General features: G+C 43.8%; 1 protein-coding gene and 3 long non-coding RNA genes across 5 annotated transcripts; 2 read left to right on the plus strand and 2 right to left on the minus strand.

Moving 5' to 3' along the window:
• Window positions 1-13,999: 13,999 nt before the first annotated feature.
• Window positions 14,000-41,924, minus strand: AQP1 (aquaporin 1 (Colton blood group)). The gene is made up of 4 exons (XM_050942802.1): window positions 41,437-41,924; window positions 18,593-18,757; window positions 17,174-17,254; window positions 14,000-15,311 (listed from the first exon to the last, which is right to left on the minus strand). The coding sequence occupies exons 1-4, from the start codon at window positions 41,824-41,826 to the stop codon at window positions 15,132-15,134; spliced, it is 816 nt and encodes a 271-aa protein (XP_050798759.1). The 5' UTR covers window positions 41,827-41,924; the 3' UTR covers window positions 14,000-15,131.
• On the plus strand, window positions 15,241-30,347 carry LOC127045951 (uncharacterized). 2 transcript variants are annotated; one of them, XR_007772860.1, is made up of 3 exons: window positions 15,241-15,334; window positions 23,925-24,066; window positions 25,493-30,347. It is a non-coding gene; the product is annotated as an uncharacterized LOC127045951 (long non-coding RNA). The 2 variants fall into 2 exon arrangements; XR_007772859.1 differs by lacking the exons at window positions 23,925-24,066; window positions 25,493-30,347 and adding an exon at window positions 16,719-16,990 and having other exon boundaries at window positions 15,246-15,334.
• Window positions 20,163-20,774, minus strand: LOC127045971 (uncharacterized). Its single transcript, XR_007772888.1, has 2 exons — window positions 20,670-20,774; window positions 20,163-20,576 (listed from the first exon to the last, which is right to left on the minus strand). It is a non-coding gene; the product is annotated as an uncharacterized LOC127045971 (long non-coding RNA).
• Window positions 41,925-42,148: 224 nt separating the features above from the next.
• LOC127045958 (uncharacterized) lies at window positions 42,149-55,704 on the plus strand. Its single transcript, XR_007772874.1, has 3 exons — window positions 42,149-42,245; window positions 53,988-54,134; window positions 55,072-55,704. It is a non-coding gene; the product is annotated as an uncharacterized LOC127045958 (long non-coding RNA).
• The last annotated feature ends 14,906 nt before the right edge of the window (window positions 55,705-70,610 follow it).

Genomic DNA, 70,610 nt, shown 5'->3' on the forward strand with positions numbered 1-70,610 from the left:
ATTTGGAATAAACGTGTGTTATTGAATGTCCACAGCATTAAAATGTAACAATGATTTCAATGTTTGAACTGAGACAGGAAACAACTATTATTATCATGAAACCAAAGCCAAGGCTCCTTAACAAGATAAGACATAAATGATTAATGGGACAAACAATTCTTTTAGGAAAGAAAAGGTTATTGTTAATATAAAGAAAATCCCACCACAATAATTAACCAAGGATAAAGATTTTGACTGAGATCTTTGAATTCCATTTCTATTAGGCCAAGTATAGAATTTAGGAATTGACCCATTGGTGGCTTTTATTCCTTATTGATAAGTCCTCCCAGTTTTGTAATATTCAAAATTTACCTGGAAAGCCTTGGTTTGTTTCAATTAATGAGTTAAAATAATACTCCTATAATATCCTGTATATGATCCCTTAAAGGGGATATTATTACAGAACAACTAAACTAGACATTCACACAATTAGAAATACGCAGACGTCAACAAATAAGGCATTGAAGGATTTGCAAGCTGAACATATTAGTTAGGACTTCCTTAGGATATTCTATCTCTGATGGGGGACTGCAGCAAAAAGGCCTGGACTGATATGACAACCATTTGTTTTTACTTATATATGTATAAGCTTTTCTATGGTGTTCATTCCTATAGCGTTTCAGCACCTCACAATCATTATTTAATGTATTGTCACAACATCCTTGTGAAGCAGCATTATTCCTGATCTCACAGCCTGGGAAATTAAGACAAGGGGTACATCAAGTGACTTGCCCAGTGCCACACTGGAATTCTGTGGCTGAGATAAGTGTAGAATTCGGGTGTTCTGAGCACCAGTCCAGTGCCTCATCTTTAAGAATATCCTTAATTGATGCAAGTTCCTATTGGGATCTGTGTTATTTTGATTTATATTAAACCAGCAACAACTGAGTCTTTGAGACTTTACAGGGCAGGGCACTTTGACTCGCCTTTGGCTAATAACACTGCTCCCCTGTGACACATTTAAATTATGACAGTTTATCATAAGACTAGACAATCACAAAACTAGATAAGTTCTCAGATACAGTGGTTGCCTTTAGAAGCATGACATCGTTCTTACAAATCACATATATGATGGCATCTATCCAGCGTTCCTAAAGCATTTGCCACTTTTAAAAATACAAAGGCATATACAAAAAGAAGTCAATCCATCTGCCCTCCAAAGCCATGAAAGATAACAAAAACCACTCCAGTCCCCAAATCCCAGCCCTTGACACACAAATTCCAGCCCTCAACATACCCCTTCAAAAGCCTAGGTGAAGAGAGAAACTTCGCAGCATGCCTTCAAAGAATACAGAACTGGCTGCTTTGAGGAGAGGATTCCAACATCCAAGGGGCCTGTCACATCCTGGGATGCAAAGCAGACCAGTGTGCAGTTGTGTTGCTGCCTGCCCTGTAACCCTGAATGCTTCAAATGCTATGCTGTTGTGGCTCACAGCATGGGCCCCAAGAACCAGCAGACAAGCATCCAGTGAGTGTCCGAGTCCTGAGCAGCTCTGGTTGAGCATGCTGATCCAGCAGCCTGCTTGTTATACCCCAGAAGCACAGTAGTATCCACCAGCTTTGGTTACTACTCCCCAAGTGACCCCAACATGCTCCCAGCCCTGAATTTTTCCAAACCTGCCTGCTCTGCAAAGTCCCACCCTTTCCTGGACCATGTGGCCTCCTCTACAGAGACAAAAAGCACAGCTTATTCCTTTAACTGAGGTTAACAATAATTTTAATTCAAACACAGCCCTGAGTTGGTTTAGATTAAAAATAAAACAAGTTTCTTAACAAAGGGAGATAGGATTTTAACAGATTTTCAAGTATAAACCATTAGAAATGGTTACAAGAAAATAAAAGTGAAAAAACTTTCTAGAGACTAAGACTAAACAAAACAACAGTCTTGGTTCAACGTAAGGTTCTTACCACATTTTCTTCCAGTAAGATGGCTGACTCCTGCCTTGGTTAGGATCTCTCCCCAAAGACAAAGTGCTTGGTTCCTTTGTCTTTTTAGGTGAAAGCTTACTTGGGATACTTTGCCCCTCTATTTTATAATCTAGTGAATTTTTGACATGAGATTCTTCTGCAGGCAACCCCCAGAGTAAAGTTCATTCCAGCAGTGAGGAAGGAGACATGGAGACTGGAGGGGAAGGAAGTTCCATGCTGATTTACACCCCCACACACACACACACACACTCGTGTTTGCTGAAATGTAAATTGACCCGCACCTGCCCTCTTCCATCCAAATGAATGGCCACTTGTCATGTGATTGCCAATCAACTCTGATGCCACAAGGCTGGTGGCATTGGTTTGCCCTTTGTGTGGTAGAACTGTGTTCACCCAGTCTCCAGATGTGTCTCGTAAACACATTTCAGTTCCATGTTTCCTTCATATGTGTATGGTCCCTTGGGCATTTCTCGTGCAGACACCGTGGGCGAATATTCATTATCAGCAGTGATCTAACTAGGGAGGTACGGTCTGGTATGCCATGCCAGTAAGATATTTATAGCTGGTACACTGTACCAGAAAGACACATGATGAGCAGAGAATGGACCCACTGGGTGACCCCACGCCAATAGTTCCTCCAGCACGGCTGTATCGCCTCCAGCCCCACTCCCAGCCTTTCCACACAGCTGCGTCTCCTGAGTCCTGTCTGGGCTCTGTAAAACATCCCTACAGGAGGACAGGGCAGAGGGCTGGTCTGGCATGATACAGCCATATAGAAGGAGTCACGTGCTCCCCCCTCCTTTTATCTGGTGCAGTGTACCGGAAAGAAATGAATTCAATTTGCACCACTGATTATCAGTGTATTACTAGTTTTCTAGTGATGCCTTACATGACACATGTCAGATACAGTGTATGACATTCATGAATTGGGGTACACTGAACTGGTCAGGCCAGCTGAAACTCACTAGCCGATGCCAGTGAGCCTTGCACTGGGATGCTGCTAGGGTCACAGGGTCCCTGGCAGAACATGCTGCCAACAGTCCTACTCAAGCATCTCCAATGAGGGCAGTTGGGGGTGGCATACCATGAGGACAGAGGCAGTCTCTCCACTAGGCATGTCCCAGGCCATTTAGGGTGTTATAGATCAAAATCAGTGCTTCAGATTCCACCAGGAGATCAACAGACAGACAGCGCCCAGCACAGAGCACTATTGTGCTATCACAGCAGATATTAGAGAGCTGGGCTCTGATTTTCATTGACAGTAAGGGTCCTTTTTCACCACTCCAGCAGTGCAAAGAGGCTTTCAAGGGGGTGTGAATGTAATTTACTGTCACTTTAAGGCCCCTTTCGATTGCCAGAGTAGTGTTAAGGGGCGTTAGTATCAGGGTAGGCTCCAGCTTTTTTGCCGCCCCAAGCAGAGAAGAAAAAAAAAAAGATAAAGTCGCTTGATTCTTCAACAGCAATTCAGCACATGGTCCTTTCCTCCAAGAGGGACTGAGGGACCCGCTGCCAAATTGCCACCGAAGACCCAGACGTGCCACCCTTTTCCATTGGCCGCCCCAAGCACCTGCTTCCTGTGCTGGTGCTTGGAGCCAGCCCTGGTTAGTATAAGCATGAATCAGGCCTCAAGCGATAAAAGATTGGCATATTGCAAGCAATCTTTCTTGCATGCAGTGATGACGTGAGACTTCCCCAACTTTGAATCAGGTACAAAGAGCTTTATGTTCCTGTGATACAAATGTCCCCTGCCTTCCACGGTGCTCAGAGACGGTGAAATTCATTCCATTCCCGCCAGTGATTGAAATTTCACACACGATGTTAACAGGAGGCTGAAAGGTTCCGCTTGGGTAATAAAGGCTGGAAGATGGAGTTGGTGGCCTGCCTGAATTGATCTCGGGCTGCTATCTGATTAAACTCATAAAATGAAATGGCGCAACATTAAAAAGTCAGAGCTGCCCCAGGGCAAGCACATGTGTGCTGCAGCCTGTTTATAGCAACATCCGCTCAGTGGTCAGACTCCTACTTGCTAGGGCTCCAGAGACTCTGTCAGGAAAAAAAAGCGTTAACACTTCCAGCAATTGGATTTAACATCAGCCTCTTTGCCAAGTGCTGCTGCCTGCCCCCTTGCTTATGAAGAAAAAAAAATTGAGTCAGTTCTCCAATCCCCCCGCCCTTCACACACACCTTGGTACGGGGAGTTTATCACAGACAAGGGGGGGCAATTTTGTGGGGCTCTCTTCTTTAAATGTTAGTAACATATCTTGGGACAGCAGCCAGAAAGGAGGGAGTATGGAAAAAGAAGGAAACTGAAGCAGAGGCCTGAGAAAGATGTGATCTCAAAGAGGATAGATGGGATCACTGTGCTGATCAGTTTAATGTGCCTCGTGACGCCTGCTTTCAGACAAGAATAGAAACAGAACAATGGCAATGGTGCAATAAAAGTAATTCATGGCATATTTTTGAATCTGACCAACCAGGACGTTGAGGAAATCTTACTATAAAATTGGTTTATTGGTTGTTGTTTCTTCCTCTTTTTTTTTTCCTGATTTCCAGCATGATTTGGCAACCAAAGATCTCTCTGGATCATAGTGATATAGCAATTGAGCTCCTGGAGCCTATCTATGTAGCTTAACTAAGAAGTTTGAGGAGTGACAGGATCACAGTCCATATGTACCTACATGGGGAACAAGTATTTGATGATGGGCTCTTCAGTGTAGCAGACAAAGCTATAACAAGATCCAATGGCTGAAAGTTGAAGCTAGACAAATTCACCTTGGAAATAAGGCATCCATTTTTGGTAGTGAGGGTAACTAACCATTGGATCACTTTTCCAACGGTCATGGCGGATTCTCCATCATTGGCAAGTTTTAAATGAAGATGGGATGGTTTTCTAAAAGATCTGCTCTTGGAATTATTTTGGGGAAGTTCTCTGGCCTGCGTTACACAGGAGGTCGTAAGAACATAAGAACGACCAGGCCGATGGTCCATCTAGCTCAGTATATTGTCTTCCAACAATGATCATTGTTAGGTGCTCCAGAGGGAATAAACAGAACAGGAATCATCAAGTGATCCATCCCCTGTCACCCATTCCCAGCTTCTGGCAAACAGAGGCAGGGGATACCATCCCTGCCCATCCTGACTAATAGACTAGAATAGGTCAGACTAGATGATCACAGTGGTCCCTTCGGGCCTAAGAATCTAGGAATCATAGTTCTTGAGTAGCAGAATACAAGTTTTAATTCAAAGAGTCAAAATAGTCAACCCCTCTGAGGACTGATTCTTGCCTGATTTTCATTGGTGTGACTCAGAAGCAGCTTCCTCAAAATCAATGGAGTTAAATCCAGTGCACGTGAGAAGAGAATCAGGCCCTCAAAAATCAATGGAGTTAAACCCAGTGAAGGTAAGAAGAGAATCAGGCCCTCAGTACCATTGATTTATTATCCAGTTGCTCTGTTTGTGTGGGCTTGTGGTCTGCCTTGTGTAACCATTTCATCTTAGTTACAGGACCAGATTCTTGGCAGTTGTTAATAGGTGTGGCTCTGAGTTACATCCCTTTACACCACTTGAGGATTGGCTCCAGTATATTTAGGGGAGGATTGGGTACATAGTATCCATAAAAGTCCTTCTGCCCTAAAAGAACTCTAAAGAAAAAAAAATCCACTGAACTACGTCTAGTAGTTCTTGAGAAAAGATGCCTTTTTTATGCAGCTAAGGCAGATCATTATAAGGCATAGACTGTCTCCTTCTGGGCTTCATGTTTGTAGAGTAACCCCAGGACACAAGTTCATCCTTCTATTTATCAGCATCACAGAAAGTTTGTGGTTTATTTTCACCAACAATGTGCATGGAAGTTGTGGTTTTCACTGTCTGCGAATGGTCTGCTTTCATTTTATAGGAGAATGAATGTTTGATCTTCTGTTTGCCCATGGCTGAGGTGAGGGAAATGGCAGGGGATTCGTTTTTAATGCTGCTTAGACCTGAAAGCTCTTGAAATCAACTATGCGGACTTTTTATGAACTCTGAATCTGAGCTATTCACAAAATGTTCCTGTACCATCATTTTCATTGTATCATCTGAGGATAGGACAAGGAGCAATGGTCTTAAGTTGCAGCAAGGGACATTTAAGTTGGACATTAGGGAAAACATTCTGTCAGGGTGGTTAAGCACTGGAACAAATTGCCTAGGAAGGTTATGGAATCTGCATCATTTGAGGTTTTTAAGAACAGGTTTCCAACACCTGTCAGGAATGGTCTAGTTATTACTTAGTCCTGCTCTGAGTGCAGAAGACTGGACTAGATGACCTATTGAGGTCCCTTCCAGTCCTACATTTTTATGATCTATGAGATTTTGTACACATGAATGAGTGGAGAAGGACTGTTCTTCATACAAATGCCCAAGTTCTTGAGCAAACAAGAGTGTTTCCTAGTCTTTATTTGTTGTTCATAATAAACTATTCACTGTTTGTTGCTTGCTTTTCCTTATTCTCTTGTTTAAAAACTGTTAGTCCACCAGTCAAGAAGGATCAACAATACTATGTGATTTAAGTGTCAGTTCATCCCCCATAAACAGTGAATAGCAAATAGTCAATATGATCAGACAGCAAACATCCCATAGGTTGAAATTTGTTCAAATAACCTAGTTTGACTAATATCTTTGCAGAAATCACTGTTAGTTTGTGAATCATTCAAAATGAAACAGAAAAACTAAATTCAGTGGGACAACTTATCTAAAATAAGCAAGAGCATTGCTGCATTTAACTTTTATAGACATACGCATACTTGTACCTCAATCAATCATCTTTATTCAAATTACTGTGCATTGCCTTCTGCTCTCTAATATATATGAGAGAATAGAAGTCATGGGCTTTGCAGAGCAAAAGAGGAGTTTCCATGTGTAAAACAACTTAACTTGCTTCAGAAGAATTGATACATTCTGTACAAAACTTGGGTTGAATTAAAATTGGCACTAATACAAACTTTAGAGAAATTTGCCTGCCTATATCCATTTTGTGTGTGTCTGTTGTGATGATAGCACATTGCAATGGAATATTCTGTTGAGCACTATATTTGCACATGGTTGTGTGGGAGAATTATAAGGTATGTCTATGAAATAATACAATAATCTATTGAACCAGAAAGAAAAAGGTGATACTGAAATACAAGTGAGACTAGATCATAATATTAAAACATTGGCTATCTCATTCCTTTGCCATGCCTGGGAGCAAGAAAGGGGATTTTATTTACAAGTATCTTACACTTACTGATGTGTGTTTGCTCTGTGTATAATAATCCTTGATCTTTTTTAAAAGGGGAACAGGGCATCTCAGTAAGGACATGATCCAAATTTAATTGAAGTCAAAGAGTATCCATTGGCCTCTCTGATTAGGAGCAGGCCCCAAAATCCCGAGAGAATTGAGAATTTGTGTTTCAACTTTTTCTATACTGGCTGTTACAAAAAGTCTACGGTTCGGAGTTAAGACAAGTGCTGTGAGACTACAAATAGTCACAATACTGGTTTTATGGCTCATTCCAAAAAATGCCACCTATAGCACTTGCCATCATGCTGTGGTGCTGATCCCGAAGGAAAAGTGGTACAAACTGAATCACCAACACCCTGTCCTGCAGCATGTTTAATTTCATTGGATGTTTCCATCCAATATGATGACATATTTTTTATTGTTTGTATTATTGTAAGACCTAGAGGCCCCAGTTGGTATCAGTGCTCCATTGTGCTAGATGCTGTATATACACATAGCAACAGACAGTCCTACCCCGAAGAAATTCCATTTCACAGATAAGAAACTGAGGCACAGAGCATGAAATCTTGTCCTCAGTGAAGTAAATAAACTCAAAGAGGGTTTAGTTAGGCCAAGATTGCTCGCAGAGAGAGTAAGTGACTTAGCCAGGATCCTCCAGGAAATCTATGACGAAGGTAAGAATTGAATCCACCCCTTCGGAGGCCTAGTCTACTGCCTTCACTACGGGACAATCTTCCTTAGCTTTGGGAAGCCCACAGCCTCAGCTGGTATAATTCAGTGGTTCTCAAAGCCAGTCCACCCCTTGTTCAGGGAAAGCCCCTGGCGGGCTGGACCAGTTTGTTTACCTACCCTGTCTGCAGGTTCGGCCAATCACGGCTCCCACTGGCTGTGGTTCACCACTCCAGGCCAATGGGGGTGGCGAGAAGCAGCGGCCAGCACATCCCTCGGCCCGCACCGCTTCCTGCAGCCCCCATTGGCCTGGAGCAGTGAACTGCTGCCAGTGGGAGCCGTGACTGGCCAAACCTGCGGACGCATGGCAAGTAAACAAAGCAGCCAGCCCGCCACTGGCTTTCCCTGAACAAGGTCAGATGAAATAAAACCCAACTCAAATCTTCACAAAACAACTTGAACCAAACCCAAACTTTGTTTAAGTCCAAAAGTTTGGGCTTTTATTGTCATTTTCCCATGTGTGTCTGTGCACTTCCCAGTTTCAGCTGGGACAGGAAGTAAAAATGCCAAGCTACTTTGGGAGCTGATTACTAGCTTTGTCGTGATTTTTTTTATTTTAAGAAAACACTTAATCCATGAATTGTAGTTGGTGGACAGCTGGTGCAGCTTGCATATATGTGAACACAATGGCAACTTCCTGCCCTGTTGGCTTTCTTCATATTGTGTTTCAAACGCCTTTCTTTCCTTCTTGTATATGTTTTAAGTATATGTGAACCCACGTGAATAAGAATCTAAATTTAACTTACCGCAGGATTTAGCAATGAGATGCAGATATGGTGATGGTAAAGTGCTGTTTCATAGCCTGAGCAGAGAACTGAAAATCTCGGTTCTAATCCCTGCTGCAGCAGAATATGCTTTTTACGAGACCCAGTAACAGACCCCACCAGGTTGGGTCTGGACATAGTTCATGCAGAATGATCTCTGAGCTATCTACATTGAAGATCTATTTATTAGAACCAGCTGGGTTGTGCCTGTGTAGGTGGCTGTGGTTACTCAGGAAAGTTACAAGAGTTCAATTGAAGTCAGTTTTCAATCTGGTTTAGTTAAATGTTGCAAACCCCTTTTGTGGATGCTCCATTTTCAGTTTATTTTGAATTAGTTTAAACCTTTTTCCCTCATTGACTTAAGCTAACCTGAAAATGTTACTTTTAAACAGAAATAGGAACGCCCACACAGGGGATTCCACTGGTTTAACTAGATTGGTTTAAATTCACATCTTAGGTCAAACTAGTGCAACTTTCTCATGCAGACAAGGCCCATATTAGTTGTCTCTGTGTCCAATACCAAAGTGGGGATTTCACACTGGCTCTGCCACTGATTTTCCCTCTAGCCTTAGTCAAGACAGTTAATGACAGCATGCCTCTGGTTTACCATTTTATAAAATGTGGATGATAATGTTTACCTGCATGATAAAGGTGTTGTGTGGGTTAATTAGCTAAGGCTTATAAAGCACTTTGAAGATAACGAGCTATAAAAACACTAAATTAGGAGAATAATACAGGAGTACCTAGACTGTACAGAGAAGAATGAATGGCAGCTGTATTTCTCTGAAAGGCATTATTTTCTGGGAAAGAGTGAACAGCTCACTAAAAATATCATACAGGTTCTTGATTCTGATACAGTATAACAATGGGAACGAGGAGAAAAGGAGAATTCTCCAAGGCTATATTGATGATCTGGCTCAGTGTTTCTTAATGAGTGAGTCACAACCTCCAGGGGTCATGAAAGGCCATTGGAGGGTTGTGAGGTGTTGAAATGTTATTACAATGTAAAGCAAAAAAAAATCTCACTCCTCTATTCCCCACACGCCCATAACCTTCCAGGTCAAATTTTCTCTATCAACCTCTCAAAACACACAGACACATACATCAGTTATATCGGCATTTTAAACTCTTACGGCTGGTGTACACTGGGAACATGCATAGTCCCAGCTATGTTGCTCAGAGCTGAGAAAAATCCACACCCCTGTGCGGAGTAGTTAAACTTACCTAATCCCCGGTGTAGACAGCACTAGGACGATGGAAGAATTCTTCCATTAACCTAGCTACCACTTCTCTGGGAGGTGGATTAACTATAACAATGGGAGAACCCCTCCCATCAGTTTAGGTAGTGTCTACACTGAAGCACAAACACTGTAGCTTTTGAGGTGTAGACAAGTCCTCACTTTTAGAATAAATGTAAGGGGAGTTGAAAAATGTTTGACTTCGAATAAGGGGTCACCAACCTGAAAAGGTTGAGAAACACTGGATTAGCTGACTACCCAGTTTGGGGAGGGACTGGCAGACACCCTTTGGGGTGAGGTAGCCACGGCAGTCCTAATCATTACAGGAGGTTTCTAAACTTGTCCAATTCATTTCCCTTTGAGAGCTATTACATGCAGAGCAGAAAGATGGTTTATCAACAGCTTCTCTTTTAAGACTAGAGCCACCACCCACCATGGGAATCTGACTATTGATTTCAATGGACGTTGGTACCCTCATGACTGTGTGTTTGTGTACTTGACATTTGTCCGTGTACCCAGTACCTACTACTGCATGTCAGATTTGAATCTGTTTACTGTGCAGCCTCCTAATATTTTATTTTAATTGGAATACTGAGTACTATAAGGGTCTTTTCGAGCACAGTCCAAACTACTTGTACTATGAACAGAACGGGAAATTATTAGTAATTATAGCCTTGACTTGCATTGTTTAGAAACTGCCGTTCCCAGTTGGGGTTCCAAGTATTTTGAATTCATCATTAAGCTTTTCCGTTTCCACAACATGGAACTGTGGTGCTTTATTTAGATATTTAGATCCACAAATAAATATAGGCATGGCCGTGCTCAGCATCACCGTGCCTGATTTTAGGCGCCAAGAAAATCATCCAAGTCTGAGTTCCTCACCTATGCTTCCTATGCAAGGAACGGGGAGAGACGGGCGTCACAGAATGGGACTCACAAAAGCCAGCACATTAGGCAGCTCCTTGCCTAAGCTAGCCAATGGGAGATGCCAAGGAGAGGAGTGTGTCCTATGCCCTTCCCTTCTCACAGAGATAGGTGCCAAGTTCCCAGCTGCAGGAAAGCGCCTCCCTCTGTTTGGCATTCCCAGCTGCAAACCCTCTCCTGTTAGCTGCCTGTGCCATTTTTTTTGCAGGAAGTGGCAGGAGGTGGAGCAGCTGCCTCATAACTTTTAGTCCAGTGGTTAGGGTCCTCAGCTGAGATGTGGGAGACCCCTGGTTCAAGTCCCCCTCCCACCCAGGTGGAGGGACTTGAAGGGATTTGAATAGAGCTCTTCCACTTCGCAGGTGCATGCCTTATGACTGGGCTTTGGCAGACTCAGCTGTGGGGGCTCTCACATTCCCTCCTATTGAAGCTGTTGCACTGGGGGGTGAATCGTTGGACCCGAGAGAAAGAATGACCTTGTAGCCTGGTGGTTAGAGCACTCACCTTGTCCACCCACTCCAGTGACTTTTTTTTAAATTATTTCTCCACAGAGGAAGCGCTTCAATGGGAGAGACAGAGGGAGCCTCCCTACCTTCATCAGAATATCCCATAGCCCAGTGGCAAGGGCATCCATCAGAGATGTGGCAGATCTCACCTCAAATCCCTTTTCCCCTCCAGATGGAGGAGGAATTTGAAGCGGGGTGTCCTACATCCGAGCTGAGCACCCTCACCATTGGGCTTAAAGTTGTGAGGGATGGCGCCTCCTGCTGTCCTTTTGTGTCAGCTTGCCTATGGGGCCCCAGTCTGCTAAGTGACGTCTGATCATGCTCACAGGATCAGGCCCCACAGGCGAATTGGGCTGAGGAATGCCTATGTACCACTCATTTGTGCATCATTCTGGAGATTAGTAGTGTTGCTTCCTCTGAGAAGCAGAAAAAGCAGCCATTGTACCAGCAGCAGCAGCCTGACCCTCTTCTTCCTCTCTCAGGTGTCCCTCAGCAGCCTGGCCCTCCTCTTCCCCCTCAAGTTCCCCACTCCCCAGCAGCCTGACCAACCCTCCAATGCAGACAGCGGTGCGCGTGGGGAGCCGGGGGTGGCTCGAGACCTCTTTGCCTCTTATCTTCTCCACTTGTCATTGCATTCCGGGCCCCTGTCAAACTCACCAGCAGCTAGTAATATGGGTGGCCTCATAACAACAAACCCATCCACCTGCTGCCAACACAGTGACTAAGGAGACTGCCTGACCCTGGAGCATGCCAGGAAGGAAAGGAAGGAAGCCAGGTTCTCCAAAGTAGGCCAGGGTCTTCCCTACTTCACCCTCAGAGAGGCAAAGGGCAAAAAAATTTCTTTAACCAACAAGGCAGTACTAAAACCAGACACCTTACAACCCATGTCCTGCAGAACCAGAATCATAGGTGCCTATGGTACTTTTACTGTGCAATTTTAGGCACCGAGAAAGTTTAGGTGCCTACAGAACTCAGAGGCAGCTAAGCAGCAGTTTTGTGAATCTCGGTGAGGCCTGATTTGGGGATTTAGGTGCCTAAAGTGGCAGATAATCACCAAAGTCCTTCAGTGAATGTAGCCCACAATTTCCAAGGGGCTGTACTGCGGATTTGCAATAAGTGCAAATTCTGTTGCACTGAATAAAGACATTCATAACAATAGTAATAATAATAAAAAAACTCACGCTGTAATTCATTTACAATGATGTGCCAGCAATGAATCCTTTGCAAGGAAAACCATCATGGTAATGTGCCAAGGTTTGCATTGGGGAAGTGGTTATTTTCATATTTTTACTACTAAAAACATCTTTTATTAATATGATTGTATTAAGAATCATTACCGACGTAGAGCGGCCGACGTGTGCCTGGCTCACTACACAACAAATAGGATAATGTCCTGGTCTCAAAGAGGAGAGCACCAGTGGGAGTTAGGCACCTAAATATCTGTGAGAATCTGGGCTTCACAGCCCCGTTTTACATGTTCAGGGCCCACGAGCCGCTTTACATTCTGTGCTGAGCCAGGGGTGGATCAGAAAACAAATTGTCATTCCTGGAGTCAGAATTCTTCTCTACTACCCCTTGCTTTGAGCGATGAGTAAGTTACATCAATCCTGTTCGAGAAACGTATCCCACCGCTATGTACCTACTCCACTACTCTGGCCAGTGTGTCATGGTAGATAAAGCCAAAACTGCTCTTACTTCCTGCTTCTCTCTACCTCATTCCCGACAGACAACTCTAACAATGAATGCCTTTCTCCCTCTGACACTACTTGACACTTTATAATATTTTACTCGGATAGATGCTTATTTATAATAAAACAGTAATAATAAAATAATAGTAATAATAATACATTATTATTATTATTATTATTATTATTATTTTCTTTTATTTATTTTCATTTATTATTCAGTAGCACATAAGGCCCCAATCAAACTCGTAGCCCCCATCTTAGGTGCAGTACAAACTCAGAATAAGAGACAATCCCTTCCCCCAAAAGCTCACAATTTAAATTGAGCCTCCAAGGGCAGGAGAACAGAACTATTATCCTCACTTTATGGGGGTGGAGGGAGGAGAACTGAATGACGCCATACAAAATGACATTGCACTGTATTGGATGGCAGGTTAAAATCAAGAATCATGATCAGTTAGTGTGTTAGTATAACTGCTTTTGTTTATTTCTAAACTGATCCAAAATCCAGCCATGCCATATTTACATAGATAATACATGGGATAATATACCAAATGTGAATGCAAGAAAGAAAAATGTATTCCACATTTGCTTATTTTTTTAAATTTTATGTGCTGTACATGTACTGAGCTGCCTGCAACTTTCATATCCATTGGAATCTTGTTTTGGCTCTATGATCAATACTGCTTCATTAACATGAGAACGGACCAAGAGCGATATCAATTGATTGGTTGGGTGAATTGAAAGTGTGCAGTTTTTCATATAGATACACCCCAGGTCTCATTTCTTATTTAAAGGTGACAGTCTAAGTATAGAACAGGTATATTAGTACATATCTGCTTCAAATATATTCTGCGGTTAGGATACACAACCATCTACAGTTGTGTATTACTTAGGCAATACAAAGTAGCACAAAAATAAAAACAGAAAATAGTCTTACATATTTTTGTGTTAGTTTTCTCTCCATTTCCAGTGCCATTTATGTTGCCTAACATTTACCGCAATCCTTTTCCTTTGTTTTTTTCTTCTATTTTCTTTCAAAACAGTTTATTAGTCTCTTAATATAAAATATATATATATAAATCTAGGAAATGACCCCAAAAATACGTTCAGGTTCAAAAATGTATTTTTGCCCATTTAGAGTATACTCATATACTGAATATTTATATATTCTGTGTTACATTGTCCCTGAATTTCCAATATTAGCTACTCAAACAAAGTGTGGTGGGATTTATTTTTTGCCATTTTGTTTTAAGATGCACAGTTGTATACCCAAGATTAACAAAAACAGCTGAGTCACAGGACCAGGCAAATCCTGTTTACATGCTAACGAGGTGTTGTTCTCGTTGCCATTGTTATAGCTGCATTCCAATTTGACTTCTAGTTATTAGTTCCCTGGAGTCCGAAAATTCAGATTTCGTTTTATATCTGCTGGTTGCATCAAGGTTGTGCAGGGAGAACAAAAGATTGGAAGATGCAAACATTTCTGGTGCTTGCAGATTTGATGCTTGCTGAGAGCATTGGTGGTGCAGTGATTTGGGGCTAGCATACAGTCTAGCAAGCTCAGACTTGTTCCATATCACAATTTAGGTGCATTTATTTCTAAAGGATTCTTTTGTGCCAACAACTGGAGAGAATTTTTTCATGTGCTTATTATGCCTCGTATTTTACGTTAAAACTTTCTATCTAGTAAAATCCCCATTATGGGTACAGACAGATCATGTGTTCTAGCATTCCACTGTCACAGCACTTACACTGGTGATTTGAATGTCATGATCATATATGGAGACATCGAGGGAATGATTCCTTCCCATACAGCGCCATAAACCTGGGGTTTCAGAATTTTAACTTCACCCGCTAGCTCACCCACAAGTGTCTAGTGATTTTGGCCTCAAGCCCATTGTACTTAAGAGCCAGATAGTAAAGGCTAGGGTGAAAGAGGGCAAGGAAATGGAAAACCTGAATTAAAAACCTTCTGGAAATACTGCTTGTGTGTTTACAAAGAGTCTATAATAGTGATAACATCTTCAGAAATTGATGTTTTTCTTTCCCTGAATTCTTCTTTATTTTGGCTTCATCTCCACCCTTGTGTTAATGTCATCCCCATCCAGATCGTATTCTTCCACTTGGCCACTGGTCCACACCTTCATACGGTCAGTCAGGTCACTGCTTCTGGGGGCCAGGATGAAGTCGTAGATCAGGGCGGCACTTGCACCTCCCAGCATTGGGCCCACCCAGAAGATCTGAAATACAACATCAAACTCAGGTATTTCTTTCAGTGCTTTCCAAAATGCTCATTCACTTTAGAGCCATTCTTGGAAACATTCGATGTTAGTCATGCACTTTGACATTGGATTAGACCTAGAGGTGGTTATGCGTTGAGGTGGGAGCCAAGAACTCCACAGTTCTAATCCTAGTTCTGATGCTGAGTTGCCGTGCATCTTTGAGCAGATCACTTACGCCAATATTACCAAAGTTGTTGTGTGTCTAAAGTTAGGCACTTACAGGGAAAAACATTTTGCATGTTTCCAAGTACACATGGTCTTATTTTCATTGAAAATATGGGAACTGCATATGCTCTGTGCCTCTGAAAATCAGGGCATGTTCATTTTGGAGTAAAATTTTTAAAAGTGCCTGAGTGACTTAAGCTCCCAAATCCCTTGGATATTCAATGGGATTTAGGTTCTTAAATTGCTTAGGTAACTTTGAAAATTGTACCTTAAGTGCCTCTTCTGGATTTCAGTGCCTACTTTTAGCTACACAAGTTTGAAAATGCTAAGCTAAACTAATTTTCCTTTATAACCAAAGTTACATTTTTGTAAATGGGAGATGGATGGCATGGTAAGCAGATTTATACAAGTTTTCTCAACTCTATCTTTTATCCTTCAGTTTGGAATTTATTGCATGCCCCAAATGCTAAGATTAGCCCTACTCGCTAATGTGCGGCATAGTGATCAGTAAAGAGATGGGAGAATACCGCATAAATAAGAGCCTTTGTTTGCCGGAGGATGGAGATGGACGGCAGGAGAGAGATCACTTGATCATTACCTGTTAGGTTCACTACCTCTGGGCACCTAGCATTGGTCACTGTCAGTAGACAGGATACTGGGCTGGATGGACCTTTGATCTGACTCAGTACAGCCATTCTTATGTTCTTATGTTCTTAAATTCACATTGCATGAGAATTTGTGCAATCAAATTGTACAGGCATAAATATTCATTCAAAGTGATTTTGAAAGTCATGTGCAATTGTACTGGTGGAAACCACATTTAAAATTCTTATGCATGAGTATTCAATTCAATGATATGTGTACATTTATCTAATCAGGAAACAGACACTGTATCATGTGATTTTAAATGGACACACTTCAAGACTTTATTTAAGTTCCAGACATAGTAGTAGTTCTAGTGGCATCCTCCGTTTTAAGCATAGGGAACAGCTCTGAAATCTGTTGTATTTCCAATGCCCTGATCCAGGACAGCATGTAAGCAGATGCTTAACTTTTACCACAGGAATAGTCCCATTGACTTCAAAGCAACTACTCACATGCTTAAAATTATTCATAAACTAAAGTGCTTTCCTGGATTGGGGTCAAAGGCTCCATATATTCAAAGGTATTTAGGCAACTAATTCTCATTTATTTCAAAAGGACTTTGGCACATAAATACTTTGAAGGATCAAAGCCTAAGTGCCTCCACTGTAATTGACCAATCACAGCTTACAAACACAGCTTGACTATCGAGTACATGGCTGGAACTCTGCAATAAGTCAGTTTATAGCTAAAAGAATGTGCAAAATAAGATAAATGGGATAATATTGAATAAGAAACAAAGTTGAGGAGTTTGTGATCTGCATGCAGTTATTTTGTGGACTGAAAAAATGCTGTGTTTATTGAATGAAATATTAAATTCTTCGCTCAGCTCTGATGATAATATATCTTTTAATGATTGTATTTTTGAACTGCAATCATACTTTTATAATGCTTCTTATCCAAAGATCTTAAAGTAGTAGGTATACATGGCAATGCTTAATAATTATCATGAACTCCATCTTACGTTTTTGTTACTAAAATAAAGTCCTATAGAATGAATGATTTGAACTTACCCAGTGATTAGTAAAGTTTCTGGCAACCAAAGCTGAACCCAAAGACCTGGCTGGGTTAATTCCACAACCAGTGTAATCAATCTATGGGAAAGAAAGAGAACTGATGTTAGGGAAGTTATTCAGAATGTAACATGTTGCACAACAGAAAAATATATATGTCTGATATACAGTAAAATCCATATTTAGTGATCACTTAGCAGGTTTGTGACTGACCAAATGTGATTCTGAATGGAATCATCTATGGAGTCTTCTAGGGAATGGAATGGAAAAGAATAAGAATGGAGACTTCTATGGAAGGTGGAGCAGAATTGTACTCAAGGGGCCAAGGGTGGAAATCCCGGCCCCACTGAAGTTAATGGGAGCTTTGCCATTGACTTTAATGGGACCAAGGTCTCACTTTAGGTTCAGAGCAGCTGCGAATCAATGTAGCTTCAATTTTAATGGAATTATGCCAGTCTATATCCTGTGAGGACCTTGCCTGGTACATCTGGGTATTCTTTGGAATCATTTCTTAAAACTTGAGGTTGTCTAGTTTGGGTAGGCTCTCTTAGTGTCATTGCATATGCCATAGGAGTCCATGCTACTTTACAAAGGTCACAAAGACATGGTTCATATCCCAAAGAGCTTAACATTGAGGTTATATGAGACACACAAGAGATGGCATCAGGCCAGGTTGGGGAATGGGAGACGTTCACAAAACAAGGTTAGGATGTTACTTGTCTTCAAAAAAGCTAATTCCTTGTTTTATATTATTTTGTTATAATTTTATTTTAAAATATAGAATATTGAGTGTTGATAACTCAAGGCAAGTCACTCTGGGGAAGGAGTGGGGTTTGGAGGAAGGGCTTGAAGGAGAAAAGGGCTACATGGTGTACAGGACTTGGGAAGATATTCCAGGAGCAGCAGAGGAGGAGTCCAGAGTTGGTCAGGGAAAAAGGAGACAAATGAGGCTGGTGAATAGCAGAACTAGTTTAGTGCAGTTCTTGGTGGGCATACTGTGTCTTTCACCTCTGAGGTTTCTGAAATCTAAGTGATGGTTGTTGCATTTGGAAATGAAGGTATTGTTTGACCTATGACTTTATAATTGTATAGCAATATCCCAAAGTACTGTATTAAGGCATAATGCCATATAAGCTGTAGAGTTTGAGATGGTACTTTACATTAATGTAGAATCTTTATAAGGGTGGGTCACAAAGATGTCTTCAATTGGCCGGGCTAGTGAGCATTCAAGGTGATATACCAGCAGGATAACAGATATTTAACGGGAAGATAAGGACTGTGAAAGGCATTTTGGCCGGCAGGCTGGAATTTATGGCCTTCTGGCCATGAACAAAATAAACTAGCCACTCCTGGAAAAATCCTTCTAAGGACCATTATGTGGGAAATTGCAGAGTATCTACAATGAGAGTTAAAACTTACAGCAAGAAGATGTCCTAAGGCAACAGAGAGCCCAATGGCCAGAGGTGCTGATCCTGAGATATCATTTCTTCTCCTGTCTGTGGTGGCAAGGACACACAGCACCAGTTGGAAGGTGGCAATTATTTCAATGCCCAGCCCTTGGCCTGAATTGATTCCATCTGCAAGCTGTATGGAGACAAGGAGAATAATTTCATCTGACAATCTGAGCCATATGCAGGTGAGACTTGATGCTGAATGTTCATACTATATTAGTTCTTCAGTGAGAAATTCTAGGCCAGTCAGGCAATTTCATCCCTCGGGTTGCTTTTAATTGACCCAAAGAGAAAATCTAGAGTTGAAATACCAGCCACTGTACTCATCAAATGCCCCTGGAACTGTTATTAGATGATACTGTAAAACTATAAACTCTTCCAGCCACAAATTAAAACTGAGCTCCTAGACACAGTGGCTTTTGGTAACAGCCAATTGCAAGTTTCTGCAATAAGAACATAATCTGTATGTATATGAAAGACAGAGAGAACCCCAAATCTGCCATCTATAAGTTTAAGGTTACACACACCCTATCCACTGAACTGAGTGTTCAGTGGACATATTAATTTCTTCCCAAAACCTAGACATTGTAGAAACAGATTGCACATTGCTCTGTTGTCGTACAGCAGCAAATGCCGAATAAATGCAAGGGGAATAAATAAGACAAAGAGAAAGAGAGATGGTGTGATCCACTGGGTAGAGCACTGGTCTGGAGGCTAAGAGACCTGACTCTGTTCTTTACTCTGCCACTGGTATACTGTGGGACTTTGGGCAAGTCACATCATTTCTCCGTGCCTTACTTTCCCCACCCTTTATCTCTCATCCGCTTGAGTTGCAATTTCCGCAGGAAAAGGACTATCTATTACTACCAGCTTGTACAATGTCTGGTTTTCTGGAGGCCCGTGATCTCTGTTGGGGCCTCTCAGTGCTACCTGAAAAGAAGAGAACACTCGCAAGACAAAAACGCCACACAGTTGCTGCTGAACCCTTCTGAAGGAAAGCAAGTTCTGGGGGATGTGTCATAACTGTCCTACTCAGATCTGAACCTTAGAGTTCAGAGCATGAGAAGCTAGCATGAAACCTCCAAACTTAATCACCAGCTTGGATCTGATATCGCTGCCACCAGCCAGAAAAATTCCAGTGTCTGGCTCACTCTGGTCTCCCCAAAACCTTCCCTGGGGAACCCCCAAGACTCAGATGCCCTGAGTCTCACCACAAAGGGATATAACCCACTTCCCTTCTCCCTCTTCCCCTCCAGGTGTTCCCTCCCTGGTTTCCTGGAGAGATATACAGATTCAAGCTCCTTGAATCTAAACAAAGGGATTCCACCCTCTTTACCTCCTCCCAGATTTCCCCGCCCTGGGTACTCTGGGAGATTCCCTGCTTCAAGTCCTTGAAACACAAGTACCGAGAGATCTAATCTCTCTCCCCCCTCACCCAGAGGGTATGCAAAGTCAGGCTTAGTAATCTAACACAAAGAGATGTTCCCCCTCCCTTCGTTTCTTAGCCTTAACCAGTGAAAAACACTTAAACAAGTCTTAAAAAGAAAGCTTTATATAAAAAGAAAGAAAAAGACATAAAATTGGTCTCTGTATCAAGGTGACAATATACAAGGTCAATTGCTTAAAAGGAAAAATGAATAAACAGCCTTATCCAAACAGAATACAATTTAACACATTCCAGCAACTACACACATGTAAATACAAAAAAACAATATAAACCTATTGTCTTACTATCCTTGTACTTACAACTTGGAAACAGAAGATTAGAAAGCCTGGAGATAGAGGTCACCAAACCAAGACAAAGAACAAAGAACTCACACCCAAAACTTCCCTCCACCCAGATTTGAAAAAGTCTTGTTTCCTGATTGGTCCTCTGGTCAGGTGTTTAAGGTCACTTTTTGTTAACCCTTTACAGGTAAAAGAACATTAACCCTTAGCTATCTGTTTATAGACTCATAGACTCATAGACTCTAGGACTGGAAGGGACTTCGAGAGGTCATCGAGTCCAGTCCCCTGCCCTCATGGCAGGACCAAATACTTATGACAGGATGGGCCAGCTCTGACAGGCATAGACACAACAATCTTGCTTCTACTGATGTCACAACTAACTATTGACATCAACAGTGTTACATCCCCTCAACACTGGCATGCATCAGACCAGGGCCACAATATCTAGTACATCATTGAGCAGCAAAATGAGTAAGTTTGCTTAGAAAAAAATGAAATTTGCTCATTTTTTGGAAGTTCCATGGAAAACTTGTGCTCAGGAAACACTCATAGATCATGCAGAGTACATGTAGAATGCTGTTTGTCCTAGTTCTGTCCATTGCTCACTAAACATGGGCCTGTTTCTGATCTCAGCTACACTGGTTTAAATGAGGAGAAACTCCACTGAACTCAATGTTAAGTGACACTGTGAAACTGGAATCAGGCCAGTGTAACTGAGAAACAAGCCTGCTCTGCAAAGTTTAAACCCAATGTCACTGTTATCAGTAGGTTATCCCATTTGTCATAGTATCTGCATTAAAAAGTGCAAGGCCATACGTGACAATAACATATTATAATTATATTGTGACCCATCTGGAACAAAGAAAGTACAGGAAATCATGTTTGAAAATCTGTTCTCATGAGTTTTCCAGCCTAATTTCCTTAGGAGAAACATTTGGATAACTTCAGAAAAGTACCCAAACTTTTGGATGCTTAACAAAGTCCTTTGCCTTTCACTCCTCACTAGTCACTTTCCTGAAAGAGCAAAATGACTGGGCTGGAGCCTCATCTGGCATAAACCAGCACAACCCCATTAAAATCAGTCTGCACTAGTTGAGGATCTGGCTTATGAATAACACACTTTTTTACATGCGACAAAAAGTCCTGTGGCACCTTCTAGACTAACAGATTATCGGAGCATAAACTTTTGTGGGTGAATACCCACTTCGTCAGACTCATGTAGTGGAAATTTCCAGAGACAGGTACAAATATACAGATCCAGACTAAAGTGGCTACCCCTCTGATACATTTTTACATGCTACTCATGAAAAGAGCTGGATTAATAACCCTACAGTTAGAAGTCATCTGTTTCTCCACTGGTGCCGAGTAGTGTCCATTGCAATGATGTTGTTGTGTGATGTGGACACCCATTCTCTAGGAAGTGGACTGAGGCAACCAACCATCCTTCTGAACAGTAATAGCATTTGGGAGCTCATAGACTCATAGACCCTAGGACTGGAAGGGACCTCGAGAGGTCATCGAGTCCAGTCCCTTGCCCTCACGGCAGGACCAAATACCGTCTAGACCATCCCTAATAGACATTTATCTAACCTACTCTTAAATATCTCCAGAGATGGAGATTCCACAACTTCCCTAGGCAATCTATTCCAGTGTTTAACTCCCCTGACAGTTAGGAACTTTTTCCTAATGTCCAACCTAAACCTCCCTTGCTGCAGTTTAAGCCCATTGCTTCTTGTTCTAACATTGGAGGCTAAGGTGAACAAGTTTTCTCCCTCCTCCTGATGACACCCTTTTAAGCTATTAGTCTTAACTCAATAAGAATTGATTGCTTGGAGATGAAAACCTCCACTACCCAAGCATGCATACTAAACCCTTGAGCCATACTACCCTGCTCATCTATTGGTTATTCACCCATTGCATCTGCAGCTTCCCACCCAGCAATTCCAAAAAGACCGTTTATTTATTCCATCCCACCTGGCCCATCAGCCCTCCCTTCAAAAAAGAAATCACTTTATTTATTGCAAATCAATGGGGCTTGTGCTCCTAAGTCACTCTGGGTAAGTCTACGCTGCAGCTGGGCAGGGTAATTCACAGCTCGGGTAGATGTGCACATGCTAGCTTTACTTGAACTAGTGCACTAACAATAACAGAGTGGCTATGGTGCCACAGCCAGCAGCTTAGACTGTCTGAGTACATACCGAGGGTCTTGTTACGGGGTTATACTCAACTGTGGCCACACTGCTTTTATTAGGTGCTAGCCTGAGCAGCGATAACATGCGCACATCTACCTGCGCTGGGAATTATCCCCCCCTCGGGCCATGGAGACATGCCCTTAGGTATTTTTGAATATCCCACCTATATATTGAACTTGGAAGGCCAAATGTTGAAATGTAGAAGCCAATTGCAGGTGCAGACTATGAAAATCAGGACAATGAGACAAAGGTCCCCCAATACAACTATGGAGTCAAATTCTCTGCTGTTGTATCATTGAGCAACAACTAGATTTGCCCTTCATATCAAAAGATTTATTTTAAAATAAATTGCTCCGTGAAAAACAGCTTTAATCCTTATCTATGGGAGGCGGAAATCATATTCTTCCTCCTCCCCCGATCCCAAAAAAGAGGCCTATGTTCAAAGGTCATTCTCTGTGTTAATCAACACTTATTGATGGACTCTGTGGAATCAAAGAAAACCTGGAAAGGTCATAGGAAACCTTTACCAATGTCATAGGAAAGCTTTTCCTTTTGCATGGGCTTGTCAGACGTAATTACATCTGGCCTGAGAGGCACATCAGTTTTCATTGGAGTAGGAAGGAGTGCGGGCTATGTTCCAAAACTCTACAAACCAGGACTAAACATTGGATGGTCTGCCCTGGTTTTTTCTCTATTCCTTTGGTCGGATGTCAATAAACATGGTGCTATGGAGGTCTGTCTGCCTTGTCTTAGAGGGTCACTATAGTAATATACAAAGTTGTATTAAGGCAATCTGGGCCCCTGGGTGCACCACAACATGGGGCATTCTGTGGCTCCATCCCCACAACCATATCAGACATTTGGAGTGGAGACGACAGGCAGCCCACTTTTTCCCCGAAAAGTGGAGCAGGGTAACTTCTCCCCATACTTACCTGAGCAGCTGGGATGTATCTGCCGGGATGAGTAGACCAGGCCTGCTGAAATCCTTTATCCCTTCCAAATACATAGTCCTCTTGCCAGGATGGTGCTGATGGAGCTACCCGTCACACCCCTTTGAGATGCATGAGGCAGTTTACACCTCTCAGAGATGTCATTTCAGGCTTTCTACAGACTCAGGCAGACAAAACTATATTGGTTACACGTGAGTCATGTTTGCAAGGTTTTCTTCACAACCATAGGGCTAAAAACATCTTTTTTTTTTAAATGAAAGCTTATTTTTTATCTACTCATCTAACTCCAGGATCTGAGGCCCTAGGCATGCACGGAGGTTGCCTATGCCTCAATCTGAACCTAGTAGCATACAGTATTACAGGACGACAACCATTCTACTGGCTTTAACCATCAGAATGTATGTAATGAGAAACATCATTGTTTGCATAGGAACATGGGGTTCTGATGGTAAATTATTCCACTGGTCCCACATATCTGCTATCCTACATCTAGCACCATCTACCACACACCTGACCAAGGTGCTTGTCCTGCAATTGGACCTGCATGGGATTTCTACAGGATCGGAGCCCAGGTATTCAATGTTTTTATTAGGAAATATTCCTTCCTGGCCTTTGTAGTGGTCAGTTAATGCTCTGAAACATGAGATTTGATCACCTGTCTAGTGGGGTGAGGAGAAGCCCATGTGTCCCCTTTAACTATGTTTTTTGTGGTTTCAATTCAAACCCTTGACAGTTTTTGGCAGGTGAGTTTCCTTTGGTCTTTTTTTAAAGCTAATATGCTAAAAAGAAAATTAGGAAGAAAGGAGACCAGACGGTTCTAAGGAGGTGGTGGTAAAGTGCAGGGCCTGTCACCTGTGCATTTGAAGCTCAGTCATAGAACTGTTTGGCATTCAGCAAAAGTCAGTCCCACCTGCCAGCTGTTTGGTGGTTTATGTGAACGCATTAGATGGTCCTTGTCAGTTCCTAATGTCCACTTCGCAAAACCCACCAGCCCAGTCCCAACTCTAGATTGACAGTTTCAGCAGAGACTGAGGGAGGATGGAAATGCAACTAACCCCTTAAGTTTACAGGTAGCTCCTCAAAGTCCTGGTAAGTCATATGGGACCTTGTGGTGCCATTGCCTATGCTGTTCTCAATGGTACCAGATGACAGAACAAGGAGTAATGGTCTCAAGTTGCAGTGGGGGAGCTTTAGGTTGGATATTAGGAAAAACTTGTACTCTAGGAGGGTGGTGAAGCACTGGAATGGGTTATCTAGGGAGGCGGTGGAATCTCCTTCCTTAGAGATTTTTAAGGTCAGGCTTGAAAAAGCCCTGGCTGAGATGATTTAGTTGGGAATTGGTCCTGCTTTGAGCAGGGGATTGGACTAGATGACCTTCTGAGGCCCCTTCCAACCCTGATATTCTATGATTCTATGTATCTGACAGGAAGCCTTTGGCTCTCATGGATTCAAGGCCTACAGCCATCCTGAGTTCTACATTTTAGTGTATACTTGTTAAAACAATGGACTCAATCTGCTGAACAGGTGGGGAGAGGCAAAGGTTGCTATAAGCCCCCTTTACACCTCATGCTGCTTGGCCCTGAACTGGCCTCTGGCACAAGTTGTAGCAGCCACAGAACTGCTCTAACTCACAGTAACTAGAATATCCCAGGGTGGCTCCAACACACCGCGTGTCACAGGGAGAGGGGATGGGATTCCCCCACATTCAAGGAATCCTCCATTGCCTCTTTAGGGCAGGTTTATGATCACTTGGTGCCATTCCGACAGCACCAATTGACCTTTCTGGGGACAAGGATCATTCCCAATAAATGTACAGTATGATTTTCATAATTGCAGCTTTTGGACGTCATACAATGGAAGTGGTGGCTTGGGTTATACTGGTGCATTTCCGTGTTCTCTTTGTTATTGTCTTACCTAAATGAACAAAAATAAACAAAGAATGGCAGAAAGGTAATGGGAAATGGGAAAGAGCATACACCACTGTCTGTGTTATACCAGGTGCTGTATAAGAACAAAGAACGACCATTCAAAATACAAGTTTGAAGAATACCAGCTCTAAGAAGAGAGAGGAAATGTTTCGTGTTGGAAACGGAGTATCACTGCTTGTAGAGAACCTAGCACAACAGGGTTCTGCTCCTTGACTCAGGCTCCTAGGGTATGTCTACACTGCCCACTAAGCCTGGGCTCTGACTCCGGTTTAAGCCCAAGCCCGTCTTCTGTCCAGAAACTGAGTAGGTTCAGCAAACGTTCAGGAAGGTCCTCTTGATTTTGTTACAGAGTGATATCCAGGGGAAAGGACAGTATCACTCAGACACAGCAAATCTACCTCTTCCAAAGATAATCTTCATCTGTAAGGAGCTTCGCAATTGCCCATTTACCCAATGGCATGGTTAAAAACCCTGAGCTTCGTTACTTGAGCATTGATTATTAAGCGTTGCTCAGGGACAACACACTGCTCCCTTTCTGGGATGATTTTTATCTATATGAACCTGGCAACCATTCATTGACTCCATGGCCGTGTAGAAGAGTGTGGTCTATAAGTAAATCTGTCTTGGCGTTTGCATGCAGAACTGCAGGTAGTTCTACTACAGCGCACTCCTGATTTAAAGTAGATAATGTCCAGAAACAGCTTTCATTTTTGCCGGTCTGTTTAATGCACACTTGGAATTACATCACCCATTGTTCAGTTCACAAGACCCATCTCAAGCCTTGGTAAAGGCAAGCAGGTAATGTAATCTGATGGGATGGTTCAACAGCCTGCAAGATTCAAGGTACATTTATTGTTCAAACAGTGATCACTAGAGCTGCTCATGGAGTGAGCAGAATTCCTTCTCTGTGCAGTTGTGAGAAACATATGGCAGCCACATTGCAAATAGCTCTTACAGGTGACAAAATGCTTCTCTCTTTGATTTGTCCATGAGTGGAGGTATTCAAGCTACCTTCTTGCTGTTGCTCTTCATGGACATATTTAGCTGACCCATTTCCACCACTTTGAGCAGGAGTGTGGGCAATTAATGGCATGTTTTCTTTCCTTTTGTTTTATCAGAGCAGGACATTTCTTAGTAATCTGACTTCAAAACAGAAACAGGGAACAGGAAATTAAACTGGCCCAAGGTGAACATGACTATGTACTTTTATGGGGGCTTCATATTTTTTGTATTAGGGACAAAAGTACATCAAGTCAAAACATGGTTCCAATTACATGGACAAGAGAATAGAAAGGACATTATTATTTGTTACCCAAGGTGGTTTTATCACGTGGAACTATGTGCCATATCATCCAGCACCCTTCTAGCTATGTAGCATACATTCCAGGGTTCAATTCACTTTTATATAACAGGGAATTGGTCAGTTTCTCATCATTCCTTTAAAATATGGAACTTTTTGCAAATGAGTACATCAACCTTGCATAGGGGACATAGTCATCTTTGTATCTTCCGAACACTTCTCTACTTGCCATACTGATATGTTTTCTCCTAGCATGAAAATTAAGCAATATGGAATGTTGAATTTCATTGACAAAAACCTCCAGAGTTACTTTTAGTGCCATTCAATTCTAGAAATTACAGATGGAAAAGACCTGTTAGGTCTTCCCTTTAGCAGTACTGGAATGTTCCCTATAGTATGGCTTATCTAGTCTGGTTTTAAGGAATGGGATTTTTATCACCTCTCTTGGGAATCTATTGCATAGTTTCACAGAGTTTAAGGCTCAAAAGCACCATTAGATCATGCAGTCTGACCTCCTGTGTTTAACAGGTAATTAATTTTTATCAATATACCCCTATATTATGCCCAAAGATTTTAGTTGGGTCAAAGCATTATAGTCCTAGGAGACTAATCTGTGTGCTGCAATTTACTTTCCTGTTCTCCCATCTCTATTGCTAGCTAGTCCCCTTAGACCATCCTAAATAATTATTCTCCCTTCTTCCACTAACAGGTAATGCATATTTATGCATTAACCCTGAAGAACCCCACATACAGCATAGCTTGCAAAATAACTATATAGCACTGTGAGAGTTAAAAGATTCTTCCACTGTGCTGGGCTCATTGAAATCCTTAATTCCCCCAAACTTTCTTTTAATATGTTTAGAGTGTAAATGCAGTGTGCACAGAACCTAGCATCTGTGGGGCATTACTGTAATACAGATAATATAATCAATAATAATAATAATAATTAATAATAATAATAATTAATAATTAGTATCTTTTCCCTACAGTGAACTCATTCTTTAGTATGTAACATACAAGAAGCTTCTAATAACTACCACTAGACATCCCCATATTTCCCACCATAGACATTAGCTCACCCAGTCCATCTCCCTCCCAGTGCAGGTCTGTTCCCTAAAGAACATTTCCTGCTGCTTTCCCCAGCCGAGTTTGAAGTATCCTAAGTGATGCAGCTCTCCCCACTTCTTTCAGGAGGTTGTTTCACAGACATGCACTCTCTGAAATTGTTCCTTACTATTTAACTTAAACACTCCCCTGCTTAATCTTACCCTGTTCTTTCTAATGATAATTCATTGTACGACCTGAAATGATTAATCTCCTTCTTTTCTATTCATACTCTAAAAATATTAATACATTGTTATCATAGCCATTAGTCATTATTTAGCCAACCTACAGAGATTCATATTAAACTCTATGAATCTCATTTCATAAATCAATATCTGCAGTCCACCCACACAACCACTTTGTTCTACTCCAAAGTCCCTCAGTTATTCTGTTGGTACAGGACACCTTTCCTCAGACTGGCTCATCTGTTGTCTCCTTTAACTCAGGTAACTATGTCCCGACCACCACAATTCATGGTGCTGTACCAATTGGATATGAGCAGCTTCACTTCCTGTCCTAGCCTGTACTTAGGGGTTTTATGCACCGTAGAACTATGGCAGCATTTAATCCCAGTGATGGTGGCAATTCAATGGGGGACCAAAACAATCACTCTATGTCACGTGGGTATTTTTTAAGGGACTTCGAGATACTGTAGGATCACAGCACTGAAGTCAGTGGGACTGCTCACACGACTGAAGTTAGTAAAAGCTGTTATCCAGCACTTTACAAACCGGAAAGCTCTATAAACCGGCATTTCTGATCTTCACTGAAAGCCTGATTTATAGTCCAGTTGGTGTGGGGCCAGCAGGCTTCCAACCTGGCTCTGCTTGGCTCCCCAGAAGTGGCAACATGTCTCTCCTGCTGCTAGGTGGATGAACGGTCACAAGGGGTTCAGAGTGCGGGAGGGGGTGCAGGGCTGGGGGTTGGGGTGCGGGACAGGGTGTTGGGTGCAGACTCTGGGAAGGAGTTTAGGTGAGGGAGGGGCTTGGGGCAGGGGGTTGTGGCACAGGAGGGGTTTCAGGGTGCTGGATCCAGGTGGCACTCACTTCACGTGGCTCCCCGCAAGCAGTGACCTGTCCCTGTTGCTCCTAGGAGGAGGCATGGCTAGGTGGCTCTGCGTGCTGCCTCTGCCCTGCCCTGACCGCTGGCTCTGCAGTTCCCATTGGCCAGGAACCGCAGCCAATGGGAGCTGCGAGGGCAGTGCCTGTGGATGGAGGCAGCATGCAGAGCTGCCTAGCTGCACCTCCAACTACGAGCATTAGGGACAGGTCATAGCTTGCAGGGAGCTGCCCAAGGTGAGAACTGCCCAGATCTGGCACTCCACACCCCCTCCTGCACCGCATCCCCCTGCCCATAAACCCCTCCTGCACCCAAACTCCCTCCCAGAGCCCACACCCTGTACCTCTTCCCACGCCCCAACCCCCACCCTGCACCCCCTCCTGCACCCAAACTCCCTCCCTCTTAGTTAACCGAAATTTTTTCCTTATCGGCACCTCCATTCCCCCACCAGGCTGGATAAAAGAGCTTTTACTACATGTGCTTTGTTGCATACTGTTTTGTTCAGTTGGGGTCAAAATACGCTATGGCCACGATCTGGCAAAGCACAGAAGTATGTGCATAACTTCAATCGTGATTAATATTCCACATGCTTAAGTGCTTTGTCAAATCAGGGCCCAGATTCTGTGAGTTATTATAAAGTTATCAATATTGCGATGAAGTTGTCATCTTCATAACTTTACAAAGGCTTTGACATTCAGATTTACCTTTGTTTGTTACACAGCAGGTAAAGCATTAAGAGTTCTCCCTGAGTTGACTATTTAATAATGTTAAATCCTCAGCAGTTGGGTAATTGATTAATCATAACATGTTAATAATTGTTCTGTATGGTAGACCTCAAACCACTTTTGTGGAAGAGCTCAAACCACTTGACAAACAATAATTAATTAACAACATGCCTGTGAGACAGGCATTATTACACCCATTATTTAGCTGGTTTTGATTTATATAGTGCCACTTGTCCGAAATCTCTGGGACACAAAGAGATTTAAGTGGGCTTTTTGTCTCAGACCACACAACAAGGGCATGCTCCAAAACTCATTGAAGTTAATGGAAATCTTTTTAAAAGACTTCATCAGCCTGTCGGTCAGTGATAGAACCTGCAGTAGACTATGGGGGCATAACTTCCTGTCCTCTGCCAGACTCTCCCTCCCAACAAATACAGATGAGAAAATCCTAGATGCCAGCCCAGGCATTTCTCTAAGAACAGCTGTCTTCCACTCTTTGGACAGTAGACAATCTCAAATAATAAGACCCAACCACTATCCTCCAACCCTCTCCACTACAGGGTGAGAAATTAGTCATTCCTTTTGTGTTACAGGGCCCAATGGGCTATAAAGAGAAGAATGATGGCTTCATTTATATTAAACCAATGTATATAAATCTAATGTATGTGTCCAGTGGCAGACAATAAATGTCAATATATCTACAAGTCTTTCATTAAACATCGCCTGTGTGAGGCAAAGCATTTGTGGAAGAGTCTCATTACATTTTCCTTTTGTATATTCCCCGTGGGAAAGTTTCCTTGTGAAATGATTTTTTATTTTACTGTTTGGGAATAAACTAGGAGGTTTTTTTTTTCTAAACTGAATTAAAACTGAGTAAACAAATCCTTTTTAGAAGCATGTTTGGAGCACTTAGTTATACAGATAAACTATTTGTTACCTCCTTCACTGGCAACTTGTAATGAGAATTGGGTGCCTACCTGCGCTTTGTGCCTATGACAATCTCCCCCAGTATGTGGATACTGGAACAATTATCTGGCTTTGTACAAACACTACAGTGTGGGCACTTGCTGATTGCCTTGAAGTAGCATGAGTTTTATATTTCTAAACCCAAACTCCAGTGAAACTGAAATCTTCTTTGGAATTAAGGGGCTATCCAGATACTTCTCAAACCCGAGGTAGTTTATACCTTTAAACTCTCCTTTCTAAAGGTAAAAAATGGCCATTAATATTCAGAATAGGCTTCTGGAGCGAAGGCAGCAACTCCTGCTCTCTCATTTCTCTGTCCTGGTCATCAATATAGAAGCAACATCAGAAAAACGGTTTAGGACCAAATTCTGTCTCCATTACATCCATGTCACCTCTGTCTATTCTGTTCAGGTTCTCAGATGGCCCACATCACCATATATTGTCTTTAGAAAAGGGATCAGGGAGAGAACATGTGAGTGAGAGTGAATAGCAGCAGTAATAAGGGAACTGTGCTGCTAGTTGGAAGGGTCTAAGAATCGGAGAAAGACTGGCTGTCTGAGGTGTAGATTGTTTTCCCAGTGGAGCCCAGGATACAACAGGATTTCTAGGCCGCATCCCCAAACCCAAGTGGTGGATTAGAGACCTCCACCTCTTTGGGGAGAATAACTTTGTTGAGCTATTCAGACACTTTTCACCTCTCATTTATTTATGTGTCTATTTATTTTCCTGACCAAGATAGAGGACAGGCCCCGTGTAATTGATGTAATGGAATAATATGCTGCCCTAAACTCAGATTTCATTGTCTTCTGTGGAGCTCTACCCACTTACTATCAGCTCTGAATACAGTTCTGAATTTCAATGTAATTATGTATTTTTCACTGGGATTTTCCTTTTAGAGCACATGGTATCAGGTTCTGCTCCCATTCCCACTTATGTAAATCCAGAGGGGATTTACTGAGTTCTTCTTGTTATTGTTTTTATATTATTATTCCTATTTGTATTGGGGCAGCACCTAGGAGCCCTTGTCATAGACCCAGCCTTGCATTGTGCTAGGTGCTGTACAAACACACAACCAAAATTATAAAAGCAAAAAGACATGCTCTGTATATACGGCAAGAGCCAACAGGTGGAGACAGACCAACAGGGGAGCACAAGGAAACAATGAGACAACTTGGATGTACAAAATAAATGTCATTTCTCACAAATGAAATTTGCATCATAATACCTTTTCTTTTTTTTAAATCCTGGGATGACAGATTTCTAAAATGGCTAATGAAGATCACGTTTACATTTTGAATTTTTTATCAGCCTTTGTCTGTTAGTATGACCTATTCTTATCTAGTGTTTTCAGTTAAACTAGAGAGTGGGAAAGCAAACACTCATTGACTATAAATCACTGTGAAAAAAGCAGGAAACTTGTATATGAGAACAGGAAATTTTCTAGAGCTGTTTTTTCCTCCTTTAAAATTTGTGAACTAATTTTGTGGTCAGAGAGGGAAAAAAAGGGTTGTCATAGATTTGTCTTTGTACAATTCTTATTCCTACATTTTCTAGGATTCTCTTATTCTTTAAATAGCTGCCATCTTCCATCCACCCGGAGAGCCACATTTTTGGCTGGCATAAGTGAACACAGCTCCATTGACTTCCATAAAGTTTTACTCATTTACACAAATGGAGAATTGGCCCCAGAGACTCCCACAAGCTATTTTCATTACCTCATTCCTTCCCTCCATCCTACCTCTCACCAGAAAGACCTCTTCCTCTCCCCATTTATTCCCAGATTACTACCTCACATGCCAGATTCCCAGTCTGGATCGATACAGATAGCTACTTTTTTCATGCCTAGTGAATCTCAACTGGATTTGTCTCAAGCCTTGAAATGCAGGCTTGGTAGCCCTGCATGACCTGGAGCAAGTTCCTCCTACACACAGCTCTGTCAGGGCATCTCTTCCCATGAAATCTGTGATGCTTTTCCTAGGCCTGCCCTGAGCCTAAAGTGAAAGATGCCAGATCAAAGATTCTAGAAAGTAACGTTCACTGATTGGTCACAAAACACTCAGGGTGGTGGCAGAAAGAGTTTCCTACAAATTGTAGCCAACACGTCTCAACTTTAGAACTGAAAACTCTAGAACACAAAACAAATTTCACCAAAGATTTTCAGGAGGAGAGGAAGTTCTGTTTTTTCACTGAGGAAAAAAATCATCAAATATGTTCTGGACAGTTCTACTCACTCTTAAATTGCTGGAACCTTCTCAAGGGGTTAAAAAGATTACACATTTCCTTTTAGTAGCTTGAACAAAACTAATAGATATGATTAGGTCTATTGTATCCCATTCTTATGCAAGTCTATAGATTTTCTCCCACAATCTGAAGTCGTAGAATAATATTTTGTATTTAAATAGCACATTTATTCCAAGGATTTCACAGCGCTTTCTAAACAAGAATGTTTAACTCTTCCTAATACTCTAGCCACCACCAGGGGTCCACTTCTGGGCATAAAAGTTGCTCAGGAGGGCTCAATTCTAAGCCTAAGGACTAGACTGGTGGGTGGATGGTTCCAAAGAGATTCTAGAAGCCAGGGATTGCTACGCCCCTTTCTCCCATCCCCACCCACTGTACTAGGAACCAGGGTGCTGTTTAGCCACTGCAGCTCTGTGCCATTTAAGGAGCTCCCACATCGAGAAAATCTTCAAGTGGCCAATTTGGCTGGTTTTATGGCTGCTTCACTCCATTGGATAGCATTATCATACTGTAGGTTCAGGGCCATCATGTCAATTATATTGTCTTAGGAAAGGGTCAGGAGGGGATAGTTCCATGCATTAAGCAGATGTGTTGATTTGGGTGGACAGTCTAAGTTGTTTTATAGCCTCATGAGATGTGCTAGGCCTAATTAACACCTCCAGACAAACCATATTCCCTATACACTATGCATGTTGTGCAAGGATCTCATTTACTTAGTGATAAGGCTATCTCATAAGTATAGTAGAGAAAAAAGCTGGGTGAGGTAATATCTTTTACTGAATCAGCTTCTGTTGGTGAAAGACACAAGCTTTTGAGCTAACACAGAGCTCTTCTTCAGGTCTGGGAAAGATATTCAAAGTGTTACAGCTAAATCCAATGCCTTGTATTTAGCTGTGACACTCTGAGGACCTTTCCCAGAGGCAGACCTGAAGAAGAGCTCTGTGTAAGCTCAAAAACTTGTCTCTTTCACCAACAGAAGTTAGTCCAGTAAAAGATATTACCTCACCTATTTTGTTTCTCTAATATCCTGGGAACAAAATAGCTACAACAGCACTGCAAGTAGGTACAAGTATAGTGTCTTTTACCAAAAAGGGTTTCAAAATACATATATTGGGTGTGACTCGTCCATCACAGAGAACACAGGACATTTCTGGGGTGGTAGAGAGCAGCTATTCTGCATCAGAAACACTAATCACTAATTTTTAGGTGGGGAAGGAAAGAATAACTTCTCCAAGTAAAACTGCATAAATATTCTAAAGAGGTAACACAGCCAGGAAATAATGGCTAACTCTCCTGTTCTTCCTAAATTAACTATAACATTTACCCCAGGGTGCTAGTTGTATGTCTCATTCAGAAGATGGATCTTCTCTCACTATGGAAACAAGTTACTAACATAGCAACACCGCTGCAGTTTTCAAACAAGTGATTTTCTTGTGCTCTGTATCTTATCAAAGTCACCCATCTCCCTGGCCGAATGCTGTTAGCTACTACCCTAGTATGAAGTTCAGCTAAAAGACTGAAATATGACAAGGATAATTCTATAGTTCTCTCCATCCCCCCAAAAATATCAAAGAGCTCTGTAAATTATCTGTTGTATGCAGGGATCATTTTGCCCACCACTGAAAAGCATCCACTTCTGGAGTGCACTACAGCAGCTATAGTGTGTGTTTAACAGTGCAGAACATAACAACACAACAGCTAGGCCAGCAGGAGAAAGAGAATACGGTGTTTAATTGAAACCACAGGGAGAATTTAGTTATGCAGAATGTAATTTCTTATGTTGAAATTTGAACAGGTTGCAAGGACTTAAGTCTTTGTCTTATAAAGGGTGCCATGCCCTCTATAATGTCTGTAAGCCCAGACCTCAGATTTATGTCTTATCTGTCCAATGGCACCTCCAGGAGTACAATAGTCCATAACTCAAGGCTGGCTCAGAGGAAAAAATGCTGCCTACTCATTCACCATCCTTGGGGTTTTCTTTGTAAGTCCCACCACCCAACCCAACTCTTGACCCAATCTGATTTTGTTTAGTTTAAGAGTGGATGAGATCACAGTCTGAGGGCGCGGTCATAATGAAAGAGGGAAACAGGAAAAACTGAATCACCAAGGCAAAACATACGCAGAAGCCACATTGCTCTGGTCTTTCTAAGGCTTTCTCTAATCTGTGATAAGAGCTGTGTGAATAACCAATTCTTTGGTTTGGTGGCAGAATCAAAGAAAAATTGTTTCGGTCCACCCAACACTAAAATATTTTCAATTTTTCAATGAACAAAAAATAGGACAAAAGTTTGACCCAAACCCAAAACATTTCATTTCATCATCAGGGAGGTTTTTGAAGTCCTTTCAAAAAGACAACTGAAGTAAAATTCAAAACAAAAAGTCATTTGACATTGAAAAATTGAAACAATTTGTTTAGAAAATATCAAAACAACTTCTTGGGCTGATAAATCAGTCCTAGTGCTGAACAACACTCAAAGACCACTGCTTGTTCTCCTCAGTGAGTTACTTGCATTGAGCACATGCGGAGGGATTTGTCCTGTAATGGCAAAGCGCTGGGGAAGGGAGGGGCATGAAAGTAGTGGTTACTGCCAAGCACTGATCCTGCTGTGGTGAAGAGCTAATGCTGTGGTGAAGCACCCTCCTTCCTTTTTTGGGCAAGACTTTTGAGTCATCTCCAAGCCTGGTTAACCAGACAATATAAAATCATTTTGCATCCAAGCTTGTACATTCATGCATCTGCCACTGTTGACTCATCTGTGGGACACAGCCTACTTGACTGGGTGTGGCAGAGGGACTATCCATTAGAGAGACCGTCCAAAGCACACTCGAGGAACAATATGCAGTGAAACCCATACAGAACTACACCTTTATTCATGTGATCTATTGGGAGACTGCTCCAAAATATCTCCGAACATACTGAATCCAATTGTGTTCTGGCTTTATTCGAAAGACATCTCCTTTATGTAACCAATTTCTGTCAGCCCACTGCATGCTCCCTTAAAACAGAGTTGGTTGTATTTATTCTTCTTGTTTTTCCTCCTCTGTCTAGATTAATCTCCTCTACTACTCATGTTTATTTTCCTACCTTTAAATTCTTTTTCATTTAATTTAAGGCAGAATTATCACTAGTTTTCCAAACTTGAAGAAAGGTCTTTTAGAACAAGCAAGGAGCTTGCTTGCTAAGCTTTGCAGTGGGGTTCTCAGCAGTTTTAATAAGTATACAAAGCCACATGAGGTGCAGTAAATTATGAACCCATGAAGCAGTGCATACATTTTTCACAATCTTATAATTTCAGCAATAGGGAAAATTGACTTTAAAATTGACATCACATATTTTACGGCAATCTGGTAAAAGTGTTGAGATAATCATTGATGGGCAGCAAATATCTTTACTACAGCAGTTATCTGACAACATATCAGTTGCCTCTTGCCTACTTTTCATTAACTTAAGCAGGTTGTTGACCATTAATAGTCTGTTTAGTGTAAGTAAACTATACGTTAACAATCCTTAGCTTACAGATCTGTCTCAAACACAGAATAGTCAGCTACATTCAAAACCAAGGCTTAGGGTCTTGGATTTACTCTGCTCTTACAGTTCTAACATGTGGAAACTAGTCTGGGGTGAGAAGCTGAAATTATCCCCCCCAAAAAATAAAAAAGATGCAAGATGATGGAAAGAGATGCCTCCTCTGAACTGCAAACAGATACCTTTCCTGTGTTAACACTGTGTCATAGTTAAAGACTGACAAGGGAGGGCCAGTTTTTTAGAATTGCACATACCCACCTTGTCTCTTACTGTCCCTCAGCATTAGTGTCTGATTCAAAGCCTGCTGAACAAAATAAATGTATTTTCCTTAATGTCAGTGGCTTTTGGATCAGGCCCTTTTAATGTGGTCATCTTAGCGTAACACCAACAGACCCTGGTCAGGGGCAGGCAGGATTGAACCTGGTACTTCCGGAGTTAAATGCATGAGCCTCAAGCCATACAGCTCTTAGCTAAGCTTCTAGAGCAAACTCATTAATCTCCTAGTGGTCTGGGTTCTGTTGGAGGGGACAGAATACCATACCCAGCAGGTGTGTGTGGCTTACATTAGCACCATATAGTTCCTGAAAGTAAACCCTTTAAAGGAGTTCAATACTTTTCCCTGCTCCCTGCACCCTTGCATCTCTCTTGGTGTGTTTTGTTATAACTGCTGTCATTTTGCTTAGCTTGCTGGCATTGCTTTTTGTCTGTTTGGTTTGCTGTTGGTAGGCAGGGAGGCTCACTATTACCACGAAGCATACATGCAGGCCTGAGACTGCACCTGCACAGCAGGTTGTCTGTTCACTCACACTGGGCATGTGCAAATGTGCTTGCACTTTTTTTTTGGCTCATAAAAACATGAACAATTGACCCTAATAAAATCTGACGATGTTATATCAGAAACCACTCCTCTAGGAACCGTAGCCCAACCTAAAAACCCCTTCTTTTTTTCCACACATTCCCATTAATGTCCCTCTCATTCCCACTGAAAGCGCAAGCCGCTGAAGCTGTTGGCAACAATGTAGGTTCTATCCCTTCCCTATTGTACTCTAGTTAAAGGGGGCGGCACCGTACAAAGGCAGATCTACATTGTTTCTGCTTATCTTCTGTTTAAGGACGGATCCAGCCTGCTCTGAGGCTTGACCTGTGGTTTTTTCCCATGTGATCTATCGTGACAGGTTCTGAAAAACCTTCTTGTCAGGGCAGCTGCTGTGATGTTTTCCCCCTGCACTGAACTTAGCCACCTAGCCAATCTGGACTTGCCAGTGGGAAGTGAATAAACTTGTTTTCCTCTCTATTTCTCTCACAGGGAAAACAACAGCTGCTGCTCTCCCCATCTCCAGGGAGATCCCCCCACTGAGAGTCCAGCCAGAACATTTAGCACTGAATGAAAAATCATTTCTTATGAATATTTAACAATGAAGACCATTGACACCCATGTTTGGGATGATAGGTGTCACCTTAGAGAGCTACATTGACTGCATGATTAGGGTGCTGATCAGTGTCATGGACAAATTCCAATGTGGGGATATGGTCACATATGGTGCTAGATCAGGGGTGGGCACACTTTTCGCCTGAGGGCCACATCTAGGTGGGGAAATTGCATGCAGGGCCATGAATGTAGGGCTGGAGCAGGGGGATGGGGTGCGGGAGGGAGTGCGGGGTGTAGGAGGGGGTGTGGTGTGCAGGAAGGGGCTCAAGGCAAGGGGTTAGGGTGAAGGAGGGGGTGTGGAGTGTGGGAGGGGTTCAGGGCAGGGGGCTGGGGTGCAGGGAGGGGTGTGGAGTGCGGGAGGAGGCTCAGGGAAGGGGGTTGGGGTGCAGGGAGGGGTGTGGAGTGTGGGAGGGGGCTCAGGGAAGGGGGTTGGGGTGCAGGAGTCGTGCAGAGTGTGGCAGGGGGCTCAAGGCAGGGGGTTAGGTGCAGGGTGTAGGGGAGGTTCTGGATGTGGGCTCTGGCCCGGCGCCATTTACCTTGAGTGGCTCTGGGGCGTCGGTGGCACGCAGCGGAGCTAAGGCAGGCTCCCTGCCTGCCCTAACCCCATGCTGCCCTGGAAGCAGCTGGCACCATGTCCCTGCAGCCCCTGGGGGAGCGGGGGAAGAGGGCTCCACATGCTGCCCTCGCCTGCGGGTACTTCCCCTGAAGCTCCCATTGGCCATGGTTCTCTGTTCCCAGCCTATGGGAGCTGTGGGGAGCGGTGCCTGCAGGGGAGGGCAGCATGCGGAGCCCTCTACCCACTTCCCCTTCCCCCAGGGCAGCAGGGACATGATGCCAGCTGCTTCTGGGAGCGGCGTGGGGCTGGCAATCCTGCGGGCCGGATCCAAAGCCCTGACGGGCCAGATCTGGAGTTTGCCCACCTCTGTGCTAGAGCCATAAAATAGCATGTTTTTTTCCCTACAGGGTATTCTCTTCCCCTAAAAGCACAAATTCCACTGAATTCTGCTGAGTTCCTGTAAAGACTCAGAGGCTTCCTTCCTGCATGTCAGGTGGAATTTTTAAGTCTCCTGGGGTAAAATCGAGTCCCATTGAAGCCAATGGCAAAATTACCACTGATTCCACCCTGACACTTCGCACATGCCATTAGATTTAGTAGAAACATTAGCAGGCTGGGAGGGCAATAGGAGTAAAATATTGGTTCATCTGGGGGGAAAAAATGGAGAATGACCCATTACACAAAGTAAAACTATTTCCCCATGTTTATTCCCCACCTTCATCCCCACACTGTTCCTCACAACTTCTTGTCAACTGTTGCAAATGGACCATTTTGAGAACCACTACAAAAAGTTTTTTTCTCTCCTGCTGGTAATAGCTCATCTTAACTGATCACTCTTGTTAGAATGTGTATGGTAACACCCATTGTTTCATGTTCTCTGTGTATATATACATCTCCCTTATGCTCAGATACATTTGATAAAGATAAAGTGCCTCAATTACTCCTGTTCTTTTTTCTCAAGGAATGATTCTTTCCCTCTCACAGCCAGCTTGTATTTGTTTTATTATCCCTGTAGACTTTTCGCCCTGCCTTCTTGTCATTCCAGTTTTATCTTCCCAGTCTTTCCCCCTCCCTCCCAGGCTCTTCTCTTTGGGGCTCCTGTCTCCCAGCCCCCCTGCCTGTGCAGTGTGTGTAGCGCCCTCATAACTTGGGGGTTAGTCAGAAAAACAAAAGGGGTTTTGTCTGGTGTCACATATCCGCCCAGCAATGGTCCAGGTTCACCCAGGTTTAGGGAGAACCAGTGCACGAGGGTTTCACAACTGACCAGAGTGCAGATGGGGAAATCCAAATGCTAACACGCTGGGAAACAGACCACCCACATTTAATAGCAGGTGGCAGCAAGGTGTTTGCAGGAGACCTCTTTGCTTACATCATGTCCCATGTGCTTCACTCCTGCGTGGTCTGTTCCCTCCGCCACTGCTTTCAGAGGGAAAGAGTACACACCGTTTTTAGACTCTGATCCAAAGCCTATTGAAGTCAATAGAAAAACGCTCATTGATTCCCATGGGCTTTGGGTCAGCCCCATAATTATTATCAACATTTTTAAGCTGAGTGGATAGATGGATCATCATATCCCCTGTATCCACAGATTCCAGAGATGTAAACAAACAACTAATATTGAAATGGAGCATGAAGACCAGTGACACCCACTTGTTACTCTGGAGTAACTTATTAAATACCAACTTTTACTAGATTTCTCATAATTTTCATTGTAGTTGCCTATGACACCTCAGCAAGTTAAACCATATTACATGATTTGTTCATTTAGTACTCTGTGACTTGTTCTGTTTGTTTTCTCTTGCCTATAAAGGGGCTACCTGTAGCAAAAGACACATTCTGATCAAAACCTTTGCTTGCAAATATGCCCAGTGATTTAAACTGGGTGCTGAATATTAATGTCAAAAACTGCAACCTTAGATTCTTTATATGGGAGGGAATGTCCAGAAGATTTATAATAAGTGCACTTTGCAGAATCAGATGGAGTAACTAGCCATAAGGGAAATCCCAGTTTTAATATTCCTGTAGGTAACACTAATGAGGTGTTTGTGGCTATGTGACTGACATTGAAAATAGGCTCATTCTACGCCAAACAAATGCTTAAAGATATGTGTATCCATTTAGTTGCCACTCTGGTCAAATGCCAGTATTTTAAGGAGGAACAGCTGCACTGAAATGAGCTGAGCAGCTTTAATGAAATTACTGTCCACAGTCACACAGCCACAAACATCTGTCTGTAAAAGTATTGAAACCAGAGCTTCTATTATAGACAGTTGCCTCACCTCCTCTTGGACAGAGCAATGCAGAATTCAACATTTCTGTAAGTGTATTTATAAACAAACAAAAACACAATAAGTGGCAACCGTGACTCAATGTCAGAGAGCGATTCAGCTCTCAGTATAATGCAACAGGTACATTTCATTGTGGGTTTTTGACCACAGGATTTCCTTTGCTACAGATCTCCATCCCCCCATCTTTTTCTCTCTGTGTTTAGTTAGGCACCCATTTTCTTAGCATCCATCCTGGGGCTCCCTGAGCCCCTAATTAGGTAGCCTATACAGAGTAACCTGAAAACAATAAAAATATATATTCATCTATGCACACTAAATGGCATCACCAGAAAAGATATGTAGACTGAGATTTTCAAAGTCTCCTAAGGGATTTGAATACCCAATTGCCAATAATTTTAATGGGAATTGGGCATCTAAATCCTTTAGGCAACTTTGAATATATCATGCTTGACGTACAAAAGCAAACACCAACATAATGTGATTCGAGTAACCACCAGCATATGGCCTTGTTTCAGGAAAAAGAAGACCTTCTCTTTGATCTCTGACTTACAGAAGATGGTTTATATATCCTTAATCTCTCAGTAGTCGCAAGTGACAGCATGAGCCCTAAAAACTTTATCCTATGGCAACTGAAGTCAAGGCAAAAGCTCCCATTGACTTCAGTGGGCTTTGGATGAAGCCCTATTTTAAACAGAGTTGCTTGCATTCTGACTGCCTGCATCAAACACTCCCCAGGCACCAGATTGCCCTCCTCATTAGGTTATTGGTCTTACATTAAAACTTCTGCTTGAAAGTGAGAAAGAAAAGGTGATCGGCTTACCGCATTGAGCCCAAGGGAGTTGTTTGGAAGAGATGAAGTGACTCCAGAAAGAATCGCCGTGGCTACCACTGCTCCTAGGCACTGGGCAACGATGTACATGAAAGCCTTCAAGAGGCTGATCTGACAGCTCAGCAGAAGACCCAGGGTCACCGCTGGGTTCAGGTGGGCACCGCTGATGTGGCCCACACTTTGTGCCATGGTTGCAATCGCGATTCCAAAAGCCAGCGAGACCTTCACATTGTCTTGAGTGGCTGTGGCTGTCTTGTTGCCGACTACAGGGAAATTGTAGCCCAATGCAGAGCCGATGCTGATAAAAATAAAGAGGCTCATGGCTAAGAACTCAGCCACTATTGCCCTCCAAAACATTTTCTTTTTGAATTCACTAGCCATCTTTTCTCTCTCTCTCTCCCTCCCTTCCCCTGCTTGATATTTCTCTTTTAAAGTCTGAGGAGAAAGCTGAAGAAAAAACAGAGTTCTTGGATTATTTATAGGGCTTTGGGTGGTCTGTAGGAGGAAAGGGGTGTTACACAAAAGGAGGAAAGAACATCTACATAGATTGATGTAAGGCACTACATGCGTGCCAAAGTTTTTTCTTCTCTTTTTTTTCCCCTCTCTTCCCCTCCCCTCAGAGACTCCGATCTTTGCTGCCGTTTCTAAGAGGCTTTTTAAAATCCTTATAAAGGAGTGCTTAGGGGTGCCTCAGGAGTTTTACCATCATTCGGTTACCCTCTATGTGGTCATTCAGCATGCAAGTTGGGCTGCAAGGTTTTACAGGATTTCTCTCTCTTCAGACTCAACCCAAAAACAAGGTATCCATGCAGGCTTGTGTTTTAATCGGTCTCAGCTTTAGCAGAGGCTGGCTGTGACAACTGAAAGTGAGTAAATGAAACTGACAGCTAAAAGTGCACTCCAGAGACTGTAAAGATCACATTGTATCGCATTTTAAACCAAGCAGGCAGTGTCAATTTTGCTATCCCAGTATCAATCTAAAATAACTCTACTGAAGTAATTTGGAGGCTTTATACATGTTCAACTATGATCAGAAATAATTTAATTGCAGACAATGGAGTTATTCTGTTTTTTGTTGGCGTAATTGAGATCAGAATCTCGCACAATGTGTGTGTGTGTGTGTGTGTGTGTGTGTGTGTGTGTGTTGCTCTTGTCACTTATGTGCTTGTAATATATCACAACATATATATATAACAAATAACCTATATTCTATGCACCCATATTATGTCCTTGCAAGGACTGTTGGGGTCTCTCAAATCTTCCCCTGTTGAAACCCCTATTAGCAGTAAATAAGCCACTCTGGGATCTACTTGCCCAAGTCCTGCAGAGAAAGTGGTATACACACTTTTCTTTAACCCTCCTCTTCCAGAGGGCAGCTGTCCTGGCTGTCACCAGGGAGACTGTCTTCTGCTGCTGCAGATAAACAGTACTGGCCAGAGAAGGAGATGAAATCGATGTGCTTTATTTTGCATACAAAATTAACCTTCCAATGATGCCAAAACATCTTTAGGTACAAAAGGTCTAAGAGCCTCAGCTGTTACCGCTTTAAGACCCATGTAATTCCATTGGTTTAACTCCCTGCATTATCAGATCTATGTACACTTTAAAGTCTGGCAATTCAGTGTTCTCTAAGTCAAAGTCTCTTCGTTTTTCAGATACTGGCTTCAAAGTTTTTATGTGAGTTGATCCTGATTCAGGAGGTGGGAAAACAGTTCTTAGAACAGGAACAAATTTAAAACCAGCCTAATGTTTTTCCTTCTTCTTAAAAAAGAGGGAAAAAAGCTTACTGTTAATACATACTGCTGTAAATTTCTAAATCATACCTACACGCCATTTGAGACTTTTAAACTGGCACAGCACGTACTAGGCATATGAAAAAATAGAAGAAAAATAAACCCACTGGTGACAGATATTCACACAAATAATGTCAAGGAGATTTTGTATAAAGATCTTTTAAATCTTATTTAATGTAAAATGCTGACTTTTTTAAAAAATCTAAATCCAGATGTTAAACTCTTTGCAATCTATTCTACTGTGGGCTCATATCTTCTGTTCAGCAGATGTGCTTGGTTCTCTTTATGACAGGCTTTATTTCCTGGAGTTATATAACACGCCTGTACATCAGACCTGCACCAATGAAACAAAAAAAAAAAATGACGACAAGGAAAAAATTAGAAGTGAATCCTTGGTGTTATCTTTCTGATTGCAGCAAGGGTTAATATGACCCACAAACAAAACTGACACCAAATTAAGCCACCCACATGCAGCAAGGGCAATACAGTACAGAAAACAAATTCAGTATTAGCCACAGTTTAAGCAATGGACTTTCACATGTACAGCATCTTTCTCACAAACTGCCTCCCAAACCAATTTAAAGTGAGATAAGGCATTTAGAGTTATTGTCTTATTGTTTCCTTGAGCTCCCCTTCTGTCCACTTGCATCCGCCTGTCTCTTGTCTTTTACTTGGATTGTAAGCTCTTTGGGCCTGTTTTTGTTCTGTGTTTGTACAATGCCTAACACTGGGGTTCTGGCTCATAACTGGAGTTCCTACATGCTATCCCAGTGCAAACAAACAACAAGCAAACAAATGAATAAATAATACAGAGATAGAGTACAAAAACTGGTAGCCGTCGGAGAAAGAATTTATGAGATGCAGGCAGGGGAAGAAATCTATATTTTTAGATGATACCTCTGGAATATTATGATATACCATTCAAAGCTACGATCCTATCTTATCTGCCTCAAATCCCACATGCATAAAAGTCATCTCATTTAAGGCCAGAAGGGACCAGCACATCAGCCTGACATCCTGTATACAACAGGCCACTAAATCTCACCCACAACCCCCGTAGCGAACCCAACAACCTGAATCAGATCAAAGTATTACAGCCCTCAGAAGACTAAAATATTGTGTGCCACAAGTAGAGAACAGAAAGCACTGTGGTGTACCAGTGCCCAAAGCCCCTGCAATGGCAGGGAATTGATTTGCTGTGATATACCAGATCCTAGCAAGCCACCCCACGACTCCTGCTAAATGATTAATGTAGTACGGTGTTAAAGCACACTAGAGAACCTTCTTGAGCACACCAGCAGGGTCTACACAGACCAATTAATGTGCACCATGTTAATATGGTTTAGAAATCACAGTCCATAGTCCGCATTACTGCTCCAAGTGGACAAACCCTCAGAAAACAAATTAGTTCATTTGCTTCATGCAAGAGTCTGTTCTATCATCCCTGATATGCCTAATTGCTCAGATATCCCTACCATTTGAATCAGAAACATGATACCGAGCTCTCATTTAACATGTGTTTTTGTCTGTCCACAAAGTGAACATTGCATCTCTGGGAATTTTACACTTATGTGAAGAGAGTGTAAAAGTCAAAGGGCTGGGGCGATGCACACTGTCCCAGAGGCCCCGGTGATCAGTGTAAAAAGACACACGTCATTCAGCAAGCAGCAGTTATTCTTTAGAAGGAGTAGAATGATCCTGTGACTTTACCAGCCAAACATCTGCAGGGGTGTCATGGTGTGATTGGCCCCTCAAGGGAAGTGGGTCCACCCCACCTGAGATGTTTAGCTCACCTCCCCAGATGGAGATGGAAGTGGAGAAAATAAGCGATATCACCACAGCTCATGTGGCTTCATCGGGCCTCCAGGGCATAGATAAGAGGATCCTATAGGGAGTCAGAGAGAGAGAGAGGAGATACCAGATAAGAAGCCCTGGGAGTTGCTGCTTGATAGAGAGCAAACCTGCTAGTGAAAAGCCTCAAGAGCGACAAGACTAAGGACCTCTACGGTCAGGGTTGTGGCTGGGAGTTCTCAAGTTTCCTTGTGAACTTTGTTAATAAACCTAGACCCCACATGCTAAGCCAACCCTGGTGCAGCTGCTGATGACCCACCTGGGCCGTGGTGGCCCCACCTGCACCTATGGGAGAGGGAGTGAAAGAGAGGAAGGATTCAGTGAGCAGCAGCTGCCGGGGGGGGGGGGAGCTGAGCAGGGGAGAAGGTGGGGGCTGGGGCAGAGAGGGTGTGGGACCTGGGGCAGAGCAAGAGTGGGGTGTGGGCAGGGCCACAGGTGAAAGAGGTGGGACAGGGAACTAGCATCCCCCAGGGGAAGCTTCACCTGCCGCCCATGCTAGACCCCAAGAAGGGGTGTTTCTTGGCAAATTAAAGTCTATGTTTAAATTATTGGGGAGCTCATGGGGGGAAACTGAGGCAGTGGTTTGCCCCCCCCAAGCCAGACCTGATAGGCAGTGCTGCTATAGTGGGTAATTGGCAATTGCTCTGATTTTACCACACACAGCGCTGGAGTCACTGACAACTCCTCTCGTTTGTCCAAAGTCAGTGGCAGCAGAGTTGGGCCTTCAGTATGGGAGTCCACTATATGCTTTTTATTATAAGTCCAAGCTGTGCTTTGGAGCAGGTGCTTTGGCCCAGATTCTGCTCACAGTTACACCAGTGTTTAGCTAGAGTAAATCCACCGATTACAGTGTTAATCCAGATTTACACCACTGGGACTGAAATCAGGTTGCTGGCCCTTTGTCGACTTCAGCTTACTTTCTAGTGAGCAGGTATCCCTCTTAGGGTGACCAGATAGCAAGTGTGAAAAATCAGGACAAAGGTTGGGGGGCCCCTAGATAAGACAAAGCCCCAATTATCAGGTCTGTCCCTTTGAAATCAGGACATCTGGCCACTCTAATCCCTCTCCTACTTGTTAAGATAGCAGTAACGAAGTCCTTTTATACATGCCTTCTAGACTTGATTTTAACAAATAGGGAGGAACTTGTTGAGAATTTGAAAGTAGAAGGAAGCTTGGGTGAAAGTGATCATGAAATCATAGAATTTGCAATTCTAAGGAAGGGTAGAAGGGAGTACAGCAGAATAGAGACAATGGATTTCAGGAAGGCGGATTTTGGTAAGCTCAGAGAGCTGATAGGCAAGGTCCCATGGGAATTAAGACTGAGGGGAAAAACAACTGAGGAAAGTTGGCAGTTTTTCAAAGGGACGCTATTAAGGGCCCAAAAGCAAGTTATTCCGATGGTTAGGAAAGATAGAAAATGTGGCAAAAGACCACCTTGGCTTACCCTTGAGATCTTGCGTGACCTACAAAATAAAAAGGCGTCATATAAAAAATGGAAACTAGGTCAGATCACGAAGGATGAATATAGGCAAATAACACAGGAATGCAGAGGCAAGATTAGAAAAGCAAAGGCACAAAATGAACTCAAACTAGCTATGGGAATAAAGGGAAACAAGAAGACTTTTTATCAATACATTAGAAGCAAGAGGAAGACTAAGGACAGGGTAGGCCCACTGCTCAGTGAGGAGGGGGTAACAGTAACGGGAGACTTGGAAATGGCAGAGATGCTTAATGACTTCTTTGTTTCGGTCTTCACTGAGAAGTCTGAAGGAATGTCTAGTATAGTGAATGCTTATGGGAAGAGGGTAGATTTAGAAGAGAAAATAAGGAAAGAGCAAGTAAAAAATCACTTAGAAAAGTTAGATGCCTGCCAGTCACCAGGGCCTGATGAAATGCATCCTAGAATACTGAAGGAGTTAATAGAAGAGGTATCTGAGCCTCTAGCTATTATCTTTGGGAAATCATGGGAGACGGGGGAGATTCCAGAAGACTGGAAGGGGGCAAATATAGTGCCCATCTATAAAAAGGGAAATAAAAACAACCCAGGAAACTACAGACCAGTTAGTTTAACTTCTGTGCCAGGGAAGATAATGGAGCAGGTAATCAAAGAAATCATCTGCAAACACTTGGAAGGTGGTAAGGTGATAGGGAATAGCCAGCATGGATTTGTAAAGAACAAATCGTGTCAAACTAATCTGATAACATTCTTTGATAGGATAACGAGCCTTGTGGATAAGGGAGAAGCGGTGGATGTGATATATCTAGACTTCAGTAAGGCATTTGATACAGTCTCGCATGATATTCTTATAGATAAGCTAGGAAAGTACAATTTAGATGGGGCTACTATAAGGTGAGTGCATAACTGGCTGGATAACCGTACTCAGAGAGTAGTTGTTAATGGCTCCCAATCCTGCTGGAAAGGTATAACAAGTGGGGTTCCGCAGGGTTCTGTTTTGGGACCGGTTCTGTTCAATATCTTCATCAACGATTTAGATGTTGGCATAGAAAGTACGCTTATTAAGTTTGTGGACGATACCAAACTGGGAGGGATTGCAACTGCTTTGGAGGACAGGGTCAAAATTCAAAATGATCTGGACAAGTTGGAGAAATGGTCTGAGGTAAACAGGATGAAGTTCAATAAAGATAAATGCAAAGTGCTCCACTTAGGAAGGAACAATCAGTTTCACACATACAGAATGGGAAGAGACTGTCTAGGAAGGAGTATGGCAGAAAGAGATCTAGGGGTCATAGTGGACCACAAGCTTAATATGAGTCAACAGTGTGATACTGTTGCAAAAAAAGCAAACGTGATTCTGGGATGCATTAACAGGTGTGTTGTAAACAAGACACGAGAAGTCATTCTTCCGCTTTACTCTGCGCTGGTTAGGCCTCAACTGGAGTATTGTGTCCAGTTCTGGGCACCGCATTTTAAGAAAGATGTGGAGAAATTGGAGAGGGTCCGGAGAAGAGCAACAAGAATGATTAAAGGTCTTGAGAACATGACCTATGAAGGAAGGCTGAAGGAATTGGGTTTGTTTAGTTTGGAAAAGAGAAGACTGAGAGGGGACATGATAGCAGTTTTCAGGTATCTAAAAGGGTGTCATCAGGAGGAGGGAGAAAACTTGTTCACCTTAGCCTCCAATGATAGAACAAGAAGCAATGGGCTTAAACTGCAGCAAGGGAGATTTAGGTTGGACATTAGGAAAAAGTTCCTAACTGTCAGGGTAGTTAAACACTGGAATAGATTGCCTAGGGAAGTTGTGGAATCTCCATCTCTGGAGATATTTAAGAGTAGGTTAGATAAATGTCTATCAGGGATGGTCTAGACAGTATTTGGTCCTGCCATGAGTGCAGGGGACTGGACTCGATGACCTCTCGAGGTTCCTTCCAGTCCTAGAGTCTATGAGTCTATGAGTCTATGCCCAGCAAGTTCTGCGCAAGAGAGGTTTGCAGGCCTTTATTGCTATATTACTACACACAGAAAACCTAACTTTTCCTATTCCTTCATCTTTGTGCTACTTGGGTGCCAGCAGAAAGGGTATTTAGAGCTCAGGAGAGACAGTCGCCCTGATTCCACTTCTGGTGCCACGAGGGCCCATGACTGCCAAGAAGAACAATTGCAGGGACTCTCTCAGCTCCTGAAGCCCCAGGATGGAGCAGATCTGGTACACACAGACTCTTCTAAGTATTTAGCTGCCAAACGCCAATGAGTCTCTACTGAACATGCGCAAACTGTGATTTTTCAAGAGCTTGTAGCTTGGCCAGATTTGGGTGGGTTTTCACAGGAATGCCAAAAGGGTTATCAGTGAATTAGGATGATCTAAATGTCAAGTCACTGCTCCAAAGCCTGGAGGCACTAGAGAGTCTCTATAAAACAGCTAAAAGAACAGGAGTACTTGTGGCACCTTAGAGACTAACAAATTTATTTCAGCATGAGCTTTCATGAGCTATAGCTCACTTCTTTGGATGCGCAGAATGGAACACACAGACAGGTGATATTTATACATACAGAGAACGTGAAAAGGTGGAAGTATGCATACCAACAGGAAGAGTCTAATCAATTGAGATGAGCTATCATTAGCAAGAGAAAAAATACTTTTGAAGTGATAATTAAGATGACCCACAGAAGGTGTGAAGAGAACTTAACACAGGGAAATAGATTCAATTAGGGTAATGACCCAACCATTCCCAGCCTCTGTTTAAGCCTAAGTTAATTGTATCTAATTTTCATATTAATTCGAGTTCAGCAGTCTCTCTTTGGAATGTGTTTTTGAAGTTTTTTTTGTTGCAAAATTGCCACCTTCAAGTCTGTCACTGAGAGATTAGAGAGGTTGAAGTGTTCTCCCACTGATTTTTGAATGTTATGATTCCTGTAAGGCTTGTTTTAAAGATGGGCAACATGACTCATTTTCCCCTAGTCTTGTATTTGGAAAAGGCAGAACCGTTTTTGCTGAAAGTTTCCAAAAAATAAAAATAAAAATTCAGCCCAAGGCAGACACCCAGAATGGAGCATTTCAGCCCCAATGGTTAAGCTGGCAAAGACTGAGAATGCAATATTATGCTGGAGAGCATTGGGCAACCTTAACTATAGGTAGTGCTAAGAGCTCTATTTATTATAATGATTATTTTTTAGCATTGCCACTGATTGGTCCTACATATGAAGGCATAGAAGACATGGTCCCTGCCTCAATGAACTTACGGTCATAATGGGAAAACAGGAGTGGACAGAGGCAGCCTAGAGTTTGCAAATGTGCACCAGTAGTAATGCTTTTTGTGGTGTGAACACCTGGACAGAGAACACCAGCATATTAGCCTCTGGACAGTCATTTCCACACTCAATAGTTTCTGAGTAATAAAAAACAGACCTGAGGAAGGGCCAACTTCTTTGTGAGCGCAAGGGGGTGAAATGTCACTGTATTTGACAGAGCTGAGCCCATTTACTACTGGTGGAGAATTTGGGCCAATAAGTGCCCAGAATTATTGTATAATAGATTGCTTCTCATGAGGCATCTGATGGACATTGTCCTCAGACGTCACCAGTGTGGTGCTCTGCTCTGTTCAATGATGATAACAGTCAGATGCGTGTGTGTGTGTGTCTTCTCCTTGTGTGCTGCCCAGGCTCTACGCAGATCGCTGGCACAGCAGATCTCGAGCGAACCTCCCAATGACCACAGACTCTAATAAGATAGGAAGGCACCCAGCCAGGTTTATTGTCAGATGAAACACAGTCTGTAGCTCCCCGGATCAGATGTCTACAGTTCTGCTAGTACATATGTGCTCCCTGACAATGGACCTGCTCAGTCAATGGTGGGATTTACCACTGCCCTCTGGGCCAGACAAAGACGTCCACTCAGGGAGGCATTCTTATATACAGGTACAAACAGGTTACACATCATTGAACGCACTGAGGTACAGCCCCTCTATGCATTAGGATGTTGCCTTTCTCCTGGTATAGGTTGATTCGAACAAACAAGTCTATCCATCATATTGTCTATCCATCATATTGTCCTTTCATATTGTCTATCCATCATATTGTCTATCAATCATATTGTCCCTTTATACTGTCTTTAGGCTGGGTCTGCCTGTTCCTTGCTATCTATGTGGGATGTGTTTGTACCAGGCTGTTCTGGTGCCATCCTGGCATACGTTCATCTTATTAGTGCTTACGTGTGCATACGTGCTTCTCGCAGCCTTCCTCCTGCCAACTTCTGTGAGCAGGGTCTGCCTCTGGCTCACAGCCTAACTTTGCTTTATGTTAGCAATGTCTCGACCATTACTTCAGTTCAGGCCTCAGGCCTCATACCAGGCCTCTGATACCAAGGGCTTATGTCTCAGGGCCTCATCTTACTACATTCCCCCCCATTTTGTCTTTTTATGGGGAGGAAGTTTACCCATCATCCCAGAAAAGCATAATGCATGGAGTGAAGATAACTCAGTGGGTTAAACACTGTTATGTGGTCACCTCATTTTATCATCCATACAATCATGCCCCATCTATCCTTAGTCTGCACATTCCCTCGTACGACTGGTAGACAGGTTTTAATATCCAATTATTTTTCAGTCCCTTTTGGTGGCCTGGGAATGTTAGGCCCGGGACCATGACTGGGAAATGTAATATTATGATTAAGCCTTAGAGGCACTCCCAAATAATATACACCTCTACTCCAATATAACGCGGTCCTCGGGAGCCAAGAAATCTTACCATGTTATAGGTGAAACCATGTTATATCAAACTTGCTTTGGCCTCGAGCATTTCCGTTACATGTCGGTCCTGCCCTCTATCCTACCCCCACCTACTTCCTGCCCCTGACTGACCCCTCAGAACCCCTGACCCATCCAACCCCCCCACTCCTTGTCCCCTAACTGCTTTCTCCAGAGACCACCCACCCCTAACCACCCCTCCCAAGTCCCCACGCCCTAGCTAAGCCCCCCTGCTTCTTCTCCCCTGACCACTCCCTCCAGAGACCCCTCCCAGGACTCCCACACCCTAGCCAATGCCCCGGTTCCCCGTCCCATCACCGCCCCACCCCCAGAACCTCTGAACTCCCTGAGACCCTCTGCCCCTTATCCAACTCCTCAGCCCCGGCCCGGCACCCTTAACACACCGTTCAGAGCAGCATGTCGGAGCCAGACACGCAGACGCACTGATCCGCCAGAGTGCGCAGCTCCGCCCCCCCAGAGCGCTGCTTTACTGCATTATATCTGAATTCTTGTTATATCGGGTCATGTTATAGGGGTGTAGAGGTGTATATGAATAATATGCATATGGCATATATATTTGTAGCGTATATGAGTATATATGTATGTGTACATATGACATCACCTTATGTCCAAGCATAACCATGCTTTTCCAGTCTGGTGTTGTACTTTGACCCTTTTACTTTGGTGACACAGATAAAAACACACTCGTATTAGGGCAATTGCAGTTATCACCTGTATCCTCATTAGTAGTAGGAGAAGTAAAACAGAAATTTGGAGTCGTGACACTACAAATGAGACCTATACATATACACATTGAACGCACTGAAATACAGCCTCTCTATGCATTAGGGTGTTGTCTTTCTCCTGGTACAGGTTGGTTCGAACAAACAATTCTAGCCCTCATACTATCTATCTATCATATTGTCATTTCATACTATCTATCCATCGTATTGTCCATTCATATTGTCTTTAGGCTGGGTCTGCCTGTTCCTTGTTACCTGTATGGGATATGTTCATACCAGGCTGTTCTGGTGCCATCCTGGCATACATTCATCTTATTAGTGCTTACATGTGTATACGTGCTTTTAGCAGCCTTCCTCCTGCCAACTTCTGTGAGCAGAGCCTGCCTCTGGCTCACAGCCTAACTTTGCTTTATGTTAGCAACGTCTTGACCATTACTTCAGTTCAGGCCTCAGGCCTCATACCAGGCCTCTGATACGAAGGGTTTATGTCTCAGGTCCTCATCTTAACTACAGACATAAAGCCAAATTCACCGGGGAAAAGTAGCAGAGACTTCGGTTCTGGTTTGCTTTTCAGGTTGTATCTCTGCAGTTCTGAGAATATGGCCACGGTGTCCATCCTGGTGAAATATAAAATACAATAGGACACAATAACACTGGAGAATTGCTTACTCCAAAATGTCTTTTCATGACTAGCCTGACACAGCCACCGGAATCCGGATGTAAGAGCAGATAGAAGCTGCACTGGCAGAATTTAATAGAGCAGGAAGTACTATATGGTCCCTTCATTTTTCTCCTCTCGTGTGACATGAAATAGCAGGAGTTACTGTCTTCAAACTGATACAGTAGCACAAGTGCCTTGTGAAACAGTCCATGCTAGGCATCAACACTGACTTGCATCCTCCATTAAGGCACATGTGACATGTCCCTCGGACCCTTAAACCCAGGAAGGGGCTGGTGTCAGCCAGGAGATCTTCAGCACTCAGCCAGCTCTCCTGACAGACACCTCTTCACCTGAGGGAATGGAATAGATTGCAGCAGAGAAAGGCTATAGCTGCCCGTACAGCACCTGGATATCTGTTCTTTGTCTAGGGGCAGATCCTTGCCTCCATTCAGGAAAATTCAGGGAGTGGAAAAGCCCAGGGAAGAAACCTCTTGCAGTGGGGAAAGTGGGCCACATGACCTGCTGCCTGCCTGTGGAGTACAGGGAACTGACAGGAATGCCAATGTCCTGACCAATATCCATTGGTATGTCCACTGCCAGGATTAATAAAACACATGTTGGCAGGCTTCAGTGGTAAGCAATTTCAGTGAGAGATAGCGAGTGGGAACAAGAACCTCCTAGCCTGATCGATGAGAAGAGTTAGGAAACAGCCTGATCCGCCTCCCCATGGGCCCCTCCAGAGGAGTTATTATTATTTATTAGCACCTAAGAGTCTCAATCATGGACCAAGATGCCATGTGCTAGGTGCTGTACAAACACAGAACAAAAAGACAGTCCCTGCAGGTATGCGTATTATTTTTTATAGAGATGACTTCCACAGCATTCCATTTCTCCAGCAAGCTGAGAAATGCCAGCATTCTAAAGGTCAATTTTTTTTTTCTAAAAGCAATTATATTTTGCAACAGTTATCCTTGAGAATTTCCTGTGTGTAGGTCATTGTAGGGAAGCTGACCAATTTCTCCCGCTCATTGTGTTGTGTAAATGACACAACGCTGCCAGGAATGCTGGGCATGACAAACCAGTGACCAGGCGAATGAAACCCTAGTTCATTCATTGTAAAAAACCCGGGCGGTGAATAAGCCATTGTTATTTTCTTTAGGAGACTTTTAAATAGGGATTTCATGTTTTGTTTACCCATGTCACCCATGAACAGATGAAGGGCCGATCCTCTCCAGTTGTAGATCCTCCTCAATATCTCCATTGAGGTTATTAGAACGATGCTGATTTCCACAGGTTTTGTCACCCAGATTTCACACAGCCCTGATTTGGAGCATCTATTTGAAGCACCCTGAGTACAGAACTCTGGCGCTGTCCAAAGATGTCAGCTAGATCTCAGCTGGCTGGAGCTTCTTTCTCATACCAGTGAATTTCTTCTAAAATGTAAGTTATTAGCCGATGCTGGAATTCATACCAATATCAAAATATAATTGATGCCACAAAATTAAGCCTTTGATTTCCATTTTCCACCTCAACTCCTGTGTGACACTAGAATGTGGCAGCATTCTTTCAACCTCAATTTACCACGTCAGGTACACGGAGTAGCATTGCTGGTGCATTTTGACCCACCAACCTAATCCATGCAGCAGCAATGAAGCAGTTAAAACAAGCTGCCAGCTAAATGGTAAAAGAAAACGAATGATCCCCATGCAATGATTGTTATGCATTGTGGACAGTTGTAATAACTAGGCCCACAAATGTTCCGTAATTGTGAGTTCAACTGTACAAAGCATGCGAAAGTTCGTAAGATGTAACAATAACCCATGACAGCAAAAGTTGATGGGGAAAAGGTGCAAAAATGAGACAGAAGGATTGAATTAGTCCGCACAAAAAGGCCTCCTGATATAACTCAAGGATGGTGTGAAGATCATCCTTGGTAAACAAGAGAAAAGTGTGGAACCAGAAATCAGTGAACCAGCACTGGTGTGTCAGAAATTAGGCCTAACTGGTGGAGAAAATAATGAAAGGATGGGCTTTTTCACCTATCGTTCCCTGTTGGGGTCCTTAAAGTAAGAGACTTTGAGGAGAAAAATTGATCACTGGAACGAGGTTCACCATCATGGCTGCCCCCCCCCCCCCCACCATCTCCTGTGACCCCAGGTCTTCATTCTAATCGTGAAAAGATGTCCTGGTCAGACTGGGCCAGAGAGACGCAGCTAAAAGCAATGCCCTAAACAACCCAATTCTGGTACAATTTGCCAGATCTCAGAGTGGCTGATAAGTGCTGTGGTTCTCCAGCAATGAGGCTGCAAAGTGCAAGTTGCATTTTCTATCTTTGCTAGTTTTTTCTTTCCCCTTTGTGTGGGTGTTTGTCTTCTAGGAAACGGGATCAGACTTTAACAAGAGCAGGAAGGACAGCTCCAGCCCATCTTAAGTAACTTCTTTTCTTTTCCTCCAAAAGGACAGATATTACTGTCTTTGGCGCTATGTAAATGACTGTCAAACAAGGATGATTTTCCTTCTAAAAATTCTCTCCAGCTAAAGGGAAGTTGTTAAAATGAAAGCCTTATCTTATGCTTTACATTTCAAATGCTTTAATTGTTTTCCCTTCTTTGCTGTATCTTTCCTACAAGGTTATAAAGAAATTTTAAAAGTGTATTTGCCATGGTACTAGGCAGGCAGAAGTGTCTGTGTATCAGTCCTCAATCCTTGTTTAAATCTGTTTAATGCTAGACGGTGACGGGGTTATGTTAACAACTTTGATTCTTTGGACCCATTTACCCCATCTAAATTAATACATCAGGGCCCTTTCTTCAGCGGGCTTTAATCAGCATAGCTCCACTCAGGATAATTGAGTTGTGCCAATTTACACCAGCTACATATTTGCCCCTGTATCTTTAGGTAGAGTAATGGCACTTTTCAACAACTCTTAACCTAGGCTTTTGTACACATCTGTGATTTGAAAGATTGGTAAGATCTTGTCATATTTCCCCCGGCATTGGGGGAACTGGGGAGGGGGGAAGGGAGGAGGGGAAGTGGTAACAAAGTGAGCCAGCATTGCACCTTCCGGATGTGACAAAGGCATATTTTGAGATTGGGTGTTGGTTACTGTCTTGTGGGTATGAGCTATTGCCTGGTTTCCTGGCAACGGCATGTCAATAGCATGCACTGTGCTTAGCCACAGGATTAACCAAGACCTGCATGCACATACACACACAAATGCACATGCACACATGAACCCACACATTTCTGTTGCACTGTGTGAACGTGATTGTTCCATCAGTTGCACAAGCAAGGATGAATGCAGTCAAAGCTGCTTGTATTTGGACAAAGACAGGCAAATACACCCAAATCCTTTCGTTTAGCTGGAGTACAGAAATCGATTTTAAGACCCCTTAAAATCGATTTTAAGTGCCTTGTAGTGTGGACGGGTACAGCGTTAAATCGATTTAACGCTGTTTAAATTGATTTAACGCTGTAGTGTGGACCTGGCCCCAGTGATGATTGCCCTTGGTTCCCGTGATGCAGGCTCAGCTTCACACAGGCTTCACTCCCTGGTCTTGCAGCGTGCAGAGCCACACCAAAAAGGGGCATGGCCCTTTGCCAAAAGTCCGACACCCTCTGATTTCCTCAAATGGTGCCTGCGTGCACTGAGAGCTCTGATGCACTGAGGGCTCAGATGCCCTGGCGATGAATGTATTAGAACAGATTTGATTTGATTCGAGTAAGACAAGTATCTTGCAATGCAGAGCTGCATGCACCTGTGTGTCTCCAGGTGATACAACTGCACAGGGGCTTTGTGCAGGGGATTCAAGCTGCAGATAGGGTGACCAGATGTCCCAATTTTATAGGGACAATCCTGATTTTTGGGTCTTTTTCTTATATAGGCTTCTATTACCCTCCACCCCCATCCCAATTTTTCACACTTGCAGTCTGGTCATCCTAGCCGCCAGGGCCGGATCTAGCCATTTCGCCGCCCCAAGCACAGCAGCACGCCATGGGGGGCGCTCTGCCGCTTGCCGGTCCAGCGGCTCCGGTGGACCTCCCGCAGGAGTCCCTGCGGAGGGTCCGCTGGTCCTGCAGCTCCGGTGGAGCATCTGCAGGCACGCCTGCGGGAGGTCCACCAGAGCCGCCTGCTGCCCTCCCGGTGACCAGCTAGAAAGCTAGAAGCCTCTGGTAATTGGCTGAGCCTTAACCAGTGGGCGGGGCATTCACTCAGGCCAGGGCTGTATAAAGCTGCGCACAAGCGACAAGGGAGCTTAGCGAACAGGAGCTGCTAACAGGGAGTTTCGCAAGGGAGTTCTCCAGGTGAAGGAGGAGCACAGACAGCATCTGTGGGGTAAGTGACTGTCTGCAGTGTGTGTGTGTTTGTGTTTGTGTTTGGGGGTTACTTGCTGTGTGCTGAGCTTGTGTTTGTCAGTCTGTTTGGTCTGTTTGTTTGAAGGACCGTGTGCTGTAGCTGGCAGTTGGAGGCGGAGCTACCAAGGAAGTTTTGAAAGCTAGAAGCCTCTGGTAATTGGCTGAGCCTTAACCAATGGGCGGGGCATTCACTCGGGCCAGGGCTGTATAAAGCTGCGCACAAGCAACCAGGGAGCTTAGCGACCAGGAGCTGCTAACAGGGAGTTTCGCAAGGAAGTTTGGAAGGGAAGTAGGAAGGGAGTGCGGGTCCCTTGTCAGTCTCATCCATGACCCATTGGTCCCCTGAACCTATAAACCAAGCCCCATCCTAAACCTTTCTGTTTAAAGCAGAGCAGAGCGGACTGGAAGCTGCAGACGGGAATTCGAGAGAGTTTGACAGAGGGAGGCTTACAATGGTGAGGAGGACCTGCAACACCTGTGGCAGCACTGCTTCTGTCTCCTCCACCTGCGCCTGTAGCCAGACAGAGCACCAAAGCATGGATGCTTTTACCCAGATTCTGGTGTGGGCTTGCAAAGACTGTAATTTGCAATTTCCACTTACTGATATCCAGGCAGGGGGTGGCATCCAATGTGAAAGGTGCCTACTGGTGGAATCTCTCAGGCAGCCGGTGGGAGAGCTACAGGAGGAAGTGGCTAGGCTGAGGAACATCCGTATCCTTGAGCAATTCCTGGACAGTATCCATGTGGAGACAGCTGACGTAGCTGTCCCAGATCACAGGACTACTGACACACCAGTGGAGGAGGAGATGGCTCAGGGTATATCTGACACACCAGTGGAAGAGGAGATGGCTCAGAGTGGACACAGCCAGCTGGTTACTTCTGGCAGCGGGCAGTGCTCCACCCCTGCTGCGAACCCTCCTGCTGTGGTAATAGATAACCGTTATGCTCTTCTTGATACAGGAGAGAAGGAATCACCCCCAACAGTTAAGGAGGCAAAGCCTCGTACCCCTAAGGCTGGGAGGTCTGCTGCCACCACTGATAATAAGAAACGTTGGGTAGTGGTGGTTGGAGACTCTTTGCTGAGGGGGACGGAGACACCCATCTGTCGTCCTGACCGTTCATCCTGGGAGGTATGCTGCCTGCCAGGGGCCCGTATCCAAGATGTTACAGAGGCATTGTCGAAGATTATCCGGCCTTCTGACTACTACCCCATACTACTCATCCATGTGGGCACAAATGATACTGTGAGGTGTGACACTGAGCAGATCAAGAGTGACTACAGGGCTCTGGGAGTACGGGTTAAGGAGTTTGGAGCGCAGGTGGTATTCTCTTCAATTCTTCCTGTCGAAGGTAGGGGCCCGGGCAGAGACAGCTGCATCGTGGAGGTGAATGCCTGGCTGCGAAGATGGTGTCGCCAGGAGGGCTTTGGCTTCCTCGACCACGGGATGCTATTCGAGGAAGGACTGCTAGGCACAGATGGTGTTCACCTTTCGAGGAGGGGAAAGGCCTTATTTGCGCACAGATTAGCTAACCTAGTAAGGAGGGCTTTAAACTAGGTTCGACGGGGACAAGTGAGCAAAGCCCACAGGCAAGTGGGGAACAAGACCTGGGGGATGGATTGGAAACAGGAGGGAGCACGGGCTATAATGGCAGAGAGAAAAGAGGGTCAGGGCAAAGCTGGGAGGCAAGATCAAACCAGTATCTTAGATGCCTATATACAAATGCAAGAAGTATGGGTAATAAGCAGGAAGAACTGGAAGTGCTAATAAATAAATACAACTATGACGTTGTTGGCATTACTGAAACTTGGTGGGATAATACACACGACTGGAATGTTGGTGTGGATGGGTATAGTTTGCTCAGGAAGGACAGACAGGGGAAAAAGGGAGGAGGTGTTGCCTTATATATTAAAAATGTACACACTTGGACTGAGGTAGAGATGGACATAGGAGATGGGAGTGTTGAGAGTCTCTGGGTTAGGCTAAAAGGGGTAAAAAACAAGGGTGATGTCATGCTGGGAGTCTACTACAGGCCACCTAATCAGGTGGAAGAGGTGGATGAGGCTTTTTTCAAACAACTAACAAAATCATCCAAAGCCCAAGATTTGGTGGTGATGGGGGACTTCAACTATCCAGATATATGTTGGGAAAGTAACACCGCGGGGCACAGACTATCCAATAAGTTCCTGGACTGCATTGCAGACAACTTTTTATTTCAGAAAGTTGAAAAAGCTACTAGGGGGGAAGCTGTTCTAGACTTGATATTAACAAATAGGGAAGAACTCGTTGAGAATTTGAAAGTAGAAGGAAGCTTGGGTGAAAGTGATCATGAAATAATAGAGTTTACAATTCTAAGGAAGGGTAGAAGGGAGTACAGCAAAATAGAGACAATGGATTTCAGGAAGGTGGATTTTGGTAAGCTCAGAGAACTGATAGGTAAGGTCCCATGGGAATCAAGACTGAGGGGAAAAACAACTGAGGAGAGTTGGCAGTTTTTCAAAGGGATGCTATTAAGGGCCCAAAAGCAAGCTATTCCGATGGTTAGGAAAGATAGAAAATGTGGCAAAAGACCACCTTGGCTTAACCACGAGATCTTGCGTGACCTACAAAATAAAAAGGCATCATATAAAAAATGGAAACTAGGTCAGATTACAAAGGACGAATATAGGCAAATAACACAGGAATGCAGAGGCAAGATTAGAAAGGCAAAGGCACAAAATGAGCTCAAACTAGCTATGGGAATAAAGGGAAACAAGAAGACTTTTTATCAATACATTAGAAGCAAGAGGAAGACCAAGGACAGGGTAGGCCCACTGCTCAATGAGGAGGGGGAAACAGTAACGGGAGACTTGGAAATGGCAGAGATGCTTAATGACTTCTTCGTTTCAGTCTTCACTGAGAAGTCTGAAGGAATGTCTAGTATAGTGAATGCTTACGGGAAGAGGGTAGGTTTAGAAGATAAAATAAAAAAAAGCAAGTAAAAAATCACTTAGAAAAGTTAGATGCTTGCAAGTCACCAGGGCCTGATGAAATGCATCCTAGAATACTCAAGGAGTTAATAGAGGAGGTATCTGAGCCTCTAGCTATTATCTTTGGGAAATCATGGGAGACGGGGGAGATTCCAGAAGACTGGAAGGGGGCAAATATAGTGCCCATCTATAAAAAGGGAAATAAAAACAACCCAGGAAACTACAGACCAGTTAGTTTAACTTCTGTGCCAGGGAAGATAATGGAGCAGATAATTAAAGAAATCATCTGCAAACACTTGGAAGGTGGTAAGGTGATAGGGAATAGCCAGCATGGATTTGTAAATAACAAATCGTGTCAAACTAATCTGATAGCATTCTTTGATAGGATAACGAGCCTTGTGGATAAGGGAGAAGCGGTGGATGTGATATACCTAGACTTTAGTAAGGCATTTGATACGGTCTCGCATGATATTCTTATAGACAAACTAGGAAAGTACAAATTAGATGGGGCTACTATAAGGTGGGTGCGTAACTGGCTGGATAACCGTACTCAGAGAGTAGTTATTAATGGCTCCCAATCCTGCTGGAAAGGTATAACAAGTGGGGTTCCACAGGGGTCTGTTTCGGGACCGGCTCTGTTCAATATCTTCATCAACGATTTAGATGTTGGCATAGAAAGTACGCTTATTAAGTTTGAGGACGATACCAAACTGGGAGGGATTGCAACTGCTTTGGAGGACAGGGTCAAAATTCAAAATGATCTGGACAAATTGGAGAAATGGTCTGAGGTAAACAGGATGAAGTTCAATAAAGATAAATGCAAAGTGCTCCACTTAGGAAGGAACAATCAGTTTCACACATACAGAATGGGAAGAGACTGTCTAGGAAGGAGTATGGCAGAAAGAGATCTAGGGGTCATAGTGGACCACAAGCTTAATATGAGTCAACAGTGTGATACTGTTGCAAAAAAAGCAAATGTGATTCTGGGATGCATTAACAGGTGTGTTGTAAACAAGACACGAGAAGTCATTCTTCCGCTTTACTCTGCGCTGGTTAGGCCTCAACTGGAGTATTGTGTCCAGTTCTGGGCACCACATTTCAAGAAAGATGTGGAGGAACTGGAGAGGGTCCAGAGAAGAGCAACGAGAATGATTAAAGGTCTTGAGAACATGATCTATGAAGGAAGGCTGAAGGAATTGGGTTTGTTTAGTTTGGAAAAGAGAAGACTGAGAGGGGACATGATAGCAGTTTTCAGGTATCTAAAAGGGTGTCATCAGGAGGAGGGAGAAAACATGTTCACCTTAGCCTCCAATGATAGAACAAGAAGCAATGGGCTTAAACTGCAGCAAGGGAGATTTAGGTTGGACATTAGGAAAAAGTTCCTAACTGTCAGGGTAGTTAAACACCGGAATAGATTGCCTAGGGAAGTTGTGGAATCTCCATCTCTGGAGATATTTAAGAGTAGGTTAGATAAATGTCTATTAGGGATGGTCTAGACAGTATTTGGTCCTGCCATGAGGGCAGGGGACTGGACTCGATGACCTCTCGAGATCCCTTCCAGTCCTAGAGTCTATGAGTCTATGAGCAGAGTGCCCCCAGCAGCATGCCGCCCCAAGCATGCACTTGGCGCGCTGGGGCCTGGAGCCAGCCCTGCTAGCCGCAGAGCCCCAGTAGCACATTCCGTAAGGACAAATGGCAGGGAAATGCAGTGATTTTCAGGGGAAAGATTGGCTTGGGAAGGGAAAACAGAGTGTGGTGTAACAATAAGGGCAAGAGACCTGTAGTGTGGTTAAAGTTACTTTGGGGCAGAGGTCAGAGTGGAACTAAAAAGGTGGTGCCACTATCCCAAGCTCCACTCACAAAACAAAGTGAAAAATTAGGAGTTCAGGCTGTGGGAGGGGGCGCCGGGGCGGGGTGAGGGCTCTGGAGTGGAGCTGGGGATGAGGAGTTTGGGGTACAGGAGGGGGCTCCAGGCTGGAACCGATGGGTTCAGAGGCGGGAGGGGGATCAGGGATGGGGCAAGCTGTTGGGGCACAGGGGGGTGAGGGCTCTGGTGGGGGTGCAGGCTCTGGCGTGTGGCTGGAGATGGGGGGTTGGGGTACAAGAGGGGGCTCAGGGCTGGGATCGAGAGGTTTAGAGGACAGGAGGGGGATCAGGACTGTGGCAGGGGATTGGGATCCGGGGGGGTGGAGGTGGGGCTCAGGGGTGCAGGCTCCATGCAGCACTCACCACAAGCAGCTCCCAGAAGCATGTTCCCCCTCCAGCTCCAGGTGTGGCCAGACGGCTCTGCACAGTACACATAACCGTGGCCAATGGGAGCTGCGAGTGCAGTGCCTGCGGACGGGGCAGCATGCAGAACTGCCTGGATACACCTCCACCTACTACGTCAGAGCCGGCGGAGGGTCATGCCAGCTGCTTTCTGGGAGCCGCACAAACTGGGGCAAACCGCCGACCCTGCTCCCCGGCTGGAGCGCCAGAGCAGAGAAAACCACCAATCCAGCTCCCCGTCTGGAGCTGAAGGCCAGATTAAATGGTCTGACAGGCCGGAAGTGGCCTACGGGCCATAGTTTGCCCACCCTTGTGCTAGAAGCTGGACAAAGGCATAATCAGAGACAGAGCTTGCCTGAAGGAGCTCGCAATCTCAATGGACAAGACAGACAAAGGGTGGGAGATTTTGATCTGATTTTGCAAACTGGGAACTGAGGCACAGTGAGGTTCATTGACTTGCCAAGTATCACATGGTGAGTATGTAGCAAAGCTGGCAACTGAGCCCAGCCCCATTGAGTCCCTAGTTCAGTGCTCTCCTTCTCCAGGCAGAGGTTAAAGGGACAGCCATGGCATAGTCATCACACAGCCCCACACATGCCATGTGCTCCTTGGGACCACTTCCATGACCCACTGCAGCCTGTGCACGGTCATGCTGTCCCAGGTTCCGCAGATCTCCTGGTGCTCTGCTGCCTTGTCACGCTGTCAATGCAGGGGGCATAACCCTGATCTGCCCGGTTGCTTCCCTTCGCTGTTACTCTTGCTTGCGCAGCACTTTTGTGAGCAGCAACGATCCCAGTCACGGCTATTTGTGCCCCTGGAAAAGCCTCACCACAGTGCTTGTGCTCTGTGTTAGAGGAGGCACAATGTACACTATAGTTCCCATGCCATTTTGGATACTTTCATTCACTTTGAACACAATCCTGCAAGATGCTGAGCAACCTCAATTTCTTTCCACTTCCATGGGAGCACGTTCCAGGACCTTTGTGCCCATTGTTACAGTTCCCCAGATCTCTCATCCTCCCTCCTTCCCCGTTCATCCCTCAGTCTCAGTCTTACTCTTTTGCCTCTGACAGCTCCTTCTCTCTCTCTTTCTCAATCCCCTTCATGTCCTCAGAGTCCTATTCATTAGAAGCCAATAGCACATTCCAGAAGTGAGAGGTGCACTTTAATATTGTTTTTTTGCGTCTCATAATGAGAATGCGATGACACCAGGAAAGCCACGAGCAGAGAAGCCAATTCATTAAAAGTGGGATAAACACTGTAACTAGCTCCCCCTCACTAGGTGACACTGATCGACACAAACTCTCCAGAGGTCATTGCAGCTCGAGATACCATCAAACGATATCCTTTTGGGAGGAGATCAGATAATCTATACAGGCTCAAGCAGTGGTGACACCACTTGAATGCCCCCAGGGCTGTTTGTCGGACCACAAATTATCATAGCCCTTCATCCCCACAGAAACAGCAGCATGGAGAACCACAGGATCCATAACAAGACCTTGCCAAAGTGAAAGGATTCACTGGGGCCTCAGATGCATGGCTTTAAATACCTGAATCACTTAATTGTTCTAGATCCCGACTTTCCCTCCGGGAAATAGAGCTGAGAGCCAGGGGAAAAAATTAAAGTTTCAGTCTTTCCCATATGATCTCATTTGTCCATTTTGCAGCCTGCTCTCTCACTAAATTGGGTGACAAAATGGCGGATGAAATTAAATGTTGACATTCAAAGTAATGCACCATGGAAAAATAATTCCAACTATACATACGAAACAGTGGGGTCAAAATTAGCTGTTACCAAGAAAGAGATCTTGGAGTTATCATGGATAGTTCCCTGGAAATATCCACTCAGTTCAGTGGCAGTCAAGAAAGCTAATATGCCACTGTATAAGTCAATGGTATGCCAACACGTTCAATACTGAGTGCAGTTCGGGTGCCTGATCTCAAAAAAAGATATAATAGAATTGGAAAAGGTGCAGAGAAGAGTAATAAGAATGGCTAGGGGTATGGAACAGCTTCCATAGGAGGAGAGATTAAAAAGACTGGGAATTACCTTAAAAGGGAGATCCATTCTGAAAAATAAGCCTAGACCAAGCAAATCTGGACTAAAATCAACGGACAGCAATGCAAGTTGTCTTAAAATATCAATATCTAGCAACATGTAGATTGAGTTAAAGAAGCAGCTGGTGGGATGAGAGGGAGCCAGGAAGTGGTGGAATTGAAGCCCAGCACTGACACACTATGTGGCACATACGTTAAAGGACAGTGGACAACATTTTATGGGTGATCTAAATGAGAGGGCACCAGAAGGAGTTTCCTGTTCAAATGGCATATAAAATCCAAACAATGAGACAGATCACTGATGGTTTTAGGATAAAAATCAGCCCCAGGACTGGCCAACCTTTTTCCCCACATTAGTCACACCGCTGACAAGATTATTACCATGTATAACAGGAGATAGAGCAAAGCGAGAAGGATGTGTAAATAGGGATTGCTCTAGCTCCCATTGGTGTAAATGAAGAGATGCCATTGGCTTCCAGGAGGGATGGATCAGGCTCATGATGAACAGCACAACTAATGCTGCACTCCAGCAGACAGCCACTGAACCCACACCATACTTTCACAGCTAGTGGAGGGAGGGAAATCTCACTGACTCCCCTCTGCTGCCCTGTGTGGAAGGGAGCAAAGATTTGCAGGGGAGGGGATGGCAGAGCAGCATGGGGGCAGGGGGCAAAGGAAAATTATGCACCTCCTCATCCCATGGCTGTGAGAGATGAGCTCACACAGCCCCCTCACTCTGTGAAGAGAAAGAAGGAGCTGGCAGAGGTGGGCTTACAGACACTAAGTAGGGGCTTCAGGGTTTGTTCCTGTAAGCATGAGCCCTACTTTACCTAGGCTTGTTGTCTGAGATGCAGCTCATCACCCGAGGTTAAGCCGTGCTCTGCAAACACCCAACATAATGGAGTCTGTCCCCATAATGAATGTGCCTCACAATAATGCCTGGATTGTCAGTGTGAAGAGAAGATGAAGTGCTGCTGGATGACTGACTGTATTCAGAAAGACAATCCAGATAAGAGGATTTAGTGGACTTGAACAAACTCCACCAGATACCTCAAAGAAGTGTGTCAGCTCTCTGAATGCAAACATTGGCTCAGCCTGCTTCTCAGATTCCTTAGTGGGCAGCAGAGTGCATCTCAAGCTGTGAACCACAGGGATGGGTGTTTATTATAATAATTATTATTTAACATTTCTATTAGTATACTTCCCAGGCAGGGGCAGGGTCCCATTGTGCTATGCATTACACAAATGCCGATAAGGACACGGGCCCAGTATTTAGGCACTGGATTCGTGGCAGAAGGGCTCCTCGCTACCTTTGAGGACCTGGGCCATAATCCCTGCTTCAGTGAACTTCACCATCTGAGAGACACAAGAGGAGACAAAGGGACAAGGGTGAGAAAATAACACCCAAGCAAATGTATGTGGTGATGATTGGCACAGCTGAGCTAGTTGTGTGTTTTGTGGTTGCTGATGTTGGGATAGGAACAGGAAGAGGGGGAAATGGGAGGAATGAGGGGGGAGTTGGTATGAGAAAGAAAGTTTAAAAGGAAGCAAGGGGAAAGAGAACCATCAGAGCTTGCCATCTGCTTAGTTGCTGGTCAGCAGCCAGGGTTTTGCTTGGGATCTAAGAGGCAAACATTTACTGGATCTCTGTGTTTACTTTCACCAGGTGTTTTCATCCTCCTAAGGGCCACTTGCTGAGCCCTCTACATGAACTGACAGACCCATGCTGAAAAGGGGGAAGTGGTTCAAGGTAGAACCACTGGAATAGGTTGCCAAGAGATGTGGTAAATTACTTGTCCAGCACTTGGTGTCTCTAAAGACTACGAGCCTAAGAGCTATATTTTAACTTAACCACAAGTGATATGGCTTGAGGCAGGAATCACTGATTGGGATTCTGTGGTCTGTGCAGTGCAGGCAGTCAGCCTAGTTGATCATAGTGGTCTGTTGTGGCCTTAAGATCTATGAAACAAAGACAGATGAACATAAAGTGCCAACTGATTAATAATAATGTGCACGGTCAGCCTGGGCAGCCGAAGGCATAGTTTGGTCTAAGTTGCACAGCCAGCATTTATGCAGCCTATTCCTGCCTTCTCAGTATCTTTGACACAAGTACGTGGGTATTATCTGCACTAGAATAAAATGTTCTTGAACAGTGTCCCCAGTGTATTTTGCCACATGTCTGTCCCACCAATAGTAGGTGTGGAAGTCTTACACTATATCATGCACTTTTCCAGTTTACAGAGGCCAATACAAGAAAAACCATATGCTTTAGTTCTGGTTTGGTACCTTTCTGTCCCTCTCATGCTAAATCAGGGCTGTGTGTGTGCACAGTAGATAAATCTCCTGTCTATATAGTGACACAAGGTAACTACCAATGTTTGGGTTTCCTGTAAACCAGGTATCTCTATCTGCTGGAAATGGGAAGGATTTTTTAAAAAAACTTATCATAATGGAAAGTAACAGACTCTGGGGTGACCTTGCCCAGCTAACCAAAGTGTGCAGTGATTCCAGCTGCAGGGAATATGAAGGTAGCAACTTTTACGGCAGTGGAATTGGCAGCATCATGTCAGTGACACATTATGTCTCGTTCTATGAAACACACCCACTTACTCCTCCATTAATGGCTCAGGGTGCAATTCAGCCCTGCACAGAGGCCTAACCCAAAGCTTATGCATCATTTAAATCCCACTAAGTCCCATTTGGGGTCTCAAATGGGATTTCAGTGGTGTGTAGGCTTGTGCTGGTCCTCTGCACACCGCGGGGGTAAATTCCACCTTGAAAGAACCTGCAGAGTTTAATGTCTACCCCTTCACGCTGGTAGGGTTTGCACAGTTATCCTTCATTGCTGATAATGGGGGGCTAGCTGCACAAGGCTGAGATTCATGCTCAGTTACTACCTATGGGGGACTAATATCCCCTGTATTATTTTTACTCAGCTACACATTTCAAAGGTTCAGTGCTGGCAACAGCATAGGGAAAATGAGCCCATTGAGGCTCATTAATGTCCATCTGATATGATTTCATTATATGGGATATGTTTCCCAGAAAGGGAGAGAGTACACAGCAGCCATTTGCGGGACAGGACTAAGCATACCATGATTGTATGTGAGATTTCACTGCTTCCTTAAGCTCGCTTCTTAACATATTTCCTTTTGCCCTTGAAAGGCTCTTTTGTTGCCAGCAGCGGCCGAGAGTATTTCACTGTTTTCCTTCATATAGGGGTTTTCTTCCTCCGCTCTCTGAGTCTTTGAAATCTTTATGACTCTGCAGAGAGCACCAAAAAAATGAAGATGCACCATGGGCTGCTGTGTTAGTCAGCCCCCCGTCCATGTCCATGAAAACATCCCACCCGGGTATATTTCCAAAGAAGCCCCACCAACCCTACAAAACTTAGCTCATTAACTGGATTCTCAGACTACTCCAACGGGGGATATTCTCACAGGCCCTGAGATGACTTTGAAATGAGTTTTTTCCTGTTCTGAGAACTCCAGGAGCAAAATTAGGCTCACCTCCAGTTCTGCTGGCAGCAGGGAGATAAATACATTAGAACAGATCTGTAGTGATATGAGGGTCATGTCAGGAGAGTGGAAGCTCAACAGAATGCTCCCTTTCTCCCAGTAGAAACTTATTTGCAGGTAAACCACAGAATTGGGGTCCCCTGGTTTGATGGGAAACTTGGGGGATCATAGGTGGTAAGATCACTACTTCCTGCAGCATAGACCCTTCTGCCCTTCAGTAATCTAAGGCTATTTCGGCATAAAAATGTTTGACATACCTGTATTAATGTCCTCTGGAAGGTAGAATCTATGGCCATCACTAGTGGAAATCTAGCAGGATCATGGTTTTCCACTGGAGAAGACCAGTTAGGAAAAACTAAGCTTCACTGGATGACTTGAGAATCATAGGAAATCCGCACAGATCTTGGACCATCAGCAGGTTGGGAGGGAAAAAGTCTTTGCCATTCTGTTAGGAATTAACTCACCTGCCACAGAACAATGTACATGTAAGCAGAGTCAGGATGAGCTCTACCCTGACATCTGGTGGAAAGAATTTCAGAGAGCGTATTTGCATAGGCACGCCTACCCCATCCCAGGCTGCCGAGCTGTGGGACTGCTTTGTGACAGAAATGACTCAACCTCAGTTGAGTGGTACTTGCTAGACAAGGGACATGGGTTCCAAAACCCAGTGAAGGGAGAGAGGCTGGGGACAGGTATCTGTGCCTGGTGGTGCAGTCTCCTTGTGGAGCCAGAAGCACCAGTTCCACCCCCTCCTCTCTCCACTGTGGAATGTAAAAGTTGAGTTTTTTATTCCCTCAAGAATCTAGGTACAGGTTACTGAGCTGAACTCACTTTGGGCTAATGGTGCACTAGCACTGGGGCTCCCCTACTAAGAGCTGAGATCACTAAGAGTTGAAATCACTAAAGAGCTGAAATTACTGAGCTGAGAGCACTGAGTACTGTGCTAACTAGTGGGGGAGCCTGAAGCTATACTGTGGAACAGAGCAGCTGGTGGAGTGGTGCAGTTGTGAGGATGGCTGGAGCGGATCACAGGACAGCTGGTGGCAGCAGAGCGGCTGGCAGAGCAGAGTAGCTGTGGGATGGGTGGAGCGGCCCACAGAGCAAGTGGAGCCGAGCAGTTTGCAGAGAGAACTGGAGCAGCTCATGAAGCAGAGCAGCTGGTGGAGCGGAGCAGTTTCTGAGGACGGCTGGAGGAGCAGAGTGGAGTGGCTGGTAAAGCGGAACAGTTCGTGGAGAAGGCGGAAGCAGAACCCACGGAGAGGCAGGGCAGTTGGCCCTGGACCACGTAAGGTGCCCCTTTCTACCCAGGCTGGGGGGAGGGACCTCTACAGATAAACTCTCAAACTCTGGGGTGGCATTGACCAGAGACTTTTGAGTTGTTGGACTTTGGGGTGATTGGACTTAAAACCCTAAGGGGAAAAAGGACAGTGCCAAACGTACTTGGAGGTGGGTTTTTGTTTATGGTTTGTGTTATAACCCTGTTTGTGGTGTTTCTCCAATGGGATGCCGCATTGATTCCTTCCTTTATTAAAAAGATTTTGCTACACTCAGACTCCGTGCTTGAGAGAGGGGAAGTATTGCCTCCTAGAGGCACCCAGGAGGATGTGGTATGTGAGTGTCCCAGGTCACTGGGTGGGGGCTCGAGCTGGTTATGCATTGTGTTACTGAAACGGAACCCCTGGATACTGAACCCGGCCCTTGTTGCTGCCAACTCAGAGGGGCAGAAGGGTTACATACAGAATATCCTATAAATTCAAACTTCTGGAGTTTTCTGCCTGGCTTTTGCATGTTGTTTTTTTTCCCCTCTGGGGATAGGAAGATACGTTCTTAGATCCCCAGGCCCCAAAGTGACGTCTGAATCCTATTATGTCCTGCGACAGGAAGCAGTTGCAAATCATGACTAAAAAACCAAGATGTTCCTCAAAGTGAATTGGAAAATGCTAAGTGTTTGCCTCTCACGCTTGCGCTAGGAAATTTTATTTTCATCTAAAGAGTGAAAGGTTTGGAGACTATCCAGAGGAAGTGTAATTCACGTATTTTGGTTTTTGTTCAATGGCCTAATGTTATTCAGGATCCTGATTATTTATGAGACTTAATGTAGTCAGACTGGGAGAGGTCCATCTGTGGAAGTGCATAAAGCTGAAAGAATCTTTGGACAAAACATCAAAGAAGCAAATACGTTGGTTCTAGCTCATATATGCACCTGCTTTATTTGTGTCATTTAAACATTGCAGGACTGTTTCCTACAAGACATTTTCTGTTGATGGACCTTCCACTACTTTCCGTGAAAGACAATTCCACAGCCTGATAGAGCTAACTGTTATACAGAGTTGTTAATGATTTTTAGATGAAAGTTTGTTTTTCCCTCAGGTTCATTCCATGTTCCTAGTCTTACCTTCATCTCCCCCAACCCCTTATATAAACATATACAATCCCTTTCCATTGGTGATATATAAACCTTTCATTACTTGAAGTTAGTTGTCATGTCCCTATCTTAGGTGTTATTCAGACATGCTTTATATAACTTAACTTTTTCATCCTAAACCTTAGCCCTTAGTTCTTTGCTCTTCCTCTCTGAATTCCTTCGAGTTTGTCTACATCTTTCTGGTGCTCTTACTTTAGAAGCCTGGATTTTAAAACAGTGGACATGAACTCTCCCGCATGCCAGATTTAGACATGAATTCCTTTTCTGCTGAGTCATCAGTCTGCATGCTAACATCACAGCAATGCTGCTTCCTGAACTTTTAG

The sequence above is a fragment of the Gopherus flavomarginatus genome, chromosome 2 (genome assembly GCF_025201925.1).
Source record: "Gopherus flavomarginatus isolate rGopFla2 chromosome 2, rGopFla2.mat.asm, whole genome shotgun sequence".
NCBI lineage: Eukaryota > Metazoa > Chordata > Testudines > Testudinidae > Gopherus > Gopherus flavomarginatus.

Bases quoted from the DNA above. Each gene is read 5' to 3' on its own strand.
- AQP1 (XM_050942802.1), bottom strand. From the start codon at position 41,826: ATGGCTAGTGAATTCAAAAAGAAAATGTTTTGGAGGGCAATAGTGGCT. The intron at 18,758-41,436 runs GTAAGCCGATCA...GTCTCCATACAG, and splicing joins ACTCCCTTGGGCTCAATGCG to CTTGCAGATGGAATCAATTC. The intron at 17,255-18,592 runs GTAAGTTTTAAC...TCTTTCCCATAG, and splicing joins CCTTAGGACATCTTCTTGCT to ATTGATTACACTGGTTGTGG.